The sequence below is a fragment of the Pimephales promelas genome, chromosome 19 (assembly GCF_988280905.1).
Source record: "Pimephales promelas chromosome 19, fPimPro1.hap1.1, whole genome shotgun sequence".
In the NCBI taxonomy this organism is placed as follows: Eukaryota; Metazoa; Chordata; class Actinopteri; order Cypriniformes; family Leuciscidae; genus Pimephales; species Pimephales promelas.
Window position 1 is genome coordinate 20,920,578 of NC_142787.1, and position 70,629 is coordinate 20,991,206.

The 70,629-nt window shown below is 37.9% G+C and overlaps 3 protein-coding genes and 1 long non-coding RNA gene across 9 annotated transcripts in view; 3 read left to right on the plus strand and 1 right to left on the minus strand.

The window, feature by feature from the left end:
- The first annotated feature begins 5,617 nt into the window (after window positions 1–5,617).
- On the plus strand, window positions 5,618–13,068 carry LOC120480511 (uncharacterized). Of its 3 annotated transcripts, XR_016147641.1 has the most exons (3): window positions 5,618–5,776; window positions 6,216–12,483; window positions 12,923–13,068. XR_016147641.1 is itself a non-coding variant. In XM_089123620.1 (2 exons), exon 2 carries the CDS (start codon window positions 6,404–6,406, stop codon window positions 12,284–12,286), a length of 5,883 nt encoding a protein of 1,960 aa, XP_088979746.1. In that variant the 5' UTR covers window positions 5,618–5,776; window positions 6,216–6,403; the 3' UTR covers window positions 12,287–13,068. The 3 variants fall into 3 exon arrangements, 1 of the variants encoding a protein (XP_088979746.1); XR_016147642.1 differs by having other exon boundaries at window positions 5,618–12,483; XM_089123620.1 differs by having other exon boundaries at window positions 6,216–13,068.
- A 2,587-nt stretch (window positions 13,069–15,655) lies between these two features.
- Window positions 15,656–28,094, plus strand: stom (stomatin). Of its 2 annotated transcripts, XM_039688263.2 has the most exons (8): window positions 15,656–15,883; window positions 16,806–16,838; window positions 17,815–17,924; window positions 18,385–18,457; window positions 21,818–21,900; window positions 22,853–23,056; window positions 24,068–24,202; window positions 26,036–28,094. In XM_039688263.2, the coding sequence occupies exons 1-8, from the start codon at window positions 15,823–15,825 to the stop codon at window positions 26,222–26,224; spliced, it is 888 nt and encodes a 295-aa protein (XP_039544197.1). In that variant the 5' UTR covers window positions 15,656–15,822; the 3' UTR covers window positions 26,225–28,094. The 2 variants fall into 2 exon arrangements, with proteins under 2 accessions (XP_039544197.1, XP_039544198.1); XM_039688264.2 differs by lacking the exon at window positions 16,806–16,838 and having other exon boundaries at window positions 15,657–15,883.
- Window positions 28,095–30,685: 2,591 nt separating this feature from the next.
- On the minus strand, window positions 30,686–48,622 carry gsna (gelsolin a). 2 transcript variants are annotated; one of them, XM_039688261.2, is made up of 17 exons: window positions 48,465–48,622; window positions 41,061–41,258; window positions 40,617–40,771; window positions 39,682–39,843; window positions 39,447–39,596; window positions 39,273–39,362; window positions 39,054–39,186; window positions 38,668–38,972; window positions 38,442–38,575; window positions 38,234–38,324; window positions 36,619–36,645; window positions 35,304–35,474; window positions 35,058–35,232; window positions 34,147–34,268; window positions 33,960–34,037; window positions 33,764–33,824; window positions 30,686–32,418 (listed from the first exon to the last, which is right to left on the minus strand). In XM_039688261.2, exons 2-17 carry the CDS (start codon window positions 41,251–41,253, stop codon window positions 32,249–32,251), a joined length of 2,217 nt encoding a protein of 738 aa, XP_039544195.2. In that variant the 5' UTR covers window positions 41,254–41,258; window positions 48,465–48,622; the 3' UTR covers window positions 30,686–32,248. The 2 variants fall into 2 exon arrangements, with proteins under 2 accessions (XP_039544195.2, XP_039544196.2); XM_039688262.2 differs by lacking the exon at window positions 36,619–36,645.
- A 16,309-nt stretch (window positions 48,623–64,931) lies between these two features.
- LOC148970800 (uncharacterized) overlaps window positions 64,932–70,629 on the plus strand; it is a 12,486-nt gene continuing 6,788 nt past the window's right edge. For both annotated transcript variants that reach the window (XR_016147739.1, XR_016147738.1), the window contains exon 1: window positions 64,932–65,091. This is a non-coding gene — a long non-coding RNA (uncharacterized LOC148970800). The remainder of the gene's footprint in view (window positions 65,092–70,629) is intronic.

Consider the following 70,629-nt stretch of genomic DNA (forward strand, 5'->3'; position numbering starts at 1 on the left):
CAGATCAACAGCTTCAAGTGGGTCAGACAAATTCACAATGAGGATGACCAACAGAAAGCTGCTTGGTTGGAAACTTGGAAAGTGGCTTCTGTCCACATCAAATGGACATTTGGCTGCAAAATTTTGTCTAAAGTTTGCTAATGGGAAAAATGTAAATAAATAAATAAACTCACATTGTTAGATATAAAGTCCAATAAAATATTAAGACATACATTTGCACATTCAAGGAATAGCCACAATAACGAGAAATAGTTACTCACTATAAGTCACAATTTACGAGAATAGATTTACTATGTGAAACAACTCAAAAATAATTATTTTGGTACTTACAACTTCTCCGATAAGTGCACCTTCTTATAAGTCACTTTGTTATGAAAATACCTGCAAAAAAACATACTGTAAATGTAACAAAGAAGTTTGTCAAGGTGATTACTAAGAAAGTACACTGTAAAAAAGAGATTTTTTGTCTATTTTCAAGATTTGCTATCACAACATTTTTTTCTTTTGTCAAATCAAATTAAATAATTTATTTAGTTCAGATAACTTATTATTTTGAGTTTCTGATGATGAAATCAATCTCCTTCATTGTATTAACTCACGTTTTCCAGTTCAATCAACTTAAAATTTTAAGGCAACCAGGTTACTTAATTTTTAAGTTAAACCCACAATATTTTTTTTTAATTGTTTAACTAAGAATGTTAAGTACATCAAAACAACAAATTATTGGAAGTTAAAAAAACAACATTTTTTATGCATTACAGTTCGAAAAAGCACAAAGTACATGTTCTGAGAAAAAAAAAGGGTTGAGATAGTTTAGAAAAAAATAAAGCTTACCAAATTTGAACGGGAAGGTCTGTGCCAAGTGTTTGAATGCTGTAGGTTCAGAACAAAATCACATTTGAATACAACATCAGTTTGTAAAGCCAAATTTTTCAGAAAAGTAAAACTGCTGGTAGACAGAAACCTCAATGGTGCTCTCAGTGGACACCTGTTCTCTTGCTCTGAGAGTCTTCATCCCTTTGACATGCAGTAAACTCTTAGGTTATTTAAAATGCAATATGCGTATCCCATCACCGTTTGGCCTGGCGAGCAAATCGCCCACCTTGCGTATGGACTGTAAATCGAGAATAAAGAAGGGACCCCACATCTGTCTCTCTCAGGGACGGGATAAAAAAAAAAAAAAGATCAGGAGAGACGAAAGATGGCAGAAACCTGTACGCATGACATGACCATTGTTAGTATGTGCAGATGAGGCGGCTCAACTAAATTGCTAACAATGAGTGGGGCAGAAATCCCCCTCATACAGAGGGCCAAAGGCACACAACACTATTATAATAGTCATTTAAATAAAGTAATCTCATTTTCTGCATCAGCTAGAGGGGCGACCAAATTTACTGACGCGCATGTGTGTGTGTGCGGTGGCAGATGAAGTGGTAACTGCATTGGAAAGGGAGGGTGGAGGTTTGGGGTTGAGGGTTATGAGGGATTAGTACTCTTGAACCATTCTGTAGACATTTCCATCTTGTGATACTGTTAAGGGGTGTTTCAATCTGTGCATGTATGTGTGTGTGTGTGTGTGTGAGCGAGTGGCGCTGAGGTATGAAGGCGTAATATCAGATCTGACAACAAAAGGATAGTGGAGGTGGGAAAAAAAACACACAGACGCAAGCTGTTTCTATTCTTCTCGTCTTCCGGTCCAGTGGAAAAGTTGATGAAGTTTAAATGAAGCAGAATTAGGAGATCAAGCGGGCAGGCGCGTGCTGATAGTATCCGTAAGCCCTCTCCCACAGGATTCCACGGAGCCAGGAATTGAGCGCAGGCCAGCTGACTTGGATGAAATGGAGAGAAAGAGCGAGGAAAGATGGGAAAGGAGGGAGATGGAAGGATAAAGCATTCTCTAAATGTGATAATCTCCAATCACCTCTAACATCAATTCTGTCAAGGCCTCGGTTAATGAGCTCACGGCTGCTCGAGCGTCATGCCGCTCTCCCTCGTCTCTCTGATTCCCCCACCCTTGCTATCATCACTGTTATTCTTTTCATTTAATCCTCCTCTCTTCAGCTGATTTGAGCAGGAGGGATGGGAGAAGCCTATTACACAGGCCTTACTGCTCTCGTCTATCTAAATGCTAACGACGCGAGTACCTTACGGAGGGAGAGAAATGTGTTCGGAAGAACGGGGGCTAATCTGCACTCTTCCGTTGCGTTTTATCAAATTATTTGCGGCGGCGAAGGGAAGGCGGCATGTTTTCTTCCCAGCGCGCTGACACTTCTTCTCGGAGGTCACTGGCCCTCATCAGCACGCTTGTTTCCACTCGAGATACTTTGGCCGTTCTGCGGCGGCCGAATCGAACGGCTTCGTTTTTCAACCGGTTCTCACCCTCTCATATTCGGCTCTCTTTTAATATCCGCTACTTAGATATTGATGGAAAAATCACTAGTGTCTTTTATGCCTCTCGTCGTTTCTACATGGACTTGGACAGGCTGAAATGATTGGCTGTGGCTGGTGTAGTGGGTTGGAAAGCTTGGGGTAAAAGCTCTGGGTCACCTTGCAGCCAAAGCTGTATTTTTTTTCATTTATTTATTTATTTTTTTTCATTCAGGAGCCACTGTGTTAGGAAACAGCACACATGGTGTTATTAAAGCTTTAAAAAAGCACTTTTTCATTCAATTTTTTTTTGAATCATAAACTTTAAAGAGCTTTGAGTGAGTATGTGACATGAGAACTGTATATAACAGAATAAAAAGTATATAAACACCCTTCCATGCTACTTGTATACATACAAAACAAAGAAATCAGAGTTATTTTCAAGCCTGGGGGAATAACTACATCTAAAGATGACAACTCCTCTCTCATAGTCTAATTGGGTTGTAAAGTATCCATCGATTGCACAGTTAGTAGAACAGTTAGTCATATAGATTTTTTTTTTTGCATACTGCTTATCTACATAGTAATGAAGTTAGCATATTCTCACACACACCCACAGTCTTCAGTGTAACATGATCCTTCAGAAATCATTCTAATGTGTTGATTTGATACTCAGTTATTATCAATGCTGGAAACAGTGCATTTTTTTGGAACCTGTGATACTTTTTTCAGCACTTATTTATGAAAAAATGAAAATTAAGAAAACAGAATTTATTCTAAACATATAGCTTTTCAAACAATATAAATATTTACTATCACTTTCTATCGACTTAACACAAGTACTAATGACTAAAAGTATTAATTTCTTAATAAAAAAATAAATAATAATAAATACCAACCCCAAACATTTGAACAGTAGTGTACATTGTTACAAAATTAAAAAAAAAAAAAAATCTCCTTTTTTATTTTGTATTTTTATTAATCAAAGAATCCTGAAAAATGTATCACGTTATAAAATAAATATTAAGCAGCACAACTGTTTCATAATACCAAATAATAATAATACCAACACTGAATGAAAAAGTGAAGCCATCAGTGTTTTTCCAGTCCTCTCATTGTGGAAGATGTCCTTTTACGTCCTTTATTGTAAGTTTGGCTGTCCCCAGTGCACAATTCCTCCTCTTCACTGAATCTCCGGTATCAAGGCTGCGTTTGATTTCACACAGGCCAATAAAACAGCAGTCAGTAAGATAGTGACTGAACTATCAATCTTTGTAATGCAATCGTGGATGGTGCACCGTGTGTAAATGTTTGCACAGGCATTCATCCAGACCTGCCGTCAAACCCATTGCATTGAAAAGAGGATCTATTCGGGGCAGCCAGGTCCCTCTCTCTCTTTCTCTATCCTTTCTTCCTTTCTTTTTTTTTCAACAGCAGCATGGTATTGAGCCTGATGAGAGTATTGTCTTTTACAGCTCTGTGCATTTTTCATATAGGCTCTGCTTTTATGTTTCATCTATGCCAGCTCAAGGGAGAACAGCTGTGTGGGCCCTAGATCTTCTGCAACTGACAGAGAACTCATTTCACTGGAAGAGACGGGTCAGGGTGTAGAGTGTGATTTTTTTTATTTTTATTTTTTTTACCGTGCTACTTGCGGGATCTGATACAAACGGATCCTTCTGCCTTAGAAAAAACCTCAACCAGCACCATGCACACATCCAGATAACTGGAATTATAAATAGAAAAATCTGACCTGTGTCAACGGAGACTCTAGATTTGTGCAATATTTTTCAATGTGTTGGGCCGAAATTCAGACAGCACACATTTTGTGTGGGGCAGTTCAGATGATACCTAGAAAGGATGCATTTATCTTGACATTATGGTACATTCGTCAGAAAAATCATGAAAAAAGACTAAATGGAATAGTAGGCAAATTAATAAAAGGATAAAGTTGAATCATTGTTTAAACTGCTATGATAAATGCTGCCCTGTTTCCCCTTTTCATTTTTTTTGTTGGTTACTGTTAAAAAGGTAAAATCTAATTTAAAATCCTTATTAAATAAAACCTATATTATTCAAATATATATAATTGTTATAATATTAGAAACACACACACACACACACACATATGTATATATATAAATATAAATATATATATATATATATATATATATATATACATACATACACTTTTTTCAAAGAAAGCAAGCAGCATTAATTTAATCAAATGTGACAAATATTTTATAATTTTTTTTAATTTCAAAGAAATGCTGCAGAACTTTCTATTCATCAAAGAATTTAGGGGAAAAAAGTATCACGGTTTCCCACAATTATTAAGCAGCACGACTGCTTTCAACATTGATAATGATAATAATAATAAATGTTTCTTGAGCAGCAAATCAGCATATTACAAAGATTTCTGAATGATTATGTGACACTGATCATGCTGAAAATTCAGCTTTGCATCACAGGAATAAATTATATTTAAAAAATATTAAAATATAAAGCAGTTATGTCACGGAATGGGTAGATTAAAGGTGTGAGCACTCAAGTACAATGGGTAGTATTTATTAAGGAAACAACCAAACACAAAACTACAAATGAAACTCCCTTGTGGGAGAAAACAAGAATGGTAACAAGCAAAATCAGGAAACACAAGGAACTTGGACAAACGAACCAGCACAGGACTACAAACAAAGGGAGGTGAAATAGGGGAAAAGACAAAGGATGGTAACGAGAAGGACAGGTGGGACAAATTTACCAATAATCAGATGAGGGACAATAGACAGGAGAGCACATGGCACAAAGGAAACACATGACAAGCCATATGCTCACTGTAAACAGAACTAGAACACATGACAAAGTTATTTACAATTCTAATAATTTAGAATTTGAAGTCTTGGTGAGCGTTGGAGAATTCTATCAAAAACTTTATACAACTTTTACCAACCCCAAATATCCTTTTCTAATATAACCAACATATAGGCCCATCTGAGCCATTTTGCTTACGTTCATTTTTAGCACTTTCCTTTTAGTTTAACTACAGTCAAACATACAGGAACATCTAAATATGACATAACTATACTGAGAGCCACAGATTTGAGTAATTAGGAAATCCCAATAATTGCACACCACTTATCTGTACAACTTATACAGTGCCATAAACACAAGTTAAAAATGTCTCATTTGTTTGAGGAGTAATACCTCCCTCTTGTGTGTTAAAAGCGAAATTGCACTGAGATTGTACAAACTGGTTTGCGTGTGTTGCCCCTTTAAGATGTTGCCCCTTTAAGACATTGCCGCTTTAAGACTCGTTGCCCGTTTAATTGATGACGCAAAGTGTTCCTGTGAGGAAGAAATGCGAGCTGATCCAAGTTGGAGTGTTATATGTGTGCGTGCATCCTATAAAGTGAGTTAATTCTTGTCATTATAGACTTAGGAGAAAGTTCATATTGTAATCTTATAAGTGTTGTTTGTTGAAGCTATTGAAACTAAATTCGAGTGTTCTATGGTGCCTCTCTAACGATCGTTACATGCATGATCATATTCATATCTGCCGTCGAATTATGCCATCGTTGATCATCATACTGCTGTCATATTTTATGTTGAAATAGATTGTTTTCTTTATTTAATATGTTGGTAGTAAATTGCAAGTATAGGGTTGAGTTGATGGCGATTATAGTTAAATGGCCTATTCTGATGCTAATATTGCTAATCGTGGCACTATTGTATTTAACTCTTATTGCAAGTTATATTCCGCACAGATTGTATCATTGTTTATTGTATTGGATTGTTAGATAATTGGATCTGAAGTCTGTATTTACTTATTGTTATTTCTCTTTGTACAGACCACACACAAACATACTCCAGTAAAGATATGGAAAGAAATAACAGTGGTTGACTGAGTTCCTGGGTTCTGATAGGCCCATCCAGGGCGAGTGTTGCTTATCCTTCAGTCCTTAAGAGATAAAGTCAAATTACCAATTCCAAATCCAACAAATGGTCCTTCGAGCCGGAGACACTTCCCTGGATTGAGATGTCAGCCAGTTCTACACCAGTAAACCCATCGGTTCGTCCAAAGCGCCGTCCAGCCTATTTACAAGATTATGAGGTGGATTTCCCACGTTTTCATAGATCAGCTTTACCAGTGAGTATAAGAGAAACAGCAGTGGAGTCGTCTGATGATGATGATTACTCTCCATCACGTATTAGAGTATCTACAGCGAAACCTCAAAGAGCCCAGTTTACCGGCTTTTCTGGCCCTCCGAGGCTGACTGAGCATCATGACCTCCCAAACCCTCTACAGCAGCGAATTTCTACCTCTTCTCGCCAGTCATTACCACAATATCTGAATCGACAGCTACAGTTTGAATCCAATGCAGAGTCCCTTCCACATGGTGATGGATACCAGAGTGATCAGTCAACTGCTAGCTCTATAAAGTTGCAAAGGATCTCAGAGGAGAATGCTAGACTCCATGAAACACAGCAGGCCATTAAAGCTGACCTTGAACGATTTGAGACGGCCAAAGATGAGTTGATTGAGCTTTTAAACAGAGCTTGTAGTCTCCAAAGGCCCTTATCTACTCCTAAGACCCAGTCTAATCGTCCATCAGTTAAATTTCACCATGCCGAGCATTTGAGTGATGAAGACTGGCCAGAGCCTCCTCCACCAATCACGTATGAAGAGCCCGAAGCTATGAATAAACACAACAAGCAAAGGCTTTACAGCAGTACAAGGGCAACACCAACTTTCAGTTCCCGACTCACTTCAATGGAGAAGTCTATGGATTTTCACCATCCAAGTCAGTATGATGAGCATCTGAGGTATGGTCAATACCCTCCCCAAACGACAAGTCCTCAGTATGTTTATGACCACCCATGGGAATCATTCACACGTCCAAATTCTGAACATCACAGAATGGCATCCTATAATATGGCACCTTCCATGGCATCTATGGAGCTGACTGAGAAATATTACAAAGGACCATGCCCCACCATTCCATTCTTCCGCAACAAAGATCCAAGTGAGTTTGCTCGATTAAAAATGGCCTTAGACAACCTCTTGCCACCTGACAGTACTGAAATGTTCAAATATCAAGTCCTGGTTGACCATCTGAAATTGGACGATGCATGTCTAATAGCAGACTCCTTCTTGCACTCCCCTACACCTTACAGAGACACCATGATGGCCCTCAATGAACGGTTTGGTCAGCCCCACCAGGTAGCATTAAAAAGGATTGCTACTATTCTTGATTCTCCTGATATAAGCCGCAATGACCCCTCAGCCTTTGAAAAGTTCTCCCTTCAAGTGCAGTCTTTAGTTGGTCTTCTAAAGACATTGGGCCAGGCGGGTAGCATTGAGTTGCAGTGTGGGTCGCATGTTGCACGCCTCCTCAGTAAGCTGCCACCTGAAAGACGGGCTGATTTTCGCCGCCACATGTTACACCGGCCTGGGGTGACATACTCATTGATGGATCTGGCCGACTGGCTAAAATATGAATCTTGGTGCCAAAGCTATGATGATCAGTCAGCAAGAGGAGAAAGCCGACCCAAACGAGAGTCTCGGGTAGCTCCATGGTCACGCCGAACCACTGCCACTGTTCTGACTGGGTCTGGGAACAGTGCTGAGGTAGCAAATGCTACATATTCTTCTGATAAGGCTGATGAGAAAGCTAAGAGTAGGCCCTCAGTATATTGTTCTTACTGTCAGAGCTCTGATCATGCATTCAGTCAATGCCCCAAAATTCCAAACCTCACCAGAGATCAGCTCTCAGAGTGGATACGTGCTAATAGGAGATGCTGGCGTTGTGGCCTTGCTCATCAGGCTATCCACTGTGGTCTAAAGAAACCATGTCCGCTTTGTCAGAGAAAGCATCTGCGAATCCTCCATGAGGTAAACGAGAGGCCTGTCATAAGGGTATCCAAAACAGAGGCTTGCCTAGTCAGCTCAGCGACACAAATGTTGTACCTGAACAAACCAGTCAGCAGTAATAAGGTTTTACTCAAAATTGTCAGAGTGTTCTTACACCATGGCAACTGCACACTGGACACATTCGCAATCCTTGATGATGGTTCTGAGCGTACGATGCTCCTGCCAGAGGCAGCACAGAAGCTTGGCTTAAGAGGGACACAAGAAAGCTTAGCTCTGAGAACCATCCGTCATGATGTGCAAACCCTTGATGGAGCTTCAGTCTCATTCTCCATTTCTCCATACTCCAATCCGAAGAAGCGATATCTCATATCCAGAGCCTTTACTGCCCCACAGCTTGACCTCGTTGATCATTCTTACCCCATTCCAAAGCTGCAGAAGCAATACAAACACTTGGTTGGACTACCACTGCAGTGTTTTGAAAGGGCGAAACCTCTTGTCCTTGTTGGTGCAGATCAAACACACATAATCTCACCAATTGAGCCAGTAAGACTTGGTCCACCTGGGGGTCCAGCTGCAATAAGAACCAAATTAGGATGGACACTCCAGGGCCCTACCAGCCTGTTGGAGCAGAGACTTGAGCCAAAACAGTGTCTCCACATATCCATTCCTCTCAGCACTACAGAACTGTTCAAGAATGTTGAAAAGCTGTGGCAAGTTGATGTTTTGCCATTTCAGAAGGAAAGAGAGTACACAAGATCCAAGCAGGACCAAAGGGCCATTGAGTTACTGGAAAGCAAGACAGTTCGTGTAGAGGTGGATGGAATACGTCGCTATGCAACACCCTTGTTGCGTAAGTGTGACATGCCATATCTTCATGCTACTATGGAAGCTGTCATGCCACGTCTACGAAGTACTGAGAGGAAACTTGCCAAAAACCCGCCACAAGCTGAAGCTTATTCCTTAGAGATCCAGAAATTGGTTCAGTCCGGAGCCATCAGAAAGCTCCTTCCAGAAGAAATGGAAAGTGATGGTGAATCCTGGTTCATCCCACACCATATGGTGTGCCACAATGGGAAAAATCGTGTGGTGTTTGATTGCTCCTTTCAGTTCAGTGGCCTCAGTTTAAATGATTCACTCCTCGCTGGCCCCACCTTGGGTTCATCACTTCTTGGGGTCTTGCTCAGATTCCGTGAACATGCAGTGGCCATCAGTGCAGACATCCGGGGCATGTTTCATCAGGTCCGCCTTCTTCCAGAAGATGGACCACTTCTTCGGTTTGTCTGGCGTGACTCAAAGGAAAAAGGTCCACCTGATGTCTTTGAATGGCAGGTTCTGCCATTTGGCACAACATGCAGCCCCTGTTGTGCTACGTTCGCTTTACAACAGCACGTGAGAGAACATAGCCAACCTAACGAAGATGTGAGGTTCTCAATCGAACGGTGCTTTTACGTTGACAATTGCTTGCAGAGTTTGTCATCACCAGAGGAGGCTAAGCAATTAGTTGACAAGTTGAGGGATCTGTTAGCTGAAGGAGGCTTCGAGTTGAGACAATGGGCCAGCAATGTGCCATCTGTCATTCACCATCTTCCACGTGAAGCCAGATCGGATGGTCTGGAACTCTGGCTAGCTCATGAAAGGACAGATGTCCAGGAGTCCACGTTGGGTCTTAGCTGGAATTGCCCTGTAGATGTACTGACTTACCGTCACCGTCCCATAAACCATGGCGCTCCCACAATGAGGATTATTTATAAAGTTTTAGCAAGTCAGTACGACCCCTTGGGATATATCCTTCCATTTACTACCAGGGCTAAAGTTCTGGTCCAACAACTTTGGAGCAAGCAGCACAGCTGGGATGACACCCAACTTCCCCAGACTTTAGTCCAGAGCTGGAACGAATGGGAAGGTGAACTTCAGTTTCTTCACAAGATCAGTTTCCCAAGGGCATATGTACCAACTTCAGTAGATCAGACCAGATCTGTTCATGACCTTCATGTGTTTAGTGATGCCTCAGAGAGTTCATATGGAGCAGTCACTTACCTGCGCACCGAAGATCAGCTTGGTAAGATCCATTTGTCATTCATACTGGCACGTTCTAGGGTAGCGCCAAAAAGAGTCCTGTCAATGCCTCGTTTGGAGCTCTGTGCTGCTGTAATCGGTGCTCAGTTGGCAAACCTGTTGGAGAAAGAGTTAACTTTGCCACTTCGCCACACAGTCCTTTGGACAGACTCCACCACTGTGCTGTCCTGGATTCAATCAGAGTCCTGCCATTTTAAAGTCTTCGTTGGGACAAGAGTGGCAGAAATCCACGAGCTCACCAACTTCACTGCCTGGCGATATGTGAATTCAAGTCAGAATCCTGCAGATGACCTCACAAGGGGAAAGACTCTGAAAGAACTTGCCAAGCCTAACAGATGGAGCCAAGGGCCCCCATTCCTGCTCCTTCCACCTGAAAGCTGGCCCACAAACCCTACAGAGCGCCCTGAGATTGACAAATCTGAGCTTAAGAAATCTGCATTCTGTGGAGTCGTAGCTGTAGAGGAACCAACTGGAAATAAGTACAGGACATGGGCAGAATTAGTAAAGGCTACTGCACAGGAGCTACATGGGGCGGCTGGACAGTCAGGAGAACCTACAGCAAGCATGTATCAAGCAGCAGAGACATGCATCCTCCAGAAGGTGCAAAATGAGAGTTTTCCGGAGGAATTACAACGACTGAAAGCAGGCAAGGCTCTTCAACATAATAGCCGCTTACTCACCCTAGCTGCAGAGTATGACCCGTCTACCAATCTAATACGGGTTGGTGGTAGGCTAAGACGTGCTGAAACATTAGATCCTGCCCTTAAACATCCCATTGTCTTAGAATCTAGACATCCAGCTGTGAAGTTACTCCTCCAGGATTATGATGAAAGACTCTGTCATCCAGGCCCTGATCGGGTATTTGCAGAAATAAGACGACAATTCTGGGTCCTAAGAGGAAGAGCAGCTATCCGCAGCTTACAACATGCCTGTATAAAATGCCAACGTCTGAGAGCCAAACCTACAATTCCCAAAATGGCAGACCTTCCTTTAGCACGCTTGCGTCTCCACAAGCCAGCCTTTCATTCAACTGGGATGGATTGCTTTGGTCCCTTTCTTGTAAAGATTGGTCGACGAGTAGAAAAGAGGTGGGGAATCCTCTACAAATGTCTTACCACCCGGGCTGTACATATAGACCTTCTGTACAGTTTGGACACTGATTCCTTTCTGATGTCACTTCGGAGGTTTATTGCACGTAGAGGCTCCCCAGTAGAATTACTGTCAGACCAAGGAACAAATTTCCGAGGTGGGGAAAGGGAACTCTGGGAAGCATTTCAGAGTATGTCACCTGAGCTTCAGCAAAGACTTGCACCATTGAAGATTGCATTCCATTTCAATCCTCCTGCAGCACCACACTTTGGGGGAGTTTGGGAGAGGGAGATAAAATCCATTAAATTGGCACTATCTGCGACCATTGGAGCACAAACTGTCTCAGAAGAAGTACTCAGGACTGTGTTAGTTGAAGTGGAGAACATCCTTAATTCAAAACCCCTTGGGTATGTATCTTCTAATGTGGCTGATCCTGATCCGGTAACGCCCAACCTTCTTCTCATGGGGCGGCTAGATAACTCCCTGCCTGCGGTCATATACCCTAAAGAAGAAGGCTTAAGTCGTCGTCGGTGGAGGCACTCCCAGGTGCTTGCTGACCACTTCTGGTCCTCCTTCATCCGCCATTACCTTCCGAACCTGCAGGTCAGACAGAAATGGCACCGCACCTACCCTAATATAACCATGGGCACGATAGTCATGATAGTGGATCCTCAACAGTCCAGAGCACATTGGCCTATTGGAAGAGTTGTTCAAGTGCACCCCAGCCAAGACTCGCAAGTGAGATCAGTGGACATACAAGTTCAAGGGAAGGTTTATACTAGACCCGTGGCTCGACTGGTGGCATTACCCCCCATCCCAGAAGATATGGAAGAGCCCGACACACCCCCTGCAGCATTGGTAACTAACACGCAACCATCTTGAATGTCAAATTGAACACAATTTGGGGGCGGCTGTACAAACTGGTTTGCGTGTGTTGCCCCTTTAAGATGTTGCCCCTTTAAGACATTGCCGCTTTAAGACTCGTTGCCCGTTTAATTGATGACGCAAAGTGTTCCTGTGAGGAAGAAATGCGAGCTGATCCAAGTTGGAGTGTTATATGTGTGCGTGCATCCTATAAAGTGAGTTAATTCTTGTCATTATAGACTTAGGAGAAAGTTCATATTGTAATCTTATAAGTGTTGTTTGTTGAAGCTATTGAAACTAAATTCGAGTGTTCTATGGTGCCTCTCTAACGATCGTTACATGCATGATCATATTCATATCTGCCGTCGAATTATGCCATCGTTGATCATCATACTGCTGTCATATTTTATGTTGAAATAGATTGTTTTCTTTATTTAATATGTTGGTAGTAAATTGCAAGTATAGGGTTGAGTTGATGGCGATTATAGTTAAATGGCCTATTCTGATGCTAATATTGCTAATCGTGGCACTATTGTATTTAACTCTTATTGCAAGTTATATTCCGCACAGATTGTATCATTGTTTATTGTATTGGATTGTTAGATAATTGGATCTGAAGTCTGTATTTACTTATTGTTATTTCTCTTTGTACAGACCACACACAAACATACTCCAGTAAAGATATGGAAAGAAATAACAGTGGTTGACTGAGTTCCTGGGTTCTGATAGGCCCATCCAGGGCGAGTGTTGCTTATCCTTCAGTCCTTAAGAGATAAAGTCAAATTACCAATTCCAAATCCAACAGAGATACTAGTTTGCTTTCTTTCATGTAAGTTTAGCTGGTTTTCCATTTGCGAATGGGTCTATTCAGAGTGTGCTTCACCATCATGGGCCTGACTGTCTATGGAATAATATTCCCCATTCCTGAAAAAAAAAAAAACATTTAAAAAAAGCACTTAAAAAAATGGGATTTTATATAGGAACAGTGTGACATCTAAAGTGTTCTTCAGCATTATGCAACTGTTGTCTCCACTCCATCGAACTGTGTTCAGAAGCCAGCAGGCTTTTTATATTTTTTTTATATGCACCACAATTGATCCGCACACTTTTATAGACCTCAGAACCTTGGAGAGGTTCTGTCAGCAATCATTAATGTGGGCAAAAACAGAGAGGATCGCATGAGAGAATGTGCGATTTACTGAGGAAGAAAGAGGAAAGGAGAGCTCAAGTGAGAAACCGAGAGCAGTAATGCATCAGGCGTGTTTTGTAACTCATCCTCCGTGGCTACATGGAGCTCAAGAAAAATCTTTAGCTCTGAAGGAAAAGGTCAAATCCGAGGTAGCCGCTGGTGAGGGAAGAGCATTTTTTTCACACATGAGAAAGCAGCGTAAGGCCCTAACAGGCTGCTAGCAGTCAGTGATGTGCACTTCTCCCAGCTTGGTGCTTTGTCAATGTGCTGTGACTAAGCCAGGGGGGTCCCATATCCTCTCTCCTTAGCCTAATTAAAAGAGGATTAGCCGCCATGGAGTCCCAGACCACTCCAGCGAGCAGCGCATCCGTTCCCCTTACTTTCTCAGGATAATCGCACCTCTAGGATCGACAGCAATGGTGAGAGGGGCTGTCTGGATTGACGCCCAGAAAACGAAGGGCGTGAGAGGAATGACTGTAACCTCCGGTCACTTTGACCATGAGAACATGACTCGTCCACACACAGTCCTTCATCTCCTCAAAGCCCTGCATTAATATTGAGTGTGGTTTAAAAGGGGATATTTATTAACTGGCACAACACACATTGTACTTGAGAACAGATTAACACTCATTTCTGTTTCAGAAGTGTTTTTTTTTCCATCAAAACAGAAAGAGCAAGTGTGGAATGCTCATCTTGAATATATGTGGCAACATGCATGTACATGTAGGGATTTTAATTCTCTATATAATATAGAATCAAAAGATTTTTAATAAAATAATGGCCATACAAATGAGTTTCTATTCTATGTGTATCTCAGGGCAAATCTTTATGCTTTGGTCATGTTTTCATATATATCAAAATTTGGAACAATGAAATGTTCTGAAAATAATATATTGAAGAAAAATCACAAAGTTATGAAAATAAATGTGCACTTTGTATGCACACCCATGTGTGCCATGAAATGATAATATGAGATATTGATTAATCAATATCAATCATGTGTGGCAATGAAGACTGGAGAGATTCAGCTTTGCCATCACATATAATATATATGAAAATAGAAAACAGTCATTTTAAATTGTAATAATTCACAATATTAATTGATCGATAAAATACATCCTTTGTGAGCAGAAAAAAAACTTTTTTCAACAAACAGATGAACACTGAAGCAAAATGCAAAAAAAATTATGTGGTAAATTTGGCCCGTACAACTCCTTCAAGTTGCTTTTCATGGTCATCCTTTTAAGGATTAAAACAGTATGTGGTTTTCCTAAACAACGCCCAAATGAAAAGCTTATCTTCAAGAACAATTGGTTCATATTGCAACATTATTATGACTATGAGTAGCCTAAATGAGAGCTTCCCACACAACTTAACTTAATCTCCTCTCTACCGTTGTATTATTGCCCTATTACACGTAGGCCTGTACATCTCTGTACTAGCTATTTTTGCACTTAACTTTTCATCTGTCACCGTCTCTACCGAATTGATTCTCGAATTAATGGGCATAAAATAATAGGAATTAAAGTAGTATGCAACACATCACTTTACAACATTTGCCAATGGATCCTCCTCCAGGGGGCGCAATGGGGCTCAGAAAGTCATTTTCGTTACCAGAGAAAATTATTTAATAGCCTAAACATCACTTCCAACTTAATGCTTCCAACACGTTGAGCCTGGTTTTAATTTCAAAAGGAAATCCATCCCTACATTCAACTCAAGTGTGTTTTAAACTGCCATATCACATAATTTATCAAGGCTACATGGTGTGGGAGGACGATGAGTTCTGTTGGCGCGAGTTCAAGGTTTCGATTCTCTGATTGGTGGAGATTTAACTGCAGAATTGTGGGTTATGTAGTTTTTGTTTTGTTTTGTTTTGACTTGGAATTTCGCTGTTTAATGCGGCCGGTTATTATATAAAAATGACATACATCCGCGATTAACAACGTTTAAAAGTTTGTCTTAAAAGGTTATAATGTATCTTTTAAAATCCATTTCCCCATGGAGAAAATTAATGCCATTTTTTTACAACATCGCAACTGAACTGGCGTTAGAATTCTACCCACTTCCGTTTTGAGGTCACAGACAGACAACAGTAACCCACCCACCCGGACCCACCCCTACTCCAGTCCAACTGTCCAACCCTCTGTTCCAACCCCCCAACCTTAGACTGTAAAATGGTCCAACCCCCACTCCATTCCAACTCTCTTACATTCAAAGGGGAGGGGGGAGAGGGGAGCTTAAACGCACGTAGAGTCCGACATGTCCCGTGGAGAAAACCACTACTGAGAAGCGATCTCCTTCTGGAAGGGTTTTGACGATCTATTCCATATCAACCCTGAATAATTCAAAGATATCTCCTACAATGGAAAATAGCAGAGAAACAGCTGCAATGAGAGAGAAAGAAAGGAGGGATCGACAAATAGGTAACGTTAGACTAGTATATTGAATCCATATTATATTTAATATCAGGTCTTTGCATCGTTGTGTGCTTTGCATTGGATACGCCTTGCTTTCAATTCACGTTAACCGAAATGAAAAAAAAAAAAAAATAGATAAACATCGGTAGTACGTACGTCCATGCTTCCCCTTCTTTTTCTTCAAGGTCTGTTATTATTGGTAACTTAGTGCAGCATGGGCGTGCCGCGTACCTCTTTTTTGTGCCAAACTGGGCAACAACAGGTGGTCATCATACCCCAGCAACATAAAAATGTGTCCCGTAGCAGTCCACCAAGAAATTCTGTTTTCATCACAACAATGATGACCTGATGTTTTGTTTTATTTTTGTCAGGCCCTGATTTTATTGTCAGGCCCTCTCAAAATAAAGGTATAGTAATGAAAAATGTAACGTTAGCATACTATAGTATGGTGTGATTATTGTATGCAGTATAGTTTGGTATAGTATGTTATGATGTGGTATAATAAAAGTAGTAAAATAAAACAATAGGCCTTATGCATCTGTATTGCTTCTATAATTATTCCGATTATGTGTGTTGAACACCCTGTCAAAATGCATGGAGTTTAAGATTCAGTTCAGAAGTTCAGATCATGTGGCTTGTGGTCAACGATCTCTAGAGTGTAATGCAAAGATTGTGAGGTCAGTACAAAGTAGATGATTTAATCATTCTACAATAACTGTGATCACTGTCTTGCTCAATAATCATATCCTCTATAGCACTCAATCTTACTTTGCTCTGACTGTCCCATCAGTAAATGTAATTTGCTCTGGATGTATTTGCGTCTGCTCAAAGACATGTCTTAGCCCTTATTAGGGCAAATTGGCTTGTAGACTAATAGCCTTAGCTTAGGCCACACATACAGTAGCCTTACAGTTACATTTCTCTATAGATCGATGGTGTTACACAATTGATGATACTCCAGGTAGGTGAAATTTGGAAGTTTAACTGCAGAGAAGCATTCATTTGCAATGTGTTTCTTGATTTTTTCATTGTGGGTAGAATGGCTATGAAGATGTTCTTAAAGTAGTTCACTTTTTAATTATAATAGGTGAGCTGATAATTTACTCACCCCCATGTCATACAAGATGTCCATGTCTTTCTTTCTTCAGTTCAGTCGAAAAGAAATTAAGGTTTTTGATGAAAACATTCCAGGATTTTTTTTCCATATAATGGACTTCATTGGGAACCAATGAAGGATAGTTTCAGTGCTGCTTTAAACGACACCATATGATGAATAAGGGTCTTATCTAGCGAGACATTTGATTCATTCAATGAGCGAAATGACTTGAAAAAAGATTCATTCATCTTGATGAACAAGTTCGAACAGGAGAGTCACAAACGCGCATCACAGAACAGAGCAAGGCGAGCATTTGTGCTTATAAAACTTAGACTTTTTTTTATTTATTCTTGAAATGACCGATCATTTCGCTAGATAAGACCCTTATTCATCGTTTGGTGTCATTTAAAGCCATGAAGCTGCACTGAAACTCTCGTTTGGACCTTGAACCGTTTGGTTCCCAATGAAGTCCATTATATGGAGAAAATCCTGGAATGTTTTCATCAAAAAACTTTATTTCTATTCGACTGAATAAAGAAAGACATGGACATCTTGGATGACATGGGGGTGAGTAAATTATCAGCAAAAGTTCTTTTAAAAGTGAACTACTCCTTGAATGTGGGTAATGTGCTGCAGAAGTCCCTTTATGTAAACTACCACTCTAATGCATGCACTTCAGCTTGAAGCTAAAATATTGTTTTTGCATGTTTGAACTCATGTAATCCATCAGTTTTCTGAGGTATGTTAGGGTAATGCACAATTGTGTGTGAATTTGAACCCTTTTTATAGTATAGTAAAATAATGCAAGTTTATGCATAGTCATGCTTGTTTTCCCTTTCAGCCTTGGAGAACACAGACAGTGACATCGGCTTGTGTGGATGGATCCTGGTGATTTTCTCCATTCTGCTCACGTTGCTGACCCTGCCTCTTTCCATATGGATGTGCATTAAGGTACTTAGCGGTGGTCCTTTAATTAGTCTGATGTCATACGGCTTGTTGTCAAGTGCGTTCACTCCCAAGTAGAGATGGCCCACCAGAAGCCACAGCCTTTTCTGTATCTGTATCAAAATTGTTTTGTTAAATTGCACTGACTGATACATAAATCCGATATTTAAAATGATACCAATAAATGTAAAATTTACTGTCAGCTAATATAATATCTATGAGTTGTGCATACCTTAAAAAAATCTAGTTATTCACAAGCACAACTCGACAAATGATCCATTAGCTAGAAATGTCCCTTCGTCAGTGCAATAAAAAATCTTTTAAAAGAGAGATGAAGAAAGCATGCTAAAGGTTGCCATGTAACATCTACATTATGTAATTAGAGCCTGTTTTACCTTCCACTGTATAAACTGCTGTAATTTAGCTCTTTTTATGAGATAAAAATACTTTATACTTGTTCCTACAGATAGTGAAGGAATATGAAAGGGCAATAATCTTTCGCCTTGGACGCATTTTACGAGGAGGAGCCAAAGGACCAGGTAAAGGAAAAAATCTATATCATTTGATCATTCTGATTTAATCAGTGCTGCTGCTTTAAGTGTTCACACTTAATCAGTGATCACACTTGTGTTGTTTTTGTTGTTGTGTGTGTGTGGTTAAATGTTGTTTGCATTTGCGCTGTGGCCATCTACCACAATCCCTGCTTGTCACAAGGCAAAAACACTCTTGTGCTGTAGAAAGACAGAGGTGAAATGTTTTGCATTTCTGCTGACCTGCATTTCTGCTTCTGCTTTTTTCAGTGTCAGGGTAATTCAGTTGAGGACGAAATGCTGGACTATACACAAAAATGCACATTCAATCATTTTACCTTGTTCAATCATGAGCAAATGTAATAGAAAAATATATTACATTCAAGAAATAGGCATCTAACCCAATAAGCATGTATACTTTTCTGAGACATCTGTAAAAGATCATATTACCTGGATAGCATCACGTTTTAAATCAAGATTTTATTTTAGCAGCACATGATGATCCTATCTTGTATAGTGATCTTGCTTGGATAGTAAAGCTATATGAAAAGCTGCTAAAAATCTAAGGTTGTAATTTTAGGTTAGTCACACCACACACATAGTACTGCACTCTAGCCTTCTAAATCATAAAAGTCACTTGACCAGATGTCTGATAACCAACCGTTTTGTTTGTGAGCCTGCTGCCATGATGCCTCATGTGAGAATTCTGGATCAGGTTCCACGCAGCATCGTGGTCACCACTGTGATTATAGGATTTTCATGGAGGTTGATATTGGCGACTGGATGTTTAGTAACTTAAGCTAAAGTACTTGCAAGACTGCGCTGTATTGATAATTGACGTCAACCATTCTCTTCTTCTTCTTTTTCTTTTCTTTACCTTATTCTTTTGCTTAAAAATGTCAGCAAATTCATTCAGCTCAGACCATTTAACATATGGACATTTACCATTGCTCTACGAAATTTGGTCACATTTTAGTTTAGGTCCCAATTCTCAGTATTAACTAACTATGAACTATGACTTGTTAAGTTTACTTATGGGGTATGATTAAAGGAGTAGTTTATTTTTGCTGATAATTACTCACTACCATGTCATCCGAGATATCCATGTCATTCTTTCTTCAGATGAAAAGAAATTAAGGTTTTTGATGAAAACAGCTTTTTTTTTTAAAGTGTCATCTCTCTCTCAAGACAAGAAATCTGCTTTTTTTTAAAGTGACTTCTGTGTGAGCTGTGCTTCACACGTTGCTACACTATTCAAATTAGACATTGGACCTTTTTTCCATGTGAAATCTCACCAAAATTTCACTAATGTCAACGTACCCTTAGATATGCTATTTTCGAAGAAATTTCCGATTAAAATTTGAAAACGTCCCATGAAAGAAATAGTTCAACCAAAAATGAAAATTCTTTCATTTGTTCATAACCTGTATAAATTAGTTTTTAGTTAAGATATTTTGAAGAATGTTTGTAGCCAAACAGAATGGAACCAAAATACTATGGAAGTCAATGGTACCTCACAAAATAATTTGAATTATTGGGTAAACTATCCCTTACATTGTTAGAATGTTTCCATTCAAAGTGTAACCAACAATGATGACTTCATTGAAATACTTGCATACTGTGGTTGCAATCGGTCTTCTTTCTTGTGTTTATTTGCATATTGAATTGTGATGGTTCTTAAATGTAAAAATGGCGGTAGAATGTTGAATCCTGTGCATGGGCAACAGGAAAAAAAGTTCTGATTCAAAATATAATTTACGTAAAACCTAAGCTTACCTAAAGCAAAACTATTCTTTAACTACTTTAGCAAGCACTGAGATTTCCTTTAGGATATTTAAATCTCTTTAAGTTAAAGTTAATGACACTATGGCTGTGATCGTTGTTGGAGTCTCTGGTATATATTTGTCCGTGCTGTGTTTTGGAAAATGAAACCCCAGGGCTTTCCCTTCAGGAATGAACTTATGAGGGTAGTGTCTGTTATTAGATTTAGTCCACCTACTTTATCTCTCTTTTATGCCCATTGTGAACTCAACTTTTTTATCATTAACTTTTCAGTAGTTCTTTTTTGGACAATAAATTCCTGTGGCTAGATGTCCTTTATGCTATACTTTAGTCTTGAAAAGTAAGCTTGATTTCTTGGTTCTCTTCTCTTTTGAGGCTGCTAGCTGGGGTCTGTAAACAATTTGCAGTGGCTCCTCCTCCATGGCTGTATTTAGGGTGGTATGTGTCTGGAATTTTACACAGTAGGTTATACAAACCTCTGAAAAGACTAACAAACCCTGATGACTCTTTGGAAAACCTCCCATTTTAGATTCTAAACTGCAGGGATGACAAATTAAACACATTAAGTATCACTAAAGCACCAGCACAAACACGCACACCACACACGCAGACCTACGTACTTGTCTTCATCGGTACATACTGTCAAACTGTTCATATTGTTTTTTTAGCTATTTAAAAGTTTTTAAAATAATGTTTCTAACTATACTATAAGTGCACTGTTCAACTGCATGTTAACACAAATATCTAATCAGCCAATCACATGGCAGCTACTCAATGCCAAAAGCAGCACTCACAAACACACGCACACTAGTATGATTTTTTTTTTTTTAGAAATTCATACAGCGTATTCGAATGATGATTGCATTTTTGCTGGCATTTTTGTTTTGTACTTCATTCTCTGTTGTTATTGACTTCCAAATAGATTGTAGTTGTTCTCAAAGACATTTGATGAAACTTTTTATGCTATCTATCTTTGAATCCACTTAATCCAAAATTTGTTCAATAGGATTCAAGTCTGGACTTTGACTTGGCCAATTGTGACTAAAGAGTTTACACACACTGCTGGATGAACCATTACAGAAACATAAAAAATGATTTTGGTAATCATCAATACTGTTAGTTTAGGGAAGCTTTCATTGGTTGGGGGTCTACAAATTTGGGATTTTGTGGATTTAAAGATAGATAGCACAAAAGTTTCATCAAAAGCAAAACTAGAATCTATTTAGAAGTCAATAACAACAGAGAATGTGGAAAAGTAAAAGTAAAACATAAAAACATTTTGTTAAGCACTATTTATATATGTATAGAAATGTAGTGTATGTTCAGAAAATCAAATCGTATAAACTGATGTTACTGTTCTTTACTGTAAATAATTAAAGCAGATGCTAGTGCAATCATTCATTAAACACGTGAAGGCTGTCAGCTGAGTCCAGTTGGTGGGGAGAGTGGTATTTGGTAGATTGCCAGTTGTGAACCTATTGCGGAGCACGTCTGTGTTACTAGGAGAGGAGTTACTGATTATTATTTGTGTCTGCTGCTGCTATGTTCCTCAAATATTTAGCTGTATTGGTGTGTTGTCTCACACAGGTCTTTTCTTCATCTTGCCGTGCACTGACAGCTTTATCAATGTGGATATGCGCACCATCACTTTTGATATCCCCCCTCAGGAGGTGAGACCACATGCACAAACACGAATCTTTAACTTCAGCCTTTGTTTAAACCCATGAAAAGTATCAATTGGAAGGAGAAGTGTGTAATTTTTGTAAACATATTAATACTTTTGCTACACAATTTAGTGTGCAGGTACTTGACATATTTTTTTGCAGAGCTTGTTCTGCAAAAAATCACATACTGTATTTAAATGACAAATATTAAAATCTTTTAAAGACATTTGTCATATACGCTAACAGTCAAACGTTATAAATAATATTTATGTTTTTAAAAGAAGTCTCTTGTGCTCACCAAAGCTGCATTTATCTGATTTTTGATATTTTTAAAATAAATTATTTCTATTTTAATGTTAGTATTCCTGTAATGGCAAAGCTGAATTTTTGATACTGTTATAAATTTGTTTCAGGACTTGATGATGAATAGAAAGTTCAAAAGAACTGCATTTATTTGAAATAGGAATATTTTTTTGCATTATGAATGTCTTTACTTTCACTTCTGAGTAGTTTAATATTTCCTTGCTGAATTAAATTATTAATTTCTTTTCATCTTACTTACCCTAAACTTTTGGGAGTATATCACAGTTTCCAGAAAAATATTAAACAGCACAACTGTGTTCAACATTAATAATGCTAAGAAATCTATCTGAGCAACACGTCAGCATATTAGAATCATTTTTGAATGACCATGTGACTCTGAATTTAGGAGTAATGATGCTAAAAAAAATAGCTTTAATTACATTTTAAAATATATTCTAATTTTAAATTGAAGTATTATTTTGAAATGCACATCTTTCAAAAACATTAAAAACAAATCTTAATCATCCCTAACTTTAAACTAGTAGTATAGCGTTTTATTGATATTTGTATAATATAATAAAGATTTTAGTGTAGTTGTTTTTCTTGTGTTTTGCTGAATATCACCCTGATGAATACCCTGTGTGTTTCCTCATAGGTTCTGACAAAGGACTCAGTGACGGTGAGTGTAGATGGTGTAGTCTACTACCGTGTTCAAAACGCAACACTGGCAGTGGCCAACATCACCAACGCTGATGCGGCCACTCGTCTGTTGGCACAGACCACCCTGAGGAATGTGCTGGGTACAAAAAACCTGGCAGAGATCCTGTCTGACCGTGAAGAAATCGCCCATAGTATGCAGGTATCACACTAAACACATACAAACTTTGTAAAAACAAGAGTAATGTTTTTTTAAAGTAATAGATAACCCAAAATAAAAATCGAAGCTTGAAGGAATAGTTCACACAAAAATGAAAATTATGTCATCAATTACTCACCCTCATATTGTTCCAAACCTATAAGACATCATCATCTTCAGAATACAAGTTAAGATATTTAATGAAATCTGAGCGATTTCTGTCCCTCCATTTACAGCTACACAACAACTACTTTGACACTTGAATGAATTTAGAGGTTTCTTCCAATTTTTGAGAGACACGATTGCTTTTATATGATGAACAGATTTAATTTATTAAACATTGGTCAGTGAACATTCACAGAAGCTCAACCAAACCTGCTTGACTCTCAAGAACAAAGCTCATGCTGAAGTTCAATTGTGCTGCGTCACACGAGAATGAACCTCATTGGTGTTCACCAAGCGAACATCCTTGAGCTTTCATTTACCATAACTGATGGGAGTTGATGAATGTTAATGTGAATAAAAGCCTAAATTAAATCTGTTCAGCATACTGTATAAAGTGATTTTTTTGTCTCTTCAGAAAATTTGGACTAAACCTCTAAATACATATGGATATTAGTTTTACTTGAAGCGTCAAAGTGGTTGTTGCATCTATGGAGGGATAAAAAGCTCTCAGATTTCATCATTCTTTCTTCCGAAGATGAACTAAAGTCTTACGGGTTTGGAATGACATGACATGTATGTGAGTAAATTATGACGGATAGTTCAATTGAATCAACTAGACATTGCATGTTTTCAGGCAGTGCAGTCATTGTAGCTCAGCTGAGATGCTGACATATCCAACTCGACTCACTGCTAGCGCCTTCCTCAGTTTGCACATGGCCTGTTGTTCGCTTTCATCTGACATCCTTTAAAAAAAAATATGGTAAACATTCTTAATGGCAGGCACAGCGCTCATAATCTTGAGAAGCATGAAGCTTTAAGGAATCTCTGAGAAGTTGTTTTTTTCCTCAGTCCACGCTAGATGATGCCACAGATGACTGGGGTATTAAAGTGGAACGTGTGGAGATTAAGGATGTGAAACTGCCCCAGCAGCTCCAGAGGGCCATGGCTGCCGAAGCTGAAGCATCCAGAGAGGCTAGAGCGAAGGTAACATGAGTAGGGAATAGGGATACAGAACTTCCGGTCAACAGTATTTCTCGATAAGGATTTACTGTTGAAGCTACTGATTTACAACTGTTGAAGCTATAAGTTCGTATGAAATCAACCTTGTTTAAAGAAAAACATGTTTTATCCACGATCTTCTGAAAAACAAAACTACACTACCCACAATCCTAAGCATAGCAGCAACATCTGCTGATTGGTCCAATTCGCTGTTTCCATAGAAACTTTTACCTTACTGGCGAGTGGCTAGAGCCACCCGTGGCTGTTGTTGTAGTGTACCGGGTTGCTCTGCATCAGGATGTAGACAGCCATACCTCAGGTTTCACGCTTTCCCACTTGATGGTTTTCATTTACCATCTGAACCACATCGTCATATGTGACTTCAGGCAGGTTGCGGAGAGATTTGGTCCAGCGATATCTATCGGACTCCACCATTGTAAAAAGCTAACTGGAAAAGCCGCATCCCTACTAAAAGACGACTTCCGGTCTTCATTTTGACATATGCCTATTCTTTTATTCTTCTTTTTTAATGGCGGTTGGCAAACACCTTTTAATGTGCATTACCGTCACCTACTGAAATGGAGTGTGACCAACACAGCTCTGATGATGGTTACAGTTTAAATACTCTCCATCCAATCATAACAGGCCATTGATTATTAAATTACTGGTCACAACAACAATCCCTTACAGCTCTGGATGTAACACCACGCACCCACATACACAAAATATACTCTAGGATAACGGATGGATTTTGCTGGCGAACACATATTAATTGTCCTTTCATGTACATACTGTAGACCAAATTATTATTTGACTGTGTGGGAGCTGAATGTAAACGTTCACTGTTCTGAGGCAAGATCACCGCAATAGTCTCACAGAAATCCGGAACTGACAACTCCTTTCCTGTTTCCACTAATTTATCTGTTGATTTATGTGAGAGTCTGTATTTTGGCATTTCCAGCTGTAAGCTCGGTTAACCTCTTCTATGTGCGATAGAAGTTGCGCCGCTTAAAAATGTACACATGCTCTCAAAAGAACATGGGAAAGGAAGTTAATGAGTTTATTTTTGGTGCACAATTTCTCTTCAGTGCTTAGTTCAGATACAAGTATGTTGTTTTCTTCAAATCAGTCCCCCTGCCTACACCAACCACACAGCTAGAAGTGGGAAACCACTGTCCTAGTTTGTAAACGGTACCTCTCTGCTTGGAGATGTATAGCAGACACTTTTATATGAAGTAATGTACAGCGGTGGTTCTCAACTCACCCTATTTTGGCACAAATTCATCTGTCATTTTTCGTAGAAATATATTTAGACAGAAATATTAGCCAGATCCTCAAAAATGATGCAAGACAAAAATGACCTAGTATTAAATACAGGTTTACTTGCATTGCAACAAACAAGCATTGTTTGTTCTGATCACAAATTGCTTCGTGAAACCATTAAGAGACAAAATTTGTGCGTATAAAATCTATATCATTTTAGTAATTGTAAATATTTGTCCTATTTTTATTTGAATTCTACATCTTGTTCGACCTATAAATTTTGTGATCAAATTAATGTATTGACATTAAGATTCCTATTTTTTGCCAAATAATTTGGGTGCTGAATCAGGTCATCACTTGATGTCCAATGTACAATCTGGGTCACAAAGTAAAAGCAGTTGAGGTGATTAAAAGAGCACTGCCATAAAGGGCAAAGAAGAGTGCGTGTCTATTTGAAACTGGTTTGAGGGGTGGAATTTTAGTGTGGTATATGTGGTTTGCAAAAATCAAGACGCACTTATTTTTCTCTCACACCGCCTCTTTTGCTCTCTGTAGGTGATAGCCGCAGAGGGAGAAATGAATGCGTCACGGGCACTGAAGGAGGCATCTCTGGTGATCGCAGAGTCTCCCTCAGCTTTGCAGCTGCGCTACCTTCAAACCCTCAACACCATCGCAGCCGAGAAGAACTCCACCATCATTTTCCCTCTGCCCATTGACATGATGCAGTCCTTCCTGAAGCACTGAACTAAGAGCCACATAAAGCCAGCTACGCACACAAACAGATGCATCCATGCAGAAATGAACAGACTGGCCTTACATAATATCCACTCATGTGAGTAAAATGGGCAGCGGGATCGTGAAGTCTGAGACCACATTGAAAAGCTATTAAAAGCTATTAGTAAGCGATTTCTGAGAAACACTGTTGATATCAAACCAAACATTTTTTTCATTGCCCCACCCCTAAAATGCACGAACACGCAATACAAAAGTGGATGTTTCTTAGCTGAAGCAAAATAATGCTTCTTGAAAAATAAATTGAATATGAAAAAGAAGAACAAACACTGAACATAATTATATATTACTCAAGACAAGTCCATTGTTAGTCACTCACCACCAGCTCCAGACAAACTGACACTCAAAACTGTTACAATAGCATATCTTGGTTCTGTGAAACCTACCAAAACCAATGTTACTCATGTTACACAACGCAGCCTCTGCGTCCATAAAGCTTTATTCTTCCAGTGATATTCCTCTGACCTTGTCTCTTTTGCCATCTCAGCCATTTCTCTTTCCACAGTCTTTCTTCAAAACTCCCTCTGGCTCTCTCTCCTCTCCCATCATGAGTTGACACGCCCCCTACTGCTGATTGGCTATAAGTTGTGGCGCTCAGTCCCATCCACTTTCAGTAGTTTCTCAGAAGTCTCTTGGTGCACCCTTTAAAGCCCTGAACATTTTAGGATTTTGGAAAACCCCAAAACTAATAAAAAAGTATTATTAAATAGAAGAAAAACTTTTTTGGTCAGTAATCAAATGTGCAAATTGGTACACATGTGACTGTCAGTTGTTCAACATGGCTTTGGATGTTTTGGATCAGACTTTTGGACCCCACTGTGCATATGCCACATACACACTCACAGCTGTTTTTTGATGTATGATCTGTAGATTTTCCTTGTAAAAAACTTTATCTGAAGGAAATCTGATACAGCTAAAGAATATGAAATTCTAAAAAATATTTATTAAATAATAAACTAATTTCAAATAATTTATGCCCCTCAACAAAAACAAAAAATGTTTTTTTTTCATACCAAAAAATGTGGTTGTTACAGTGATACAGAGGCCAGAGCTGTCTGATCTTTTAGACATTGATTATTGCAGTGTGTGGTTTGGTTTTTTCGGTTGATAGTTTATGGAACATCTCCTGGTCATATGGGTGCATGTGCTTGTGTTTCAAAGCATGTGTAACTAACCTGCTTGGTTGCCAAATGGAAAACAAACCTTCTATAGGGATATTTGGATAGTATCAGATGACAGCGATGCTTATTGTGCCTAAACCAGTTTCTCCTCGCTTTCTCAAACCTTTATTATCGCTGACTTTTTAATGTATAAAAGCCTTAAGCCATATCCATTTCAATTACTGAATCAATATTTACAGGTTTACATGATGTTGGTTGATTAGAGATTTTCACATTAATATTTTATCACTTGATTTTAAAAATATTTTATCTGCCAGACATTTTCATGCATGTAATATCATATTTTTTTATAATGTCGGTCTGCCGCTGAAAACAAATTAAGGCTATAGAGTTCAATGTTTGTGTTCGTAATTAGTATTTGCTGCTTCAAATATCAGAGGATGGAATTTCTCAAATATTTGTATTTTCATCCTGTATCAGTCACAAGTCTATATATATCTTTGTTCTGTCTTTAAACTCATATATATTGAATACCACATGTTGTTATTACCAGCTCACTTTTATGTGCATTTTAATATTGAATGTTTTTGTTTGCACTGTTTTTGTGCACATCATATATTTTTCATGTGTGATTGTCCCCTTCTCTTAGGGTCATCTTTCTCATGACTTTAAAGTACATAAACTCTTTACTTTTAAACAAAGTGTTGTTATTTATTAGTTGTTGCTTAAATCGGTCTTTGAAAAACACTCTGGAAACCTTTTTTGGGGTTTTGGTTCTTTATTGTATAAGAAGTAAAACTGGGAAATAATCTTCATGTTTATATTTCAGGTACAGAAGGATTTGCAAAAGCGGAATTGTTTGGAATATGCCTTATAAAATAAGTTGCTATATGAGTAGATGCTGTTGTACACCATCTTTAGGCAGTCAACTGACACCGTGTTTTGAAATGGGGCTTATTCACATCCTTTCCTACATTTAGATATGTGTGCAAATGCATTTTTGTCTCAGTGCATGCATTGTTTTAGTTTGACAGGGTCGGCGCTAGCTTAGCTTAGCACAATGAATGGAATCCTTTGTTGCCAGCTAGCATGTCCTGAGTAAAAGTGAAACCCAGGTAATTACTTCTTGTGGCCTGCGTATTCACAACGAATACAAATAGCGATGCATATTAACACTAGGCGATATCCTAGGCAGATATTGACTTGGGACTATATTAGGGGGAAGCACAGACGAAGCACTGCTAAGGCGAAGCACTGCTGCTTGAGCGCATAGATATCACGCAACACATGAAATCCCACGACAAAACATACCGGCGTTCAACGCGTCAAAAAACAGAAGAAGAAGAACATACCGGCATGACCTGCACCGAGTGTCTTCGCTTTAGGAGAATTTATTTTGAGAAGTTATAACAAACATAGGCGACCGAGACCGGAAGTAGGGTAAACTGCAACTGTGCTAGCGCTGTCACCGGAAAAAAATTTACCCTACTTCCGGTCTCGACGGCCATTTTTGTGAAATAGGCCTATTACCTGCGTAAAAGTTTGTGAGAATAAACTAAGAACATACACGAATGTAATGTTTCACAGAATTCCATCGAATGTGGAACTGGGAAATAAATGGCTAGCTGCTCTGGAGATCTGTACATCAACGCCTCTCTACAAAATAAAACAGTTTTGTGTTTGCGAAGAGCATTTTGCCCCAGAGGGCTAACGTTACTTCGTAAAAAATGGAATATGGGCGCAGAAAGACGGTACTACGTCCGAAAGATATGGCCGTCCCATCTATTTTCAAAGGACAGGCAGAACAAAGTGCACATGTAAGTTGTCTTTTATTACTATCTTCCTTATGTTTATCTGTGTCTATATTCTGTTGTAAAGCCGATGCTGAGAAGCTGTATCTAGACTACGAACCTCATGTTGAATTCCACCTGTTTAGCATGATCAATCTATCTGAGAAGTCACCCTCTTCGTCTCTCACAAAATCAGCCATTTTCATCGCCAGTCATGTACTGTAAGGAAAATAGTCAGGTAGCTACTATTCAAGCCGGGTATGTTTACGAAAGTCTTGGGATTTCATGTGTTGCGTTATGTTTCTGCACCCAAGTGCTTCGCCTGTGCTTCCCCCTAATATAGTCCCAAGTCAATATCTGCCTACGAAATCTGCATCGCTATTTGTATTCTTTGTGAATACGCAGGCCACAAGAAGTAATTGCGTGGGTTTGTTTATTTTTTTAATCACTTTTACTCAGGACATGCTAGCTGGCAACAAAGGATTCCATTCATTGTGCTAAGGTAGCGCCGACCCTGTCAAACTAAAACAGTGCATACACTGAGACAAAAATGCATTTGCACACATCTAAATGTAGGAAAGAATGTGAATACATGTGTTCTATTTCAACAACCTCAAGAAATAATCAGCAGGCCCCTTTCCACTCAGTCTTTCCATTGCATGTGGGTATAGTGAGGCCCCATTAAAAAAAAAAAAAAAAAATCAGATATGCAAGCAATGACAGGTCCGTGTACTTTTTCGTTCATTCATTATTCTATTTCGGATGGTTTAACAAGCGCTTTTATCAAGTTCACTATACCGACACTGATAAAACTGTAATGGAGAATTGATTTGGGTTGAGCTAGAAATCCCCAGCATATGAATCCTAAACTTTGATATTTAAAATCTTCGATAAAGGCAGTATTAGTTTCTTTGAAAAGTCTTGCAGCGCCCTCTGCATGTAGAGGGATGTCGTTGCTTACTTAGAATGACCATTGCTTCGTTTTGAATTAGTAAAAAGCTTACTACTTACTGAAAATAAATAAAACATACTGCCCAAATAAGAATAGCAGGTAAAACAGGCATTCATAATTAATATGAATAATTCACAACGAACGTTTTAAACAATAGTATGCTACATCCTCGTCACATGACCTGATCGCAATGCACAGTAAATTGTGGCCATCTTGTTTAAAATTTAGCCCACTTTTGGGTTAATATCATATCTTAGGTTTTTACAGTCTTATTAAATAATTTAAAAATTGTAATACTGATATTAAGTTCTGGAACGTTCAAGAGTGCAATCAATGTTATGATAGTATTTTTAATTTTCTTAATTTTCCTGTTAATGTAGGCAATTTATTCATATTTTGAATTGGCTTGTTCGTTTTAGTTTAATTTTAGTTGTTTTTGTTATATGCTTTTCTCATTTTCATTAGTTTTTGTTCTATTTTAAATGAATTTATTTTACTTTAAAACTAAACTAATCCTACAACTTGTCACATAAAAAAGGTTTCTGACAGGTTTTGATAAGAATATCCTTGTATATTTTCTGATACAGGCTCAAGCACTTCAGAAACAGAAGGTGTACAGAATGAAGATAACAACCTAACCAATACATTGTTAAACACATGGAGAAAAAAAAACCCACTTAAATAACATAAGCAACAAGGTGAAGATTTTTTATGAGGTTCTATTTGTGCCAAAAATGAGTTAACAGCTTTATGCGTTGTACTATACATTTGTCCTTGCCTACAGTCATTGCCTATTTGTTCAGATAAATTCTTGTTATGTAGTCTTGTCTTGGCACAGTGTGCACAGATATAAAAACAGAAAACAAAATAAAAGTCTTATCAGCCAGAAAAATAAAGTATACAAAATAATTCCATTCATTCATGTGTTTGACCTCATTATCCAAATTGTGTAGATTTTTAGAACGCGCAATAAACAACCTTTAATCTGATTTTGACATTTGTCTGAAAAAAATTAGGTATGGTAAAAATTAAAATTCACTCCCTGGAACGCTTATGGAACAGTTTCCCATGTTACCACTCTAAACAAAGCAACCTTGTGCTTAAAATCACTACTTTGTTAGCATTGTACTGAGCTATTATGCCATCAAAACATTTCTAAAGACAGTCCTCTTCAGAGATGCATGGGGTCTTTCACTGTTCTCTTCATATGAGAAAAAGGAGACCACAGAGATGAATGACAGTAAGAACGTCAGTTGACAGAACAATACAAAGACAAAAAACATTGAGCATACACATCAACATACACTAATTTATCTGAACAAGTAGACAAGAAGAAATGCATACTATAAAGCCCAAAGCAGTTGCACAAATGGAACCTAATAGTAATTATGAAGTTACCTTAAGTTTGGTGACTGATCCCCCAGGCCAGTAAGGTACTTGATTTAAAGGTAGCCCTTTTTTACTGACCAAGGACCAGCTTTGGTTTTTGAATCCATAATTAAAACCTCAAGCATCAAATTGGGTGTATCTAAGGCTACGCTCAGACTGCAGGAAAATGTGGCCCAAATCTGACAAATACGCGACTCCGATCTGTTTTTGTCATGACAGTGTAAACAGCACAAACCACATGGAATCTGATCTGTTCGATTCTGATTTGATCCACGACCTCGGATCACTTCAAAGATTTGACTTAGCGAAAGTTATCAAGACAGATAGTAAGTGAAGGACAGTGATGTGTCAGAGCTCATAAGTATTACAGTGACAGCTCTATATACAAGCAAATCATCATAAATTAAAAACTCTTCCTCGCCTTTTTTTAAATATTGCGAGTGCATAAATTCGCTGGGATCAGCGGCAGATAAAAGAATAAATAAAGGCATGATCTCTTACTCTAATGCCCTTTGTTTACATGTGACAGTGTGACATCTTTTTATTGTTCTTTTGCATATGCGGGTCAGTTCTGGTCCTGGTGGAATCTCATATTGGCCAATTGGATCTGAGCAATAAATGGAAATTGAGCATTAAGGCTTGCAGTGTGAACGTAGCCTAAGAGCAACTTTGATCAGCTTGCAGTAAGGCAGTGGGTCTAAAGGTCAAGGGTGACAGCTCAAGTTCAGATCTCCAGCTCAGCCATGGCCCGCTCCAGAGGGTCAGTGGTCCAGTAGTCATGGTCCCAGCCCAGGAACCAGCCTGTGAAAGTGGGAGGCTCAAAGCCCTGTTTAATCTTCACAATAGGTGTGCGCGAGTCACGGTTGGCTGGGTCCGTCTTGATGTATTGTTCAGCTGGAGAGAGAAAAAGAAAAGACACCATCAACTACACAGTCTGCTTTTGCTGTTTAAAAACAAGCGCATGTTTCTTTCTTTCAGTACTGCCACCTACTGGACTCTAGGATGGACATAGATCCTATTTATTGAAAAAATGCCTCATGACAGACTATCATTCAAAATCTTTTTTTTTTTTGAAAAATAACTTAATAATTTTGATCAACTTAATGCATCCATTCTGAATAAAAGTGACAGTTAAGCTATTTACAATGTTACAAAAGATTAGGGTCTAATCCTCACTATTAACTAGTTGCATATTAGCATGCATATAACTAGGATATTGGCCGTTTATTAGTACTTATAAAGCACATTATTCTGGATGACAATATTCCACATCACTTAATTCTATCTAATTTCTCAATATCTAAACTTAACAACTATCTTAATACTATTAACTAACAAATAAGCAGTACAGTGTGAGGTAAATAGTTGTTAACAGTTAGTTAAACTTAATAGTGAAAATGGACCATAATTTAAAGTGTGACCAAGATTTCCATTTCAAGTAAATGCTTTCTATTCTTCCAAAAATCCTGGAAAAAAAAAACAAAAAAAAAAAAACATTTATCATGGTTTCCACAAAAATATTAAGCGGCACAACTGTGCATCATTGATAACTATAAGAAATTATTCTTGAGTGCCAAATATTTCTGAATGATCATGTGACACTGAAGATTAGAGTAATGATGCTGAAAAATCAGCTTTACCATCACAGGAATAAATTACAGGAAAATATTAAAATAGAAAACAGTTCATTTAAACAGTAATAATATTTCACAATACTGATGTTTTTACTGTATGTTTAATCAAATAAATGCAGCCTTGGTGAGCATAAGATGCTTCTTTTTTTTTTTTTCCAAAAAATATTTAAAAACAAATCTTACTGACTCCAAACATTAGAATGGAAGTGCACTCTTCTCCATGTATGTTATATATTTTTTATATATTTGCATCCATGCAATTAACCTTATACATTTCAACCAAAGAAACTACCATTACGTTTTGAATAAAATACTGACTTAGTGTATACTAGGTCAATTATGTGCTTACTTACTTGCTTACTGTTTATTAACAATGGCATGTGAAACAATAGATGTGATTCCAAAGACACTGAACAGTACAATACTACATTGTTGCACAGTAAATGCAATAACTTTTGGCAGTTTTATCAAAAAATAAATAGATACAGTGGATAGATGCAGTATTCTATTAAGTGCTCTAGGTCATTTGAATATTCTACACATAGAAAATAATGCTTGCATACTTGGCATGTATAGTAGAAGTAGTATGGCAATATTCTACTCACCTGAAGATATCGCCTCAGTTTTCTCCTCATCATGAGCTTCATTACCGATCCAAACAAACACCTGTAAAACACATTAAGATTCCCTGAATGTCAGTTGCATGTCATTACATTAATGAAATAGCTGTGTTTTTATAGATATATGAGAGTAATATAATTGTAATAATGTAGAACAATCCTGTTAATGTAGACAGTTTACCTGATCCCAGGTGTCAAGGATCATGACATCATCTGTAGCCAGGTCTTCTTGGGTCATTTCTCCAGGCACTTCTTCAATCTGCATGGATATCAGCGCATCAATATTGAGTGACTCTTCATCATACTACACTTACAATATTCTCATTCAAATCAGGGCAGACTAAAAAAAATCTGTGTGCGTTACTCACGATGAAACGGCCAGTTTTGTTTGAGCAGGCGAACAGTCGTGGCGGGTGGGCATTCATCTTGTCCTTTAGCCTAGCGGATGTGCGGTAATCGACCTTTCCTCCCAGAGAGTCCCAGAAGCTGCCTGCAGCGCATAAAAGTATATTGAGCTTAATTATGAGGATCACATTTTTGAAGAAGAAAATGGGACAAATAATACAAATATCAAAATTATAAATAGGACATAATAAATAGTTATTAAAATGGTCACTGGGAATTAAATTTTAATTAAAAAAAGTTACATACTACATACAATTTTATTTTTCATGAATTCTAAAAGGAACTTTCACCCAAAAATTAAAATTCGGTCACATAAGTCATATAGACCACTTTTACTGTATGTTGCTTCTGTGTTTGTTTGGTTTTTGCAATAGTCTTTTCTTCCCAGTTGTGATGTACAGTCGAGTGAAACGACTTCTCAAACAAGAAAAAATGTAGTGCGGGATTTTGCCAATCAGGTATTGATTAGATGGTTGTGGTTTGCTATTGCTGTGATGTCATGTGAGTGACAGGCTGTCCTGCTCTCATGCCAGTAAACACATTATCAGAAAAGAGAAGAGATGTCACCGCAAGTGGGAGGTGAAGTTATTTTGATTAAAGATTATGAGGGCACATTAATTAAAAAAATATATAATAATGATAATGACGTGCACAGATAAATAATAAATACTGCAATATTACTTTTGATTTCATGGTGACTTTAAACCTTGAAAGAAGCTTCAGTCCCAATTTATTGTAATTGTATGGAAAAGAGTGACCATCTTTGTAATTTCACCTTTTGTGTCCATGAAAGAATGAAAGTCATACAGTTCTGGCACAAAATGATGAGTAAATGATGACACAGTTGAACTTTTGCATTAAAAAGATTTCTCACCATCCTCTCCTCCTTCACTCAGCTCAGAGGGCGACACTCCAAGGATGTCACACAGCTGCTGCGCCCCACGTTTCTCTGTATCACTGGCTCCTCGTCCCACCCATATGAAAGACGCAGCTGGGGTCACCAGCACGAAGGCATCATTGGAGTTCAGATTGGAGGACACTGTGTCAATCTGGAGGAAACAGCAAATGTTAGAGGAGGATATTTAAAACTTCTCACCAATTATAAACTTCAGATGCTGACCTCCACCGCTCGTGTGCACCCTGCGGAGTTTGAGCGCACTTGGAACAGCCGAGTTTCAGCTGGCGCCGTCTGACCACTTTCCCTGGAGGTGCCGCCCTTGTGCACCACCATGGGCTGCCCTCCGAACAGACTGATCAGGTGAGCAGGTTCCTTACCCTGGACCACCCGCACCTGAAAAAAATACACAGTGAGTAGACATTAAACAGAGATAACATGCAGTCATTCTTCTGCAAAATGTAAAGTGGAAAGAAAGATATTCTGATAACACTGTCATGTTTGCCCTATTGGTTTTTCAATTGAGAATTGCATTTAATTCCACAGGGTGGCACTGTTGAGCTCACTTTGTGGAATGTAGAGCTAATGCCAAAATTTCCCAGCATCCTTTGTGGTCAGCATGATGACTGTGCAGAGGGCTGTTCAACTTTAGGAGAAAGCAGAGCTTTATTAATGGTCGAACTAAAGGGGTTATTTTTTTCCTTCTGCCCCAAAAACTTACATTAGCGTTTTACATTACATTTAGAGTTCCCATTAAAATCTCTGCTGAATCATACGGTTGTATTTATTGCAATATAATCTTATTCGTTCATGTTTCCATGAAATCTTAGTTTAAAGGAAAAGCATTTGTTTTAAATAGAATTATTTTATAACATTATAAATGCAACCCACACACACTTAAAACACACTGGTAGTGTACACTAGCTAGACCAATACAGACAATGATGGACATTCTCTGTTGTCTACTGTGTTTTACACATAAACTACATTAGCATGCTAAATGTGCTAACTTAGGTCTAGTTTACTGTGCATGACAGCATGCATTAATCTATATAAACATATAAATCAGTCACACTTTGAATCAATTCAAAAATAAATGTGAATGCATGATGGAGCATTTCTGTTAATGTTCACATGCTCAGTCCCAAAAGTAATCTGTAAATGTGGAAGACAGTTAGTTACTTGTGCAAAAATGACGAAATAACAACATAGAGAGACAAAGACAAGAGTGTATAGGGATAGTATGTCAGTGCAGAGAGCCTTACATAAAAGCGTGATGATATTTGTACATATTAATCATTCACACTGATTATGCAGACACCAATGAAATCACAAGTTTAAAAACCCTTTAGCTGTATAAATTCATATAATAGACTGAGTTCCTTTCAAATGTGTCACTGTTGTTTGTGTAATGCTGTGTAAGATCATTTTTGCTTTATCAATGTGACTCAAAGATTGAGCAAAAACAATCATGTTTGCTTATAAAAGTGGCAGAGTAGAAGGCTCTAGACAGGGACATGCTATCCTGAGATATGGATACCTGAGTGGTCAGGGGAGCACCAGCCATCTACAGCAGGATGACGGATATGAATAACGGACAGGAAGGAAAGACATAGAGGTGGAAGTTGGTTTAACAGATGGAAAAATCAAGGAAGGCTGATGCATCAGGCAATAACTGCAGAATGTAGCTAAGCTTTTAAAGGCTACAGTAGGAACCAGCAACCATGGTTCCTGATGATGTGCACAGATAAATTATGTATAATAACCTATTCCATAAAAAATAAGATTTGCAAATTTTGATTTCATGGTGACTTTCAAGTTCTGACCAATGCCTATAACCAATATTAATTATTTTCATGTTGTGGCTGATCTGATAATTGGACAATATTAAAATTCCAACATGACATCATGACTTTTGAGTAAACATATACGCCACTTTCGAGTCAGGTGGCGTGTTATCTCCACGCATTTTGTGCTATCCGCGTGTGTCCGCGTGTATGCGTATATGTCTACGCCATTAACGTCCGCGTCATTCCGCGTGTCTGAACACGCAGTCAAATCTCCAGTCATAAATGCCATTAACCCCAGAGACGGTTAAGTTTAGGGATGGGGTTGAGGTAAGTCATATCTTTTTTTTACCTAGGATGGTAAGGGAACAGTCATAAATGCCATTAACCCCAGTGACGGTTAGGTTTAGGGACGGGGTTGAGGTAAGTCATATATTTATATAACGTTAAGTCAACGGCGTTCATAAACACGCTGAAAGGCGATTATGCGTCTTGATAGCACGCCAAAAATGGAAATACGAATTGGCGTGGCATACACACGCTACTTCATGAGATCAGTCTGTAAAATTCTATAACATTTTGTCAAAATTAATTAAAAATAAAACACTAAAAAAACAACATAAATAATATAAATAATTTTAAATACTACAAATTTAAAGGTGCTCTAAACGATGTCACACGTTTTTTAGGCCGAAACATTTTTTGTCACATACAGCAAACATCTCCTCACGATCTGCTAGCTGCCTGTTCCCTAAACACACTGCATAAAAACGCGGTCTACGCAGACAACCCAAGCTCCACAAATGGCAACAAAAACAAACTGCGGCAACCCGCTCCACGAAACTGAACATAACAAACTGTTCCAGCCAATAACTGACAAGAAGGCCCTGGGGGTGGGGTTTGGGGGGGTCAGTGCAGATGAGGAGGAGGGAGGGTCTATCTAGCCTCCGTTTTGTTTGAAAATACTTTAAACGTCAACAAGAAGTCACGTCACCCGACATCGCTTAGAACACCTTTAACAAGTTTAACTACAAGTTTAACAGATTTCCTGAAAAAAAAAAAAACATAACAGTGTTATTAAATGATTACTGTTTTTTAAAGACTGACTTTAAGTGAGTATTAGGTGATGGCAAAATAATTTTTTCTGAATACTGTTGAATTACTGAGAATACAGTTTCACTCAGAAATGCGCCACATCACAATTGTAAAATGGTTTGTGAAGGCTTTTTCATGTTGACCAATTAAAAAAAGAGAATCACTGTTGCACTTTTAATGGAAGAGCCCCTAATGACAATTTTAACATGAAGTACCAAAATATGGATATGATTATGATCAATTGTTCCAACAAGGTTTATTTGTTAGCATTACCTGCACAGGTCCACCTCCAAGCTCATCATCCAGTTGGGCACCCAAGATAGCAGATGCCCCAATCTCATCTTGTGAGGAGTCCTTACCCTGCCTGTGAGAGAAAACACATCATAGTCAGGACAACAAACCTGAATTGTTACATGAAAACACGTTGTATGTGCTCCAAAATGACAATGCTTTACATTGACTGTGTGAGATCTAGTCATACCAGATGTAGATGATATGACCCTGTCGGCCTCCGTGGCGGTAATTGTACAGGATAATGTAACTGTCTCCACCATAGAACTGGCCATAAGTAGAGGGGTCAACTGGAACTTTGTCTGAACCTTCAATACGCCAGATCTAGATTGACACAAAAATATTATTTCTGTACCCTCACTTTATTTGTATACACAGCATGTTATGTTAAATGCAGTGTGTGCTCACACGCTGACCTGTTTCTCTCCATTGCCATCATCGATCATTCCATGTTGGGCGGCCATGGCTGGTGAATCATGCAGTGTAGAAGCATCAAACGGCACCTTTTCGATCTTAGCGATGCTGTTTGAGACATAAGCAATGCCCAGGCCGTCTGTCTGGTCCACATCACGCCAATTTTTGAAGAATTGTTTAAATAGGGGTGTCTCGCCCATCTCTGGGAGAATCTGCACCTGTGTTTGCTTTGGGTAACCCATTTTCTTAATGAACTCATCTGCTGCCTTCATGGCAGCTTTTCTCTCTTCCACATTGGCATCTTTGCCTATAAAATGACCATAAGTGTGTCAACAAAGAAGTCTAAAAAAAAGTCCCCTTTTTTGTTTAGTCAGTCAATGCCATTTACCTTTCCAAACAAAGATCTTGCCATCTGAGCCGTGATCCAGGATGAAACAGTCGCTTGATTCCAGTGCACTCTGGGAGAAGGGGTTCTCGGCGGCCACCAGGGCAATGGCCATGTCTCCGCTGGCATCAGACACCTGAAGTAGAAGAAAACACCAATAAATGCATTTATGATCTACAAGGGCTATTTATCATATTGGCTTGGTTTAGTTCCAAAGGCTACCTTGTAGAGTTTGGCCATCTTCCTATTGGAGGCATCAGCCTTGATATCATCAGACACTCCTTCAGGCAGGTCTGGCTTTTCTCCAAGAACCTGCCACCCGATAGATGGATCGTATTTTTAGCGAGTTTCTTAGCTGATTTCGAAGTTGATTTTTTTTTTTTGCGTCTTTCTTACCTCCAAAATCTTTTCTCGTTCAGTTCCTTCATCACAAACATACACGCGAGCGCGTCCACTGCGTTCGTTGTCACGAATGCCCTTTGCAAGCTGCGTAGCTTTCAACTTCTCAAAACGGTTACTCTTTGAACCACACCACTGGTAGATCTCCTGTAAAACCACACAGAGAAAACAGGGTTATTTTTGAGATTTTGATGATATCAAATCTCCCTCACTCTCTTCATATGATACTCACATTACCCAAGTCCAGGATGAAGCAGTCTCCTTGGTTAAAGCTGTCCCAGCTGACTGGCACTTCTGTTGCTCTCACAACACGCCGACCTTTGACCTGTAGCACCCGCTGTACTGTCACTTCATTGGTGACAACATGCTTGAATCCAGACGCAACTCCACCTTTCTGGAAAAAACAGATGTCATTAAAATTTCACGTATGGTGATAATTCTATCCCTAATATTTTAAAAATTATAATTAAATGTAATTCCAACAGTCAATGACCTGAATTTATTTATATATATATAAACTTTGAATATAAAATTAAGTAGTAAAGCCGTATTGTTTAAAAAAGTTATATTCAAATGGAAGACATTGTTGAAACCTAAGACTAATATCAACTAACTTCAATGATATTTGTCGGATTTTTACTTGTGATTTTACTTTTAACATAATTTAAAGGAGCTGTATGTAAGAAATTTATTTCAAAAATCATAAAATGGCCCTGATATGTCACTAGGCATTAAGAAATCATGTTCATTTCAAATACTTATATCACTGACAACAGTAGTCCGGCCAGGATATTGTCATTTTAAAAATTGAAGTTGCAGCCCTTAACTGTCATGTTTTTTTTTGTTCTGATGCTCCACCCTCCACCGATCTACCAATCACGAAGTCAGTAGTGTTGCAGCATTCGGGTTGCCAGCTCTGTTCTAGTTACCACAGCTGCAGCTCCAAACGTGTGGGATAAACAAATGTTGGATTCTGCAGCCTATCTGGCAACCTCGAGTCAGGGGGAAGAGGGAGGGGATACACCGCTCTATAGTAATTTGAAACTGACTGCAGTACCAGTTTTGGCCACAATCTTACATACAGCTCCTTTAACAATATTTTAACATCCTTATTTGTAAACTTCAGAGTCTTTTTCCATTTGTTCTGTCTTCGATTAGACCACTGACCATGTACTGCAGCCCTTTTTTAAAATATCCCAGGAAAGCTTTGGACTCATAGCCCTGAACTTCACGGTACTGGATGGGCTTTCCCCCCAAATAGTCATCCATCTGCACTGTGAAAATGGCAGCCGCCCCACTCTCATCCTGTGTGCAGAAGTCACCTGCCATTTGAGGGAAGAGCATCTATAAGAAATGTAGCTTGAAATGACATTCAAACCATCTAGCTTGACTTGCGAATTAAATTAGGCAAAATATTTACACTCTAAAAAATTGCTGGGTTAACAACCCATGTTTGGGTCACCGTTGGTTTACATTTTTAAATTACATTTTTTTAACCCATTTGACCCAAACGTGGTTTGAAACAACCCTACATTTAGAGTGTACTTTACAATGGCACTAAAATAAAAGTCTGAAATTCAGAATCTCTTCAGCAAAGCATTGTCCTCTTACCTAGCCAGAAGTGGAGGTCGTACTGTAGGTTGCCAGAACGCTGTTTGATGGTATTGAGGACCACATAAGCGTCACCAGTGTAGAACCCTCCATAGAGGTTCTCAGGGACTGCCACCAAATCAAACTTCTCAATTCTCCACACCTGGATGCCAGGCTCCCTGCCTGCTCGCTCAAACTCAGGGTGGTACACCATGCTGTCTAGAGGAAAAAAAATATTCAGTTCACATTTTCAGTTTTTAAATTACAATTTAGAGATCATGTGTGATCTCCAACCTTTTCAAAAATACTGGTAAATGAGTTCTAGCAATTTTCCGGCATGAGAAGTTGCAACAATACCAGTAAATTACCGGTGTGATCCAATATGTGAACAAAAGTTATGAACTGCTATGAGCATGTACAAGGTCAGAACGTGCTGATGTAGGAACTAGGAAGCTTCATTTGGACCAATCATAAACTCTGTTGGAGCGGTTTTTGTAGTGCATGTTTTTCTATGTAGACATGCGCTAGACCGATAACAGACCGCTGCGACACATCCGCCGCTTGAAATCCTGCTTTCTTTTCTGCTCATCAGCGCTTTGGCTCTGTTGTTATTTTTTAGTACTATAGTAACTCCAGTAACATCACAGAGTTTACTGGTTTTTCATGTCTTTTATTTTGTGATTTGCCATTAGTCATGGATCCTGCCATGTGATTCCCTTGTACATGTGTCACGTGTTATCATTGGTTGATTTAGTCATGTGGTTTCTCAGTTCTGTTCTGTCATAGGTTCCTTGTCTCATTGCTCTCAGGTGTGTCTTATTAGCTCAATAGTCTGTTTAGTATCTATATTCCTCGTGTTTTCTTTGTCCTGGACTAATGCTGCGTTCCAGGCAGGTTTTTGAGCACGTAAATCACAACTTCAAACCACGACTTGCGGCTTTGTAGCATTCCAGGTCATTCACGCCAAATTCCCTGAGCGCAAGGAATTGTGGTAGCTAGATATACTGTAAACAAACCAGCATCGCGGACCTTACGGGGCTCACGCGCATTCATTTGTAGTAATTTCTAACGCCAAAGGTGCTTAATCCTTGTTTATTTGTGGGAAACTGAGGCGGAAAAATAGCGCATGAGGCAAGATAAGCTGTTATACCTTTTTATTAATTTATCCTTGCACTCAATGGACTGAAAACTAGTTAACGTTAGATTGTCCTAAAGTGTATTTTCACCGTGTACCGCCTGCAGAAACACTGCATGCGTAGGGGCTGTCATTGTAGTTTTGTATAGGTTTTCTGGCTATGTGACGTCAGAACTCGTAACTGGGAGTACATCGAACTAGTACGAGTTCACGGGTGGGAAGTCATGGGTTTGACTGCCGTTCCAGTAAACTTTCACGGGTATAAGGTTGGAAAAACACGGGTTATAGGTTGCCTGGGACGCAGCATATCTTTGTTATGTATAACCTGCTGTTGATGAGTTTGTTCATGCTTAAGTTTTAAGCCAAGCCTTTGTTTTTGTGTATCTACACTCTAAAAAATGCTGGGTTGTTTTAACCCAACTTTGGGTCAAATATGGACTAACCCAGCCGTTGGGTTAAATTTTTACATTACATTTTTAACCCAACATTTCGGGTTTGTCCATATTTGACCCACAATTGGGTTAAAACAACCCAGCATTTTTTAGAGTGTAGTTTTGGATTAAATAAAACTGCACTCGGGTTCAGTAAGCTCATCTCCAGTGGACTATGTTAGTATATCATTGCAGACAAAATGCAAAATAAACTCTGAAGAACTATACACTGGCTGGGAGTTTCCTTCTGTGGTGATAGACAATTCGGTTGGATGCAGGAAAAAGGAAACGTTGTGAGTCATGCTGCCTGTTGGAGTGACAATGCCAACCGTGGACACAGCCTGGCCAAATCATTCATACCACCAGTCCTCACTTACAGTCACTCACCAGCTCTTAATGTGGCAAGAGCCTCTGAGATGGTGACCGTGTCAGCTGAGCTTACCGCCCACTTGTGGGGTGGAGACATGGTGAAGTTTGGAATGTCTTATGCATGAGTCATTTAGAAATGAGACGGTGGCGTTGTAAGTCTCTTCACAGACCACAAGACATTCCTCAGAGAAGCAAAAGTCCACAAAGGGAGTGGTGTTTACTAAGGATCAATATTCACCAATCATCCATCAGAATTAACTCCGAGATGTTGTGATTAAGGATTTCTTAACATTATGAAAAACCAAACCACAAGAAGGGAACGTAATAATTGGTTCCAATGGCAATTTTTAAAAAAAATATTAATACTTTTATTTCACAAGGATGCATTAAATTATCTAAAGTAACAGTAAGGACATAGTTACATAATCTTCAATTTTAAATAAATTCTGTTCTTCTAAAAATTCTATAAATCAAATCTAATAAGTCCTGAATTTATTTTTTTTGATCATGGTTTCCACAAAAATATTAAGCAGCACACCAGTTAGTTTGCAACACTGATTGTGATAAGAAATGTTTCTTGAGCACCAAACAAGCATATTAGAATGAGTTCTGAAGAATCACATGAAGAATGGAGTAATGATGATGAAATTCAGCTATCATTTTAAAATATACTAAAATTGAAAAAATATATATTTTTCACACTATTATTTTTTTTACTGTCTCTTCGATCAAATAAATGCAGCCTTGATGCATTATTACCAACCCTAAAATTTTGAACGGTAGTGTACATGCATAAGTTGTTAAAAGTATCAAAACAAGGGATGTCTATTAAAATCGTGGACCATACGATAATTAATTTTATATTATGAAATAATTTCATATTTAAAATCCATACCATTTTTTCTAAACATATTTTTTAAAAATTAAACAATAAAGATTTAACAAAAAAGAAATGTTGATCATTTTAAAACTAAATTTAGGCATCACAACATTACAATTTACAGTGGAAAAAAATTGATTTTCATTTTTTTAAGATTTGGAACTCCCAGACTGGCAATTAAACACTGAATTAACACTGTACACTCATAAGAAAAATGGTTGTTAGGAAATGAGTGTTACCATTTTTAAAGTTATAATTTATAGACATTTTAAGAATGAAATCATTTGTACCTGTTGAGACTGAGAGTAAGTTGACAGTCTGCGTAGTTGTAGCCGAGCTCCAGAAAATCAGTAATGAGGAGATTTGAAAAACAAAAAGGCGGGAGTACAGAACCCTAAACTCTAAGCAAAGAACCATTTCAGCATATAAAGGGTTCTTCAGGACGATACGGTTTTAAAAAGAACTATCACTGTGTGTAAAGAACTTTGAAAGAACCATCTTTTTTTAGAGTGTATACAAGATACAGTTGTCACCATGCATTCATTGACACCTCCAATATAAGATCAAATCACATTCTTCACAATCAGGCTTCTATTTTAAACCAGGGCCTGCTACGAAGCAAGTGCTTGATGATGAACTTCAATAGACATGTTGCCTCCATTTGTTCTACATCAGCTGTTGTCTTATCAGCATGTTCAGCAAAGTCTGTCTTGTGAACTAGAAATAATTTCCAAATGTTTTGATGTGCCTAAGTACATTGTATTTTCTGAAATCTCTTCTGAACAACACACAGCATCAGTGCGACAGAAAGGCTATTAAACAGAACATTATTTCACGCAAACGACTGATCTCAGTCTGTAATTTAATGCTCTGGGTTTCTCTCTTGAGAATTGCATAAAGTATTTAGCAAACAACAGCCAATCCATATCTAAACATCTTGTCTGATGCAGCTGATGAGTTTGCCTGCTAACCCACAGGAGATTATAAATAGCCTAGGGTCATGTGACATTTGCTTATGGGTCAAAATGGGAGGGAGATGTTTCTGGGAAGCGCCTGTATAGTCAGTCCCTTTGAATAGGCCTTAATACAGTTTTGCAAAAAGCAGTAGGATGCATGAATACAGGTGTAAAATAAATACAGCATTTGCTGAATTATAAAGTTATGCACCCACTAGGCACATGAAATGAAAATTATACCCTAAAACCATTTTGTAAATGCATGTTATTGATCTTAGTGTAAATTATTCATTCATATATATATATATATACATATATATATATACATATATATATATATATATATATATATATATATATATATATATATATATATATAGTATTTAGGTGGCATATTATGCCACTTTCAGTTCAAAATACCAAAAACGCTATTTTTGTTTATGTCCCTTTTAAATGCAAATGAGCTGCTGCTTCCCGCCCCTGTTCAAAAGAGGGCCCCTTTACACAAGTTTCGGATACTCCAACAATAACAAGACAAGCCTCACTGATATAAAATCTAAGAAATAACCAGTAGAGGAGTGCAGCCTTATGAAGAGACTAAAGGTTGCAACCTTTAGACTGCACCTGGACGTTTTTGAACGGTTAGTGGATACGTATAACGTTAGGCCTAGTTGTTGTGGAGTTACATCGATTCATCTAATCGACTTGCATGTACCGTCATGTTTAACTTTTACACAAGTTGAGTTGACGCAGTTCCCTGAGGTCTTTATTAGACAGCTGTTGTCATGTTTTGGCCAAAATCTATGTTCGTCTGTGCAGCCAACAAGAGAGAGCTTTGCTCGAACTTTTGCCATTGCGTTAGAACTGTTTACACTAGGATACCATTGTCGCTTGAACAGAATGGCAGTGCTATGAGAGGAAATGTGCAGATTAAAGGGATAGTTCACCCAAAAATGAATATCACCATGATTTACTCACCCTCAAACCATCTTAGGTGTATATAACATTCTTTTTTCAGGCGAATACAATCTGAGTGATATTAAAAAATTTCCTGACTCTTCTAACCTTTATATCGCAGTGAATGGCCGTTTATATTCGCTTATATATAAGTCCATAAAAGTCATGTGGTAAAATAAAAAGGTGTGGTAAAATACCATTTTCACAAGAAGTAAAATACATCTCTGATGTCCTCAGAGAGTGTGTGTGAAGTTTTAGAACAAAATACCCCACAGATATTTTTATATAGCATGTTAAAGTTATCACTTTTTGAGGGTTTGCACAAACGCACCATTTTGTGCCTGGCCCTTTAAATGCAAATGAGCTGCATTTGCATTTCATAGAAAATTGAAAATCTTAGAAAATTGAAATCATACTTTACCACCCCTTTACAGTGTGACACAGCTCTCCAGGGGTTATTAAAGGCCTTCTGAAGCGAAGTGATGTGTTTGTGTAAGAAAAATATCCATATTTATAAAATAATATAAGTTTTTACTCAGATGTACAGTACTAGCACTACTACTTGTGGATCATGATTTTATGGCCCCAAAAGTGGAGAGCCATTGGTTTTTAAAAGAGAAAAGTTGGTGGTACCAAAAAAAAAAAAAAAAAAATGTTTCTCATGGATTAATTTGCACGATTAGCTACTTTGCACCTGCATACCTAAAGTACATACTTCATTGACACTGATTTTAGAAAGTATGGCAAATCTGGCATTTCCTCAATTTTTAGTGTCCAGAATCCTGACTGTAATCTGAACTGATCCGAAAGTTCAGACACAGTGGCCCTTGGAAAATGTTGTCTGAAAGAATATAAATCTGAAGTGAAAATAAATACATGTGTTGTGGTCCTAAATCTGTTAAATGACCAGCATATACGTCCAACTTGAATTTAACCTAACTACTGGGTAGTATAAAATAATTTATGTATTTTGACATAATCCTCAGTCTGGAAGAACTGACTAAAATAAAATAAATCATCTTCCGTTTTCCTGGAGAAATGCCTAAATCAGATGAACTCCTGGTGACTCAGTTTTTCCATCTAGACATTTCTTCCTAGACCTTTTACAAGCCCCGATGCTCCTGAGATAATATTTTAGCATAAGCCCTTGACTGCACCCAGTGTTTACCCAAAGATAAAACAGTGAGTGACTGCACTGACTGCGTTTTTTTAGCCATGCCCCATATTAAAGCACAAAACTCTGAGAATTGTTAGTATACAGATAAACACGCAGGAGTTCAAAGTCTGAGCTATAAAAGGTGTAAGACTGTTTCTATCAGATTGGTGTGGCTGATACTTCCTTGACTATTTCAACCGATTTAATGTTGAACAGTCAGCAAACAGAATGCTGTTCCTAAAGTCCCCATACAATTAAAATGGATTTTCTTTTTTTTTTTCAATGAAATATGGGAAACAAAAAATGTCATTTTTTTTAATGAAATTAGGGAAACAAAATCCAACTCGCAATATCGTTTCATGCTGACTTTAAGAACTGCATGAAAGCAAACACATGCAAAACTGGTTTTGTGTTATGACATAACAACGTATCATTTGCCATTACAAAGTAACTTGCATGAAGTAAATAAAATAAGAGAGAATTACTTTTCTGACCTTCCTGCTGAGACTCAGTGTAACCTACTCTCAGTCACAGACCTCTGTTATTCTTTTAATCACTAGGCATGTTTGAATTAGAACACCCATGAAAACAAGCTTGTATGTTATCTGTCTAGGTGCAAGTTATCTACCAGGCTACAGACTGCTGCACCAATCAAACTATACACTAAATACTTCAAAATAGTCATAAACATGATTTCTGACATGACAGAAGGTTGCTGTAGTTTTTCACAAGCACTGAGGGTGTCTCCTGAGGTGATGTGGAGCACTTCCTTTTTGTCAAAAGCATCTTTACCACAAAAGTTAATGTTTGTCTCGGTTGTGTGTGTTTCTATGGTAACAGGTGATAAATGTGCACAAGGGACTGATGATGAGTAATCAAAAGTGGAACTATACTTGTAACACATGACATGCAATCCAAATCTTTAAGTTCCCTGTAATACCCATAGCACTTTTTGACAAAAAAAAAAAACTAATTATGATTAAAAAGTATTTAACATTATGTATGCTTTAGTTATTTTGTAGTCCTTTTGAGAACCACTTGAAGGCTGAAACCAAAATTGCTCCTGTCTGCTAGGTTTTACAGCAAAGGATCAATTGACTGACATATCAATAATAGGCCTAACCATTTCAAATGCATGTGACTGCAGGGCAGAGAACGTCCAGACTCGTTTAAAGATCCCGTTTGCCGCATAATTAAAAGGCGCATCCCAGAATTCAGAATCTCTCCATATATGGCTTTGTTTGATGAGCATTTTCAGTGCCGGATACGAAAAAAGGAGTTTTGTCAAATACGTGATATATAAAGCACGGCCTAGTACAATTGCTGAAACGATTTAATTCTGCAGTGTGTTTGAGTTCGTGGTGTGTCCCGTAAGAAAGTGTCCCTCCGTTACACACACAGAGAGAGAGAGAGACGCTTGTGTGGCAAGTATCAGTTCTGCGTTGTTTGCAGTAAAGTAAATCGTTACATTTCAGCTAACTACATTATTTTGTGGCTGAAGAGGTTGGGGAGTTCAAATAAATCAAATATAAAAGACTTACCTATAGCTGAACGACTGGAGTCTGTCTACTGCGGAGATAAATGGTATTGCAGAATGGTATGGGCAGGACAACACCCCTCTGTTTCGGACAGACTATACTCAAATAATCCTCATCAGGGGGTGATCCTGGCATTTAAACCACACCCCTCCGACAACGGGACAAGGCAAATCACTGCCACCTACTGCGCCTCATAGATACTACGCTCATTTCCCCACACCCACAACAAGTTTACCGTGGTTACTGTTGTTTCCTCCAACATACCACTGCCACACTACAGTAAGACACTGCTCTGGGTGTTTCTTTACAGTCGGTCTTTCCATGGATTTTCAGTGAGTGACCGGATGCTTTGCTAAAATAATAAGCCAAGGCCTATTTGCGTCACTTCATAGAACTATAGCCTATAGGCTATATATACTAACAATAATTAAAAAAAAGAAATATATATATATATATATATATATATATATAATATATATATATATATATATAACACTGTCTTAATTACAAAATAAATACATAATTACTATTTGAATTATATATAATAATATTGAATTACTTATATATATATACATATACACACATATGTGTGTGTGCGAATGTATGTTTGTATGTGTATACTGTATGTATATGTGTATATATATATATATATATATATATATATATATATAATTCAAATAGTAATTATGTATTTATTATAACTCTTAATTACAAAATAATACATAATTAATATTTGAATTATATATGATAATATTCAACTGTAATATAACATACAGTAGATTAGTGCAATACAGCTGAGATAATAATTAGGCTACTTTAGGTTAGTTTCTTTAGGTGTGTGTGAATGGTTGGATGGTATATTATATTGTAATATTTACATTAATATTTATATTTATTATTTAAAAGTAAATGTTGCGATATGTCACAATTCAGGGTCAATTCCACTGTAACAATTTTTCGAGGATTTTATTGACTAAAGAAGGGGCATATGAAGAGTGTGCACCTTATGATTTATTATTGATAAATAATTATATATTATTGTCTTTTTACAATATAGTCTCCCTTTGGTTGGGGGAATACAAATAATAACTGTAAGGGAGGGAGTAATTTCCAATTTTTTTTTTTTTTAAAAGTCCAAATTTATTTCTGCTGTGGTTGCATAATGTTCCTCAATTTAATCAATTTTGTGAATTAGCTGGGTAATAATGTATTAGACATTAAAGTAGTAGTAAAAAAAAAAAAAATCCAAGTCATCCAAGATGTCCACGTCTTTCTTTCTTCAGTCGAAAAGAAATTAAGGTTTTTGATGAAAACATTCCAGGATTTTCTCCATATAATGGACTTCCATTGGGAACCAAACAGTTCAAGGTCCATGTTTCAGCGCAGCTTCAAAGGAGTTTAAACGACACCAGACGATGAATAAGGGTCTTATAGGACCCTTCGAGTCATGACTCAAAAAAAGATTTGTTAATTTTGATGAACGAGTTTAAAAAGGAGAGTCACAAATGCGCATCACACAGAGCAAGGCGAGCATTTGTGCTTATTAAACTTTTTTATTTATTTTTGAAATGACCGATCGTTTCGCTAGATAAGACACTTATTCATCACCTGGTGTCGTTTAAAGCCCTTTGACGCTGCACTGAAACTCTCATTTGGACCTTGAACCGTTTGGTTCCCATTGAAGTCCATTGGAGAAAATCCTGGAATGTTTCCTTAAAAAAACTTAATTTCTTTTCGACTAAAGAAAGAAAGACATGGGCATCTTGCATGACATGGGGGTGAGTAAATTATGAGCAAAAGTTGTTTTTTTTAAAGTGAACTACTCTTTGAATGTCCCTTACTCCTCTTGTTTTGTCTTTAGCCACTAGATGGAGACATTCACCAGCATGTAGGATCTTTCTGTGAAAGCTGAATTTGCTTGAACTTTTGATCCCCGACCTCGATGACCCCGACTAGCATGAAGTTCTGTAGTTTCTGTTTGAGGATGAATGTCGCAACGAAATAAGCCAGTTTTCTTAACAGTAGTCTCTTTTACTCAGGAGAAGTTGACTGTCAGAAGGAATTAACTATGAATCACACAATAAAATAATAAATCACATTGGTCGGATGATCATTACGCGACTGAACCATTTTAAAAGACTCGTTAACGAATCTGACAGAGCGGTTCTTCATTCACTGAACCGAGAACCGTCTCTTTCTGTCCGATTCGCAATGATGTGGTTACTAAAATAGTTTAGCTGAATAACAGAAATGTTAACAAATAAAATACAACATAATAATAATTTTATTTATAACAGTCATTTTAGTAATTTATTGAATGACTGTTTTGGTTCACTAATACACATACAAAACAATGTTAATTTGAATAAATAGGCTATGATTTTTAATTAACATGTTCAGCCTAAAGATGTAGGCTAAATTAAATTAAGTATTTTTAGCAATAGTTATTTTAGTACAGTTGAATGTAAATTATATGTAGCCTAGGTTTTAAACAACTAGGCCTATTTTTATTAGCTGAATCATATCCATGACAAAGCAATTACATTATAAACACAATAAACACATTTAAATGATAAATAGCCTATTATAGCCTAAAACTTATTTATTTATTTTTTATTTTTTTTAAAGTATGGAACAGTAGCCCGAACGATGACGTCAAGAATAGCCGAATCGGTAATTGATCCGAACAGTTCCAAAGAAGAATGACTCTGATTTCCCAATCCCCGTCACTAGTAGAGGATACTGGCCAACAAAACTTGTGCTAATAACATACACACCATACGGACATGTGGGTAAAGTATTTATGGAAGTAACTAAAAAAGATTATAGACGCGCATTATCGTAAAATCCTCGCTCTGCTAAATTCATTATGAGCTCAGTACAGAAAGATTATTTAGACGTTTTCCTCTTCCCTCGTGTTAGTGGGAACGGAGCTCTGGCTCCAGCAACCGGGCTGTGGCGCCAAAGTCATGACAGACAGACAGCATCGAAATTGCTGTGCTGTTGAAAACCGCGGGAAAATAGAAGGGATCTGAAAGAGCCTCTTTGTGAAATCCTCCGCTACTGTCGCCTTATTGTCTGTCAGATTTGCCGTTCTAGCGACGGTGTTTGAAACGTTTCATTATTCAGTAGGGATGTATGATGTGATTTAATCGTTGAGCCCCCACCCACTGTTTTACGTTTTCAATGGAGCAAATGCTTCACTCAGTTCACTGAGGTCTCTCTTAATAGGCATATCTGTGGCGTACCATAAATGAGAAGACCAGACCAGAAGAGCATTATAGATTTGTACGCTCTTGAAAAGTTTCTTTGTTTATGTTACAGTCTTTAACCCCCCCCCCCCTTTTTTTTTTAAAATTTTTATAAAAGTACCGTATGAGCATGTATAGCATAAGTAGGCTGTTAACACTTTAGTCAGCTAGATCAGACTGCTTTAAATGATCAAGCTCTCTTTTCCAACACAGCACAGACCAGTCTTATCTTGTGTGTAAGGATATCTTACATAAGACAGGAAATCAGAGGACAGGTATGGCTTCCACATAAAAATATTGCTTTTGGCACATGAGGTTAGACAGAAAGCTCTTTGTTTCACTCCAAGAAATACCTCACAGAGGCAGCCTGTGTTTATGTAGAGGAATAGATAACTTCAGGTTTGTGTTTTTCAAAAACAATTGGTTCAAATGTGGCCTGTCAGATGAAATGATGTGTGTTTGGAGCATTATGTGGTTTGCTTAGAACATCATATATTACATTTACACATTTAAAGTGTCCTTAATGCTGACCGTACCATGAATGTACAGTTGTGTATGAAACCATTGATATTTTTCTAAGCAGCGCTTGCAAAATGTGAATGTAAAATGCGTTTATGAAGTGGTCAAAATTTATTACATTTCCTAAATAGCCTGGAATGAATTGTTACATTGGATTTTATTTGGTGTTTTTTTTTCTTTTCTTTTTTGTTCCAATCTTTTCTTGTCTATTGTAACAAATGGAACGGTAACAGTTTATTGAAAAGAAAAAATGTATGGGAGTCCACGTCTTCACCTCCACATTTAGTAAGCAATCTGACTGGACTCAATCCGACGGCAGAGCTCATGTTCATGGATTGAGCTGATGTTTTAAAAATATTATTAACATTATGGTGGTATGGGAGAGGCCGAGAGCCATGGGAGCAGAACGAACCCAGTGGAGGGAATGCTAATGAAAGCTAACTGCGCGACACACCGGTTTTTATTGAAGTACTACTCATACAGGTCACTTTATTTGCCAAAATAAAATTGTGGGGCAACGCAGCATAGTTTTACCTGGTCAAAACAATCATCTGAATAATACATTTGTTGAAAGTTTTGTTATAACGTTACTTGTTGCACATTGTCGTAAGCTAGATCGATATTAAATTATCATATAAATAAAAAGCTGGATAACCTGTGTTGCTAAATATCATCAATATATATACTGTATATATGTTTTTTTTTTAAATATATTGTATGGCAAAGAAAATGATGTATCACTGTTACTACAAATAAAGCTTTCATTATCGCCACTTGTTGTAAATCAAGAAAACAAAAGAATTTAAACAATGCTATACAACAGTGATTTTGTTTTCTGTTGATAAATGTATCCAAACAGTTACTCAACTGTCAAATAAAACACAAATAATATATTATAATATATTTAAAAAATGGCTTCTTTGGTGTTTCCATGGTTTCAATGGAAATACCAAAGGGTCTTTAGAACATTAGTTAACATTTTCATGAATTGATTCAACTCCTATAAGCAGCCTTTTATGTCACATTTAAAGTAGTTACATACTGAATGTGAGGTCATTTCTTTCAAAGCTACAAAACCTTTGAGAAAATATTTTCATCACTTGTTACTTTTCTAACCTTTCTCAGGCTTCTTCCTGCTAAATTAAGAAAGACGACTGTGGACCAAAACAGAGGCTTATCTCAGCTGGCCGATCAGTTATTGGCAGAACAGTCTACTTTAACCTTTATAACGCATGTCCACATGACCATAATGAAATATTGTCTGGATGTCGCAGGATCATTTAATCAATTAAACATGTTTATGAAATAAGGAAAACTAACTGCGTAGAAAGGAACTCGTTATCTCCCGTCCTGTGGGACAGAAAGTATCCTTTCCATCCCTCTGATTCCTTGCCCAACTCACTCTCCCTTTGTCTTGAACTCAAGTCACTGTCTCTGGTACAGTTGAGAAAGTTAGTCCATGACTAAAACGTTTCTGTTTATTATTACTGTTGAGACAGTTCCTTCAAGTCACACATACTTTAAAACAAAAGCCAGCTTTATTCTTGATGTATCGTTTTTCCCTGTAATCACAAACGTCATTGATGTATGGGGTTATATGGCAGTGCATGGAGAGAAATGTGTAGAAACCTCGGTTTTTCCAGAAAGGATTGTGTTTTTTTTTTTTTTAGTTTTCTTTCAACAGGCTCATCTCTGTTTGGATCTCCAGCGTGTTAGAACAAATGTCCACACTGACACGTATTTAGCATTTCAACACAGATCAAAAAGAAAACGCTTTCACTCCACTTCAAAGCCTTTTCTTTCAGTCAGAAATCGCTCAATAGCTGGTTTGACTTTGACTTTTTAGGGAGGGCAAAGAAAAAAGTTTGCGTACTCTAAAACTCTCAGAATTTTTTTCTAGCAATGCCGCCTCTCCTGTTTTTTAATAGGCTAACTCTATTGAAGCTTCGCCAACACAAACTGTTGTAGAGCCGCGTAAGAACTCGTTCATGTCTTTGATAAATGAAAAGACGTACCGTTGACTGAAACTGAGAATGTGGGAGTATACTGTATGTTGATGAAGTGTGCAGGCACCTTCACTTCCTTACTGCTAAAGAGACTGCAGTTTAGAAGTCGTTGTTTGTAAGAATGAACGTGTAAATCTCCGTTCACAAAATTCTATTTAAATTGGTTTGTAATGATAAAGGACCCTGGATTAGTTCTGAGCAACAGAAGCTAGAATGTTTGGGTTGTGGGGGGGTGTTTTCAAGGTTGGCAGGTGGTGTGTTAGTGACATTTTCTGGGGCAACATGGAAAATGTGTGCAATTGTGTGTGTCTATTTCATTTATGAAAGAAGATGTGGTAAGACTCCCCCCAATTCCCATCCTTCCTGCATTAACCAGCATGAGTTCCATGTTTGTCCAGGGTCGCTTATCAGTATAGTACTGGTCTAGCTGGATGTGCAATCCCTCTTCCTATGCTGGGGTTCAGCAAATTAGCATCCAGCATGCAAACATACCTTCGGCTGGTGACTGGACCCCAATTAAGTAGGGTCGGGGTGATGCTGGACCCTAATGCCTGGTTCAGATTACGCGATTTTAGCCAGATTTTGGCACAATCCATTTGACGTAGAGTGTCGTGGGGATTCGTAAACGACAACAGGCATCGGGATGCAAGATTCGATCGTATCATCTCGTATAGTGTGTCATAGTGGGCGACAACCTACTTTGCATCTGCGATGCTTCAATCACGATATCATGACAAAAGACTAGCATGTTTAATTTTTTTTAACGGTCGTCCACGACAGGTTCTGTCACATGTATGATATTGACCAATAGGAGCACAGAAGCTTTTCCATTCACAACTTTCAAAAATGGAGAAACGAAAGAGAGACGATGGTGCTAACGTTAAAACTAAAAGTAAAAATATATAAGAAAACAATATTTTACCTCAAGTTCTCTTTGGAGGATTGACAGCCCATACGGTCCTCTTCGAGCAATCCAGGAACATGTCCATTGTCTGGGTTTTTTTTTACTTTTTTCTGAACACAGGACAGACAATATGTTTGTTTCTGGAAGTCACTCGCTACTAGTTTCACCTTCTCAATGACATCACGTGCGTTGTTAAAGACGGCACGCGATGACTGGTCAGGAAGCAACGTGTAGTCTGACATGTTTCTTGTCCACAACAAGATTTTAGTTGTCAAAATCATGTAATCTGATCATAACAGACAAAACAAATCGTGCAATCTAAACCAGGCATAACCCAGCATTTTATGCCGAGTTCAGACTGCACGATTTTGGCTTGCCGACGGGTTTCGAGAAATCATCGACAAATGGCCGAAATCATAGGCAAATCGGGGCTCTTTCATGCGAGTGACAATCACGCAATGTGAATGAGCAAAGACGCGACCTAAGAGAATCGCTGACGAGTCACCGACGCCGTGAGATATTTGGCATGCTAAATATCCAACGCATTCTCATCCCAAAGCGCCATATAGGACGCTTTTGCAAAAGCGTAAATATCCAACGCACATGGCACCCTTTAACGTCTAATGAGACGCTTCGGTTATGGTTAAGTTTAGGTATGGTGTAGGGTAAGGGTTAGACCACTAGGGGGCGCCTTCTGCCCAAATATATCTGCGTCTCATTTTACGTTAAAGGGTGCCATGTGCATTGCATATTTACGCTTTTGCAAAAGCGTCCTATATGGCGCTTTGGGATGAGAACGGGCTCAAATATCTGGACCTGTCGGCGATTCAAAATCCTGCTGTGTGAAAAGTGTCCTAACAGAAAACTACATTAGCAAATACCGACAGCCAATGAGAGAGCAAGATACTGAGCAGTGGGGAGTTCGGGGAGGAGTTATAGATCACATATCAACAAGCATGGCATTGTTTCAGAAAAAGGCTTATTCTCGGTCTATTTGGACCCAAGAAATGGAAGAAAAATTTGTCGAAATTTGGCAGGAGCACCCGTGTCTGTTTGACGTGTACCACAACTGGGTCGAAAAAAAAAAAGTCTCACGTGAGAACTCCGGTCTTGCACGTGTGATTTCGTGTCGCGTTGTTTCCTTGTCACATCTCACGTGTGTTTGTTGTGAAACGTATATAGTTGTTTTGCGCAGTGTGTTTTTTTTTTTTGCAGTGTGAAACCTTCTGTCGCCGATCCATCGTGTACTTTGAACACAGCAGCGACTGAATGCTGGCCAAGATACTCATGCAGTGTGAAAAGAACAGCGACCCGACTACTTTGAAAATCGTGCAGTCTGAACTCGGCATTATGTATATGCACCTCTGTTCAGGGCTCAGTTTGGGGTCAATGCCTTTTTTATGTTTTTTTGGGGAAAAGTACTAATAATATTAATTATTAATTATTTAAAAAGTAAATTATTCCTATAATAACAAAGTTGAATTTTACTGACAAGGGTTTCTCAAATGCTGCATCAGTTTTGACCACATTTGTGGGTTGAAAAGCTAGATCAAACATTTCTCTTTGATCCACAGGTTTTGGCAGTCCACAGTCCCCACATACTTGATTACTGTGTGGATTGCCATTAGATTTACGCACGGGTGTCCTTTTTTTTAAATGTCACTACTTTGTTTCAGAGTGAATAAGGAAAGCCTCCCTATAGTAAAGAGAGCATGTACAAAAATGATTGATTGCTTGCTCTTGAGTTTTTCTTCATTCCACTGTCTTGACAAACTGGTCCACAATGATTTAACAACATATGTGAGGGGTAGACAGAGGATTAAGCAATTCATCTTTGCTAGTTTTTCAAGCATCAGGGCAATCTGAGTTCACCATGACTGCCAACACAAAACAGACTCTAATAAGCAACTAAGTTGCTTTTACTCCAATAGGACTTTGTGCTTTGGCCAATTCTTCCAAACCACTTTACTGTATATGCTCAAAAACAAAAGGGCCTTTTCAAACCTACCTAAAATGTGCTTTGCCTCCCCCATTTTTTCTTTGTCTTACAGTTCTCGATGCCAGCCCTAGGGTTTGCTGCTAGACCTGGCCCCCAATTCTGAAGTGGTTTTGTGGTTGAGTTGGAAGTTCTTTGAGTTTCATTATGTTTTTGCCGTTATGCCATTTCCGGATGAAGCATAAAGTAACTTGTAATTCAACAATCTTACTTTTCTTTTCCATAATCTGGATCAGGACTCTAAAGGATCAAGCTATCAATGTAAGAAAGGCTTGCAGAAAGAGATTTGTTCATCCACATGTGTAAACACAAAATTTCCCAACTGGTTTCTCAACTCAGCTCCATTTGGACATACTTGCTTCAGAGGCTCAAAAGTTTCCCAATGTTTCTTTTATAAATGTTAAGTTTATGGTTTCATAAATGCGCAGGGTTGTGTGGAGTCATTGTGTAGACCGGTCGCATTACTTCACTTGGCATCATAAAGAAAGGATTATGGTAGACTGCATCTCCACCGAGGGCTCCATTCCCCCTCAAAGTGCAGTAAGACATATTATTTGCATCCCACATCACCGGTTGTGTTGATGCATTCAGACGGCTCAATTTTCATTCAGCTAATTTGTTCTCTGTAATGCTTGCTCAAGCTGTACACAACATTCAGACCTGTTTATACAAATTTCAGTTGTCAGTGCTTTTTTTGTGCACCACTGTGAGCTTTTTCCAATGAAGATTTAGCTTAATCATAGTCATTTTGTGACCATACTCTAGTAAATGTCCAATCTGTTTGTATGTTGGCTTTTTAAACAAATCAAGACGTCTGTCTTCTTTTCCCACTAAAATGGGGGAAAAGGCAATGCACGTTGCGCAAATGCTAAGACAAATTAAAAATGCATGTTGAAAGTATTTCCAAACCGCAAAGTATAATGAAGCGGAGCAGCTCAGCTGGGCTATAAATGAACGGGCTAATCAGAGAGAGACGACACAGCACAGATTCCTTTTCAGTATATGCTGAATGTTTACTATGTTGAAAAGCAGCTGCTTGTTCATGCCTCTTTAAAGCTGTCTTGCAGGGTCTGATTTAATCACATCCCCGCGGCATGGAGCTTCGCACACAGGACGGCCACTAATGATGGGACCTGCCCCACTTCATCAAAGAAAGTGTTTTGCTCACTCTCTCTGTCTGCCTTGTCTCTATCTCTGCGGAGCGGAGATTCGGTCCATTAAAAATAGACAGGAGCGGTCGCACAACGGAGAACCTTTCCTGGCACTTGCCATTTGACGTTGGATCATAAAATCAGTCTGAAATCTACATCATGCATCCCGGTGTTCAGATCATTGATGGGAATAGACCATCTGCGCACATGGGCCGCAACTATAAAGCATATTTCATTGGTTCTCCTGGCCCTATTATGACTCGGATCCATCTCAATCTGTTATCCGCCAGAGAAGGTGGGGAGGATCAGATCAAAGCCTCTGTTGAAGGAGAAAACCTCCTTTGTGAAAATCTGTCTCAGCATTGCAGTGCTAAAGAGATGAAAGGGAGATTAATGGAAGTTGACGATAGCCACTGACACATTCAGAGATGACGCAATCAACAAACAAAATAAGTCAAATCAAATAAACAGGGGCTTAACAGTCAATGCAACCAGCTTAGAGTAGATCTGTGCCATATATTCCCAAAGAAAAAATGTCAGAGTCCAAACACAAGTGAAGTATGAGGCATAAACATGCATCACCATTCACAATGAATTAATAATCACTTCCCGCAGGATCTTCATACCCCTTCTCCTCCTCTTGCTTTCCTTCCATAGCTCCATCCCTTCCTCCCTCCTTTCCACGGTCATAATCGGCGTCAGCATAATGAATGGCCCTATGGATGGCGTTGCAGTTTAGTGCTGTCAAACAATCACACTGCAGGATGACAGCTTGTTCTGTTTCATCACATCTTTTCTTCGCGCTTTCATTGCGATTTTGAGCTGGGGTTGTGATTGGATGTTTGCCATGAGCCAGCACATACACAACTGCTTTACAATCTAGCCAGAGAAGTCAAATTTAGCCCATTAGATTTTGCCTTTCCTTGCTGAAAGAAAAACTGCTTAAGCTAGTTTACGCTCTCAGTTAGTTTTAGGGGACTTGGACCAGCTGGCCTCCGAGCAAAAGTTTTACGCAATTTAACAGAAGTTTGGAACTTGTAAGTGTATAACTTCACCACAAGATAAAGTTGACTTTTTTAGTTTTAATTAATTTTATGCATGAATGTGTACAATCATTGTTCACAACAAGATATATAACATGATTTAGACAAAAATATAGGGATACTTCATCCAAACATTTTATTTGCTTTTAATTTATTCACCCTCAGGCCATCCAAGATGTAGTTGACTTTTTTCTTCAGTAGAACAGTAAAGAAAATTTTGAGCTAAAAACGGGGTTCATAAAATGGAAGTCAATGGGTACCAACAAACAAACATATGCAGACAAAACAAAATTACATTGAGATCTTAAGAAGCTAAATGATCGGTCTATAGAAGACACAGAACATTATTTACAATATTTTTTTATCTCTAATCCATTTAGTTTTATCTGCACATGTTTTTTTGAATCTCAAAGTGATGATCATGACAACCGTTGACTTCCATTACCAGACTGATCTCATGACACGCCAATTCGTATTTCCATTTTTGGCGTGCTATCAACAAACATAATCGCTTTTCAGCGTGTTTATGAACGCCGTTGACTAAATGTTACATTACTGTATATATAAATATATGACCTACCCCAACCCTGTCCCTAAACCTACCCGTCACTGGGGTTAATAGCATTTATGAGTCTTCCCCTACCATCCTAGGAAAAATAATATCATTCCCCAGATGTAGATCTACTTTTTGCTTCGTTTCGCTCAGACATTTAACGGCGTGTAGTGTACATACACGCTGAATCACTCTGACATTTAACTGCGTAGACATACACGCGGATAGCTCAAAATGCGTATAGACAACACGCCACTTTCAAGTCAAGTGGCGTGTTATCTATACGCATTTTGAGCTATCCGCGTGTATGTTTACACAAAAGTCATGATGTCATGTTGTCCATTATGTGAATCACAGAGGATCACCGTTTCAGCTAAAAATCTTCTTTACTGTTCTACTCAAGAAAATAAGTCACCTTTCTTGGACTGAGAATGAATAAATCAAAAGCAAATTTTTATTTTTGGGTGAACTGTCTCTTTAAATTGCATTTCATGGCAACTTTAAGAACAGCAAACCAGCTAATGACCCTCCCCCTCCTCTTTTCAGCTGGATTGAGGTTTGTTGGATCCCACACTCTCATTACTGCAGCTTTTTGCAGTTTTAAGATAGATAATGCATATGGCTGGGAATGCAGTCTGTTGTCTATCTGTAAATGTTTATTCAATTATGTAAAAATAGAGATGCTTTGAGAATAGGCTATTATTGTGCTCCTGAACATTTCCATATGTTTGAGAGGGAACCGAGAGAGGACTATTGTCCTCCTTTTGTTGGGAATGAATTGCTTTGGCAAATCTTAAATGCGTTTGCTTGAATTAGAAGAAGTAAATTGCACAGATAGCATTTATTTGACAGCAGTTCAATTAGCAGACATATTAGCCTTATCTTGCAAACTGTAAGGTTTTGCTTGAGTCGTTTTCCTGCTTTTGAGTACTCAAGTTCAGGATTGTTCAACCCAACCTTAAAAGAGAATGAATCACGGTATCCTTGGTTCTTATGCATTTTAGCAGTGGCTGACTAAATAGATAAGGCTATCTGATGTTTTGTTGACATGGTTGTTAGATCAGTACAAGAAACAACTTTCTAAATGTGGGTGGCATTTTGTCTTGGCCCGGGCTCTATGTTAATGCTGTTTTGAAAGCCCTCACTAAATGTTGTGTTTCCTGTCAGTAAACATAAACATTGGCCCAATCCGAAACCATGAAGTATAATAAATCAGTGTGTCCTTTACAGACTGAGAGCATGAGGATGGCGGTTCTAGTGTTTTTCTGCTTTGCTAATAGGACACAGGATGAGTGGTTTTTTTTTATAGACCTACATCAATTAAGCAAGTGATGTTTCTTGGATGTGGTTTCTTAAAACCCATCCTCTTCCCTCAGGTCCTTCAGGCCTAATTCTTCTAATATTAAGTTATTTTTTGCCATAATGGTTCTAGTAAACACTAGTGCACATCACTCAATGAAGATGCAGTCTGATAAGTGGAGTAATGGATGTTGTCCAGCAAAATACTTCAATGTAAGAGAAAGTACCTTTGAAATTTAGTAGCCTACAGTATGTTTTGTAGACTGTTTGCTTTGTTCTAAAACAGGGGCTTAATGAGTGACAATTTTGCAGTTTCTTCTTGGTTTGGTTCGCTTTCACATGGCAACGTCTCAAAGTGCAAGTCAAATGTGAGTAAAACATCCTCTTATTGGTCAGAGTTCACCTGTTCCTCCATCAAGATGTATTGACATTTTTGCTGTCGTGACACACGCAAACACTTACTTGATTCCCGGACTGACTCATAAATCATGTATATTAAATTACATTTAAAATTAAATATATATATAAACTTATAATGCAGTTAGAGCAGAAAACAAGGCTTCGAACAGCATTCCTGCAATGCAGAGCAAATACGATGAAAAGGTGCTCTTTGGTTTTCAACAAAAACTTAGAGAATCAGACACACAACTTGGACATTTTCAATCGGACGAAGACCTTGTTCTGGTGCTCTCGGAGCGATTAAGTGCGGATTGAGCACGATTTCTGTATTCATATATACCTAAACGAACCAAACTAAGGGAGAAAACGCACAAGGTTTTGAAACAAATGCTCTAAACGAGCTAGGTGTGAAAACGCCCTCAGGCTCTGTTTCAAAACCTAGTGAGCTGCCTTATAAAAGAGAATCCTAACTGAAATGTAAGAAGTGTCTGATTTGGAACACTTTACATATCTGACACATCTGACGTACGTCTAAACGCGTATATCTGATTTCTTTTGGAATTCCAATCCACCACATGCAAGGGCGACATGTTTGGCCACAAAGATATCGTATAATAAACACAGCTTTTTTTTTTACTGAGGTGAATACTCTTAAGAAATTGTGCACACACAGAAGCATTTAGGAGCATAGCTACTGGTTTTTAACTTCTTCGCAGTTAATTATTTTTTTTTTAATAAAACAGCTGTGTTACTGAAAGTTTTATTGTAGGCTATTTCTTAGCATTAACTTTGCTGTTTTTTGTAAATAAGCTGTAAAATAATAAATAATATATATTGTAAATAATATATGATGCTCTGAGGAGGGGTAATAATGCAGAACTCATAGTCTACTGCAGCTGGACTTGGTTTAGAACTTGTTCTCCCTCTCTGAGACAAATCTCAGGGTGAAACAGAGGTGGCAGTATGCCAAATGTTGTTTTTTTCTTTTTCTTTTTTTTTTGGTTGATCAAATTTAGGCTTTGTGACCCCAGAATGATAAGGTGAGGGTTCAGGGAGAAGTCAGGAAGCCGTTGTTTTCAAAAATTCGTTTTATTTGGTTATTCTATCCAATCATGAGTGCACAAGGCCCCCTGTAGCTACACAGAGAGGCCAATACAGAATCCGATACAGTGAGGATCATTGAGGAAAATGCTTGTATTTGAAAACAATGTTTTTCTTTACGAAATATATTAGCATAACAATTTGAGTTGATTTAAAAAACATATTTTCATGGTATGTTTCTCATATGTCAGGATTGAGATTATCTTTTGTCATTTTAATGATTACAGCTTAGCTCATGAAATAAAAAAAAAAATCAAGTTTCTTAAGTTATTAAAAAACGTCCTAAAATAAATCTAAAAAGGATTTACAATACAAAAAAATATATTTAGTGCGAAAAAGATATGTTCATTTATGCACTCGTGCAGTCAGGGCTCCTTTAGTTTAAATGCATCAATGCAGCGTGGCATTGAGGCGATCAGCCTGTGGCGTTGCTGAGCCTTGAAGGCCAGGGTGCTTTCATAGTGGCCTTCAGCTCGCCTGTATTGTTGGTTTGGGTGTTTCTCATCTTCCTCTTGACAGTACCCTATAGATTGTCTTGAGTTCAGGTCAGGCGAGTTGGCTGGCCAATCAAACACAGTAATAGTATCATGGCGGGTGAACCAGTAGTAGTTTTGGCACTGGGCAAGTGCTAAGTCCGTGCTCAACTAGTAAACTAGGCAAGTGCTCAACTACTTCAAGCTAGTTGGATTCTGTGCTTCTCCACCCTTCCTCCAAACTCTGGGACCTTGATTTGCAAATGTAATGCAAAACCTAAGAGGAATTTAGACCACTGAGCTACAGTCCAGTTCTTTTTCTCCTTAGCCCAGTTAAGGAGAAACCGTGTTGTTCTGACATTGTCTCTGGTTCAGAAGTGTCTTGGTACTATAGGAATGTGACAGTGGTTGCCCATTTCCTGAAGATGTCTCTTGATGCACTCTCCCAAGCTCTTGAATTTGCTTCACTTGACTCCAATTCTCATTGCCACACACAGTCAACTTTAAATGAATATGCTTCAATACAACGCTCTATGAACAGCCAAGCCTTTCATTGATGACCTTTTGTGGCTTACCCTCATTGTGGAGGGTGTTGATGATTATCTTCTGGACAACTATCAAGTCAGCAGACTTCCCCATGATTGTAGTCGAGAGTACTGAACTAAACTTAGAGATACCCGGTATTTATTCTGTATAAATGGCAATTATTCAAACTCGAAATGAAATATTCTAACATTATGAAAAATGTTTGTTGTTGTTTTTTTTGAGCTGTTGGAAATAATTATCGGCAAAAAAAAAAAAAAGGTTTGAAACATTTTATTTTACGTGTCTAGAATGTATTACATTTTAATTTAAAAGGTACTTAAAGGTACTATATGCCGGATTTCTTTGGAGTAAGATATCAAAAAACAACTAGGACAGTGTTATATATTTTGTTTAGTTGATTACTTACAATATCCCAAATGTTTTCAACTATTTGTAAATCGTGAGAAAATTGCGATTTTAACCAAGGAAACGGGGCGCGCAGCATAGGTGAGCAGGGTTGAGGAGTTTACAAGTGAATTCTGATTTTTACTTGCACTAATAACATTATAGTCTTTGCAACAAAAAATCTGCTCACAATATTTAAATGTAAACAACATAAATTTAAAAAGGAACTTTTAGAGGCACTTAAAAGCTTCACCACTATTGGCTGAGGCCCTTTTCTTAATCGCTTTTGTACTTTGTTACCTTACTCTCTTTCCATCTCTCTCATTCTCTTTAAGTAACAGCTGACTAGATCACAAATTATTAATATTAAAAATCCTTTGTGCTCAGCAATTGTGTGCTACATGACTGTACCACAAATTTCTGTACAGCAAAAAATCTACTGCCTAATTTAAGACTAATGGTGGTTTGTTCTTCGTAACTGGGGACTAATTGCTGAAAACTTTTCAACTTTGTTCAATGGATTTGTTTTAGTCTTTTTGAAGATGTTCTGATCATGCTGTGTGCAGATGGGAGGGTCATCTGGGTACAGGTTTGAGTAGATTAGGATGGCGATGATTAGCACAAGAGACTAAATATGCAGCATCGAATAATAGATACTGATGATGTGCTTCGATTTCATGGTGTTTTCAGTGTCAACAAGGTCTTTATCTCTTTCTCTCTCCACGGGTGGGTAACAGCACCATAAGGAGTCTGTCCTCCTGCACAAAGATTAAGTATGTGATGGTCTTTTGAGTTCATATTTCAAATTATCATATAAATATACATATATTTTTTCAAGCAGATGTTCCTGAACATTCCCCCATCTGCTGTTGTTTGGACAAACAGATGTCGACTGTTGGGTTGGACGTGATACTCAAACAAACAGAATGCCACAGTATTTACACTTTCCTCTGAAACCCACCTACAAATATCTTCCTTACAGATGATTCTTCACATTGAGCTGGGGTAAGAGATAGCATTTTATCTTCCAAAACTGTTACATGCATCACCTGTAATAAAACCTTATTGGTAATGCACTCTGTAATTGGTAAAAAAAATGAGAAGCCTGCATGAAATATGTTTTTATATTACTGTATTTAAGACAGCATAATATTTTTTATGCTGTCCACTGAATTTCTTTCCATAAACCTTTCTTGGACCATTTCTATGGAGGACTAGTGCCACTTAAAAATAGAATGAAGGAATCAATGTTCAAATTAATAATAATTTGATCAAGAATAAAAATGTGAATAACTAAGTCGCTAAAGCTTCTCTTGCAATTAAATGTAGCAATACAATATATTTAGAAATAGACATGTTGAAATTGCATTTTGTCTATAAAGCATATTTTAGAGCATATTATTGCAGATCTACTGTTGCATTTAACCATAATTTGTCAAGTTATTATTTGTTACATTTTTTAGCAACATATTTGTAAACAATAATTAAACTGTTTTAAATGTTTGGTTAAACATATTTATTTAATTTTTTACTTTAATTGATGTTTTCTTTGTTAAAATTAATTAAAATACTTTTGTCTTTGTGCCTATGTATATGTGGATACATTTTGAATACTTCAATTCTATTTCAAATGTACCATTTAATTTACTCAGTGTTAACTCCTACCCACATTATCCAATAAAAAAAAAAAAACATGCATGATGGGTAGATAGAACAGACATGTGCCGTGTCCGAAATTGCATACGGTATAGTAGTAATACTATATTTTTTCTTTGCAACCGTTAAAGAAAGTATGTTCTATATAGCATGAATGTTTGTAGTATGAGTGAAATTCAGACTTGGTCATGTGACCTACAGCAGCATCGCTTTACCTCCATTCACAAATCCACTTGTGGCCTCATGCGATAGTTAAGTGTCCATGGAATGTGCACTTCAGCATTTCACCGGAAATAAAAGGTCTTTCAGGTATTTTTCAACTACTGTTTTATGAATACTATGAATTCGGACATACTTCTCAGCTCACGAAATGTTTTTTACCTACTATATAGTATACGCAGCAACGATTTTCTGTAGAGATTTGTGGTTATTCCGTCCATCCTTTTAAGGCGTCACTAGCAAAATGTATTTCTCAAAGGACCTTCAAATCTGTCTGAGGTGAATGTCATTTCTGCAGTTCATTGCATAAAAATCAAACATTTAGAAAGGAGGGGGGATATTGGTGGAGCAGTATGCTATTGTGGTGCAGGCTGCTGGATGTTGGGGAACTGAATGACAAAGTAACTTCTTCAAAGCCTGCTGGGTGGATGGAGCAATGAGAGTGAGAGGTGCTGATTTAGAAGGCAGACGTGTTGTTCGTGTGCAACACCGTGCTGCGGTAAAGGCCTGTGGGATTTGCTCAGTCTCTCTGTCTCCTTGACATCTCTCTTTCTTTCTCTTTCTCTCTCTCTATCAGCTCTTTTGATCTGCTCTGTGTGGATGTTTCACACCAGCTGTTTGCTTCCCTTTGAGAATAATTCACAGCATGCTGTCTAAATTATGAAATGAGGACTGACTAGAGATAGGCCTAACAAAATTGACATTATATCGCTTATATATAGCTGTTTGTTCTGCTTTTTAATCATTGAGGAAATATTTTAAATAATAAAAAGGTGGAATCACAGTGGTCTAGCAAACACATAGCTGAAATACACTAGAGTTTAACAGTACAGCTTCATATATATATATATATATATATATATATATATATATATATATATATATTATTAAAAATAGTTTTAGGAATTACCTTGGTAGAATCATAATTTTAGTTACTTATAAATGCCAGAATTATAATTATGATGACAAACATTTTTCCAAAAGTATATATGAATAAAAAAATAATAATTCAAGCAACACTTTAGTTGCACAAATGGATGTGTGATATCATGATTTTAGATTGTGAACTATTAAAATGTCTCCACAATTGAAGAGAGCATGCTCTTAAAGTGACAGTAGCCTAATAAACCTGCTGCTGTCTGTCAATAATGTTAAAAGACAAAAAGAAAATCACTCACTGCTCATGACTAAATAACTTCAGTAGCTTTAAGAATCAGTGTATATTTAATTCAGTGAAGTCTATGTGGTGTTTTATTTTTTCACATTTATTAATTTTCTTCATTGAATGCTACTGTTTGTCACACAGCCATGTTCAGTTTATCTTATGGAATTAGTTTGTTTTCATTCACATCATGTGTTCCTTTGTTTAAGTTTCCCGCCACTCCTTTGTTTCTATAGTTACTGTTAGTAGTTCATTCTGTTCAGGGGGACGTCATTAATTATCTTGTTTGAGTTACTTAAAGTCGGCGTGAAACGGAATTTGTCATTTTTTCCTTGTCGTGGCGTATATCAGAGTGAAAAAAATGTAGGGCAGGGCTTGATTTTGTCCTTCGGGAATTGATTGGATCGTTGGAGGTTGGCCGTTGCAAACAAAATGGAGGCAGATTTGAATGCGATTCTCTGAGAGGCGGTGCACCGATAGCCGCACCCTCATTGGATCTGGCCGCACCCTTTCGCCATTTCACGTGACCGAAATAGAAGACAGGTCGTTTCGATCGGGGAGGGAAGAGTAATGTATTTGATTAAAGATTATAAGGGTACATGAATTTTTTAAAAATATTGAAGTGCACAGATAAATCATTTATAATAAACACTACAATATTACATATAAAAAGTAGATTTGTCAAATTTTATTTCATGCCGACTTTAAGTTCTTCCCTCACAGACTTTTAGTGTTTGGTCTACGTTACATTTAGTTTGTGTTGCCCGTCCTGTCTGAGTATTATTTGTATTATCCTCATTAAACTTTGTATTGAAACTTTATTCTTAATTTTCGTCTGCCTTCCTCCAACCGCCTGTGACACTGTACAGTAAATATGCACTGTTTATTTATTTATTATTATAAAAACCGTTGTGGAAAACGACAATTCCCAGCAAGCAATAGCCATCATTTCACCATCTCGGTTAACTATAGACCTGATATAGTCCAGCTATGAGTAACCCATTTCTAGCCAAAATAAACTTGAATTTGGTTGCATGTAATTTTTGTAATAAAAACTTGCGAGATGTATGATATTCCATCATGTAAGCAAAGTCAACAGTGATTTATAAGGTGTTTGGCTTCATTTCTTTGACATGTTCTATGCAAAGCCTGTCCGTATATTCTTGAGCTGTGGTTTAGGCGTCTATGAAATTTTCACTGACAGTCCAAATTTGCCTCATTTTTGCCTAGACATCATGGCGATATTTGGACGGCTATAAATTGCTTGATTGGGTTAAGATCAGTATTATAGACAATGCTGAATTTTGTCACGGCTGAAGGGTTAACAATGCCCTTTAAATGATTATACATTATATTTTCATTCTAGATCTTTCAGGTATCTTGGAGCAGTTCCTTTTCCGGATGTGTTTGCAGTCAGCACTGATAGCATGAAGAAAGATACTACTCTCCCTGGTGTGGAAACTCACTGTAGATTAAATAGGTACAATAAAACATTGACAAACCATGGGGTTCATTTCTATGAGCTTGATACCATGTTACTTAAGAAAACACTATGCAGTAAATATCATTAAAAAGAGGAGGTTTAGGCTGCCCTTTCTCCAGCAGAACAAAAGTAATTAATTTTCAATGAAGAGTAGTTATTTGAGATGCATGGATTTCTGACCATATGCATAGGCAAAATTTTCAGATCTGATTTCAGCTGCAAGTTTTGTATCTTGAACGCAGCCAATAGGGGCAAAATGCAACAATCATCTGTGAATGTGACTCATGACATTGAAAGTTTGAATATGCAGAAAAGGGAGATGATCGTGAACAACAACTGCATTTTTTTGTTTTGTTCATTTCACATTGCTGACAAGTCTTTGAGCCTGATAACTCTTTTCATTTTTATTTCGAAATAAAATGGCCATGACATTTTCTCTTTTGTGTCCTCTCAAGAAAGAAAATAATACAAGTTTTGAACAGAAATTTTCATTTTTAACAAAGTCACGTCTGTCTGACTTTTGCTTTTAAACAGAATTTGAACAAAATTTCACAAGGTTTTAATACTTATTGGCATGTTTTTTTTTGTCTATAGATGCCAGTGGGAGAATATTGAAATGATTAGTGCTTGTACAGACAGATTCTCTCTCCTCTTTTCAGTTTTGGTCTGATGACACTGCAGAGTGTAGAAAGATGGAAATGGTTGGGTGAATCAATAGGGGATAGAGAAGAAAATAATAGAGAGCACACTGGCACCCATGTGTTTTTTTAATCTCCTAAGGCGTTTCTCTCACTCTTTCTCTACTCTCTCTCGCTCCCTGTGCCTCTCCTGAATGGCTGCATGACAGCAAAGAAGGTTATTCTTGGCAAGTTCTCTCCTCCCTTTCAGCAAAAAACAGCCTTTCCTGCGCTGGCCTGCTCCAGCCTGTCTGGGGCCTCTCTCCCTCTTTTTTTTCTCCTCATCTTAATTTTTTTTAGCATTCTCTCACTCTTTTTGTGTTCCCACTCACTTTCCCATTTTTGAAGAATGTATTTTTGCACTTTGTATTTAATTTCCCCCATATTTCTGCATCACATTATTATTAAGCATGCCTTTATCACTTCCCCTTTTCTCACCGGTGAAGTTCTTTAACTTTTTGCACAAAAATGAAGCGGTTAAGTTTTTCAGTCTGCCGTTGTCCTCATCTGCAGATTAATTCAGACTCCTAATCTCAGGGAACCACTGAGGTCCCGGGAGCTCTGAGATGTTCTTGATTTACGCTGCGTTCGGATAAAAAAATTCTGACCAATAATCTCACAGTGGAAACCTACCCAGTTATAGCTATGTTTTCATTGCTGTAATTCAAAATCAGTGGAGTTTAGATGAACAGAATGAGGAGAAACGTCTGTTCTCAAAAGAGATCCATTTAATTCAGACCCCCACTCTGCAAGGCTCTGCAATTTTCAGGGAGAATGGCTCAATCAATCAAAGCAAATGGCGGGTATTTGAGAGCATGAGATCATGATTCTTTCCATCGTTTTGTGTAATTCTGTTGATATACAACCACATAATAAATAGCAGAGAATTATGTCATAATATATTAGATTAAGAATTCTTAAAGTTGTGATGGAATTCCTATAAAATTTAATAAGTACTATGTGCAAATTTAAAACCTTGTGGATTAGTGTTCTAATGCTCAAAAAGAGACCTGGTGACTTTTCCATCATGTTCAACAATGTTTATGTAATCATCCATCTGCTTCTTCATTCCATCCACTCATCCATCGCAATAAAACGAATTGCATGAAATGCAGATTTGCCAAATGAGTAAAAATGGCTTTAGTCAATGTATTTTTTGTTATTTCTACATTATTGAACATAAGTTTATAAGTTTACAATAATCCATTCTCTGGAATGTGCCTTTGAATTTTTATGAATTGTTTGTTGACACACGCATGCGTCAGTCTTTGGCCGTCGAACAAGAGCAGACACCTGCGGAGCAGTGTCCGGAGACTCATTTGTGTATCATTATATGTTCTCTAAAG

Coding starts and splice junctions, on each gene's coding strand:
- LOC120480511 (XM_089123620.1), top strand. CDS start 6,404: ATGTCAGCCAGTTCTACACCAGTAAACCCATCGGTTCGTCCAAAGCGC.
- gsna (XM_039688261.2), bottom strand. CDS start 41,253: ATGGTGTACCACCCTGAGTTTGAGCGAGCAGGCAGGGAGCCTGGCATC. Junction 39,844..40,616: donor AAAAAGGGCTGCAGTACATG/GTCAGTGGTCTA, acceptor TGTTTTTTCCAG/AAAGGTGGAGTTGCGTCTGG. Junction 32,419..33,763: donor AACTGAGGCGATATCTTCAG/GTGAGTAGAATA, acceptor TTCTCTCTCCAG/CTGAACAATACATCAAGACG.
- stom (XM_039688263.2), top strand. CDS start 15,823: ATGGAAAATAGCAGAGAAACAGCTGCAATGAGAGAGAAAGAAAGGAGG. Junction 21,901..22,852: donor TTGATATCCCCCCTCAGGAG/GTGAGACCACAT, acceptor GTTTCCTCATAG/GTTCTGACAAAGGACTCAGT. Junction 23,057..24,067: donor AAATCGCCCATAGTATGCAG/GTATCACACTAA, acceptor TTTTTTCCTCAG/TCCACGCTAGATGATGCCAC.